The sequence below is a fragment of the Eublepharis macularius genome, chromosome 18 (assembly GCF_028583425.1).
Source record: "Eublepharis macularius isolate TG4126 chromosome 18, MPM_Emac_v1.0, whole genome shotgun sequence".
Classification (NCBI taxonomy): Eukaryota; Metazoa; Chordata; class Lepidosauria; order Squamata; family Eublepharidae; genus Eublepharis; species Eublepharis macularius.
The window spans coordinates 25444830-25516918 of NC_072807.1; the positions used below are offsets into that span (position 1 = coordinate 25444830).

The window sequence follows — 72089 nt, forward strand, 5'->3', positions numbered from 1 at the left end:
AAGACATTTCTTTTAAGAGCAGGAAGGAAAAGACATGCTATGCTAACTTAGCCCCTTAAGATTCCTCAAAATTTCCTATGCTTAAGTGCTCCGGTGCTTCCACCCTCTGTGCACATAAAAGGAACCCAAGCAATGCCAGATGTTCCCTGTTATATCTCCACAACAAAACGGGCTAGAGCCTTTTTTTAAAAAATCAGCTGGGAATTCAGAGGAACGAGTAGATCCCGGCAATAGATTGTTATAATGTTATTGCACTACAGCACAGTAGCAGTCGTTTTGAAAAAATCCTTACAGTGATGAAGCAGTGAAAAATGCAATGGAGGAAATAGAAGCTGCAATATCACCCCTCGCTAGTGGGGGCTCTCAACCTGCAGAGAGCCGGAACTCTTATCACAAGCCACTGGGGGATACAGAGAGATGTCTAGAGTCCTGTTTCCGTCTCCCACTGCCTTACACACATGAAATTTCATAAAGTAATAAAGCTTTGCTCAATGTTGCAGCATGTCTGTTTTGAATGCTTCAAAGTGCCTGTCTTTCATTCCAGTATCTACCATGCATTAAGAGAGAAGCTGTAGCACAGTGGTAGAGCATCTGCTTTGCATGCAGAAAGTCCCGGGTTCAATCCTTGGCACCTCCCGTTAAAAGGATCAGGTAGAAGTTGAGGTGAAAGGTTTTGAGATCCTGGAGAGACAAGACTGATATAGATAGACCAATGGTCTATATAAGGCAGCTCATCAATTACAGTAAAACAATTCAACCAGTTTTTTCTGATGCGAATACAGACAAGATGTTCCTATAGAGTTTGGCCGGACCTGTGCGAGGCACCAGAGGCTTGATCCAGTAGATAGCGCCTTTTTAATTTTATTTATTTCCTATTTAAAACATTGACATCTTGCTTTTCTCTCAAGGATGCTTAAACAAGTAACAACACGTTGCAATTAGAAATAAAATGGTGACAGCAAAACTACCACAATCATACACTTTAACACAGAATCACAGTGAATGCCTTCCTCCAGACGCTTTTCATTGTGTGCCACAAAACATTCTGGGAAGCAAGACGGTGAAGAAGCTCTTAGGACCTGGTTTTGGCAAACCATTCCAGAAATGTGGGATGCACCAGCTCTGGCATATATTGGGTGAACTGCTTGAAGGGAAGGCACAGCGAGTAGAAAGGAATCCATACACTGGGCACATTGAAGGATATCTAAATGATATGAGTTAAAGGAATACTGAATCTGGGGGGATTAGACTACACCAGAGATTGTTTACATGGAGGATAGGCCTCTTCTGCTACTTTTTAACACAACACAAATATTTTGGGACCTAAGTTTTCCAGACTTTTTTTGTCATTCTAAAATAATGCAAGATTTTCTTTCCTAGACGTTGGAGCATATCAGTTCATTAGCCTCAGCCACATCAAGGTCGATTCCAGGCTTGGATTTTTTCCGGCTTAGTTTTGCTCCAGATTTCAGATATTTCTCTTTGCTGTGAATGACCTGGATATACTGATCATTGCTGCTGGTTGGCTGATCGCTACTGGAACCAACGGAAATAGAATCGGACTCGGTTGGAGATGGCTCCGGCTTGTGCTTGGATTTAGAGGTCTTGGCATGGTGTTCTGGGTAGTGCTTCTCCAGTTCGATATTTTTCATGTGAATCTTTCTGTGCGGGTGGGGGGGCCTGTCAAATGCTAACCCAAATCCACCTTCCCAGGATTTGTAGTGTGTTTTGGCCAAGGCCTTACTAGTAAGAATTTGGCCATCTGCATATTCTCCAATGTAGAACCGGGGTGCTGCTCGGAGATCAGACAGTGACCGTGGCCGGTGAGACCTGTTTGCCATGCTTCTCCTTAACTCTTCCTCTTCCTCCTCTTCGCTGAAATGAGGGGAATACGCCCTGTGTGGGTTTCGAACCAGATACCTTCGGACATTTCTTGGATATAGTTCAATGACATCCCCTGACTCATCCATTCGATAATTTCTTGGCAGCCGTGTGGTGGAGCGGAGGAGTTTTTTGCGGGGATCATGCTCGTTCACAATAAAATACCTAGCTGTGTGAGCGCGACGGCCCACAAAAGCAGGAGCTCCAGCACCATGAGTTTCGGGATTGATTTGCCGAAGACTCTTCCGAAACAGAGGTTCTGAATGAACATCTTCCACACGCTTCTTGAACTTCACAGGGGTATAAGCCTTTGCTTTACAGAGTTCACTGGCGCTCCCATGGGCAGAACTGGAGTATCTAGGGAGAAAGGCAGAGAGGCGGAGGGGATTTTGTCTGCATTAGATTTCAAAATGTCTTCAATGAAATCATTGCTAATGATGGACAAGAATGGCTCCCCTAAAAAACTCACCAGTTGCTAACCATCTTCTCCTGCAAGCATGCAGCAATACTGTGCATGTTCTAAGATGCAATCTCTGTCCACACAGGGACATAATGAGGCCCAACCAGTCAAGCCAGGACTCCGAGTCAACCAAGCCTGCATCCTAGGTCTCTATCCTATCCTTCAGAATCTTTTAAATTTCATAGGGTTTCCTTGGAAGGCAAGTTGATGTAAAAAGTTCTCCTAAATGGAGAAGGTTTGAAAAACACTGTTGCTTGTTTCGTTTTTAACGTGAAACTGATTTGCGATAAGCATCCTTCTAACATGTCGCATGCAACCTGATTCCATGCATTTTTATCTGGAATTCAATCTTAGTTCAGTGGGACTTGCTGTGCAAATAATTTGCACACAGCACAGGCCACTTTTACTCATGAGGCTTAAATTCCCCCCTCTACCCCGACCCTGATTCCTTTGTGTACAATTTGAGCATCCATCTACATTGGCTAAAGTGTTAATTAAAATTTATAAGGTTTTGCTTTCTTTTTTGCATGAATAATATTCATGCATGTGCACAAGCAATCTCAAGGAGATGATTCAAAGGCACTTTTCATGCCGTATAGTAAATCATGGGCCATTTAACTAGCCAACAAGTAGGAAAGACCAGGTTGGCTATACCTCATGTTGATTAACAGAACTGCAGGATACATTTAGTCTAACAGGCTGCTTCATACATGCTCTGTTTGGCTTTGTCCTCCTCTTGAATGCTCAAAAACTGGTGGCTTCTAAATGTCAGGAGCGACTCAGTCGAAAAGCAGTAGTGATATAAAGCGATCATCTGTGCTGTTTCCTCATTCACACATGCATGAATACAACAGCTAAACCCTTTTGAGTAAATCCATTTCCTGTCCTGAAAGACCTTACCGGTTTGCAATGGGCTCAGTTCTGGGCTTCTGAATACTCGGAAGAGAAGGTGTCGGCGTGGCAGGTGCCGGAGCAGCAGGTGCCGGAGCAGCAGGTGCTGGAGCTAGCGGAGCTGCATTTGCTGCAGTCGGGTTGATTGGCTTGGTGATGTCAAGCGGGGGTACGGACTGGGAGACTGTCTGTATTTGGCTGCCTTTGGGGGATTCAAAAGTCAATACGCTGCCATTCTTCCTCGGCGTTGAGGACCGAGCGGAAGACTCCTGACTGATGATGTCGAGCTCCTGTTCTGGCCTTTTGCCATTGCCTTCTAAATGCTGGATTCTGACTAAAAACAAAACCATCACATCCCATTTCAGTCATCGACTAGAATAGCAGTTTTAAAGCTGTGCTCCAGCGAACCTGGGAGAGATTATCAGGGTTTTCAGAGGACCGTCCTCGAAGGACCACTTTCTCAACCCGCTACTGATCTCCCTCGGTAACCTTCAAGCACAGGGGACTGTAGTGTGCCCCGTCCTGTATCTGAGCTGGGCTCCAAGAGAGCAAAAGGCCTTGAAGAAGGAGGCACTACAGAGACAGAGTACCGTAAGTAGTATCTGTGCAGAGTCAACAAGCTGGCAGCAGGGTATAATCTCACGGAGTGCAGCCCCCAAAGCTGCCAGTTTTTCCAGGGGAACTGATCTCTGTAGGTCCGGAGATCAGTTGCAATTCCAGGTTGGCAACCCTCCTTGGGTACAAAGGTACTCCACAGCTGCCTTGCCTTATATTATTAACAGGGACTGCATAAGGGTCTAGAACAGACATTCCTTTGTCTTTGAGCCAAGCTGCAAGTGACGAATGACACGTAGTGATCAAGCGGAGTGCAAGTGGAGCACAAGTGAACAAGGAGGAATACAAATGAGTCTGTTCACTTGCCGTCACTTGTAGCTTGGCCCTGAGTCTGCTCCGATGCACTGAGCAGCAAACAGGCAAACTTTATTTTATTTTATTGAACAAAATTTATATTCCACCTTTCTGCTCTCAATGAGGGCCACCAAGGCACCTATATGGAACTAAAGTGAGGCCTAATAGGCCTGGACGTCCCCCTCTGTGCTTGAGACTGAACTTGAGAACACATCCCAGGATCCTGTTCCTCAGCAGATGTGTCAGTGAGGGCAGATCCAGCGCTTAACTTTGGTTGGATCATGCCAACTGCAGTAGGAAGAAATGAATGATTATTACGAATTGCGAAAAAGAACGCCACCAAAGAACGCATAATCGAATAAGCAGAATTCCTTTGGTGATATGCAGATCTCTTGGCCTTGTCTCTTACCTGCTGCCATTTGGACCACTTTTTTCTTGTCTTCTGTTCTTTCCTGGAATGCACACAAAGCTAATTAACTAAAAGCTTGTGGTTAATTAACAACAACTTCTTTAAAAAAAAGAAAAAGAAAGACGCAGGGAAAAATGTGGGCCTGGGATGTATCTTTCAACCCCTCCTGTTCCTTCTCTGGCAATTTAATTTTTTTAATTAACTGGAGCCCTTTATAAAAAGCTGCTTAGGAAATATGTGGCAGCAACAGCTTTTGATCTGTACTTACAGCCTGGATCTGCATCCTCAGTTGATTGTTAGTGAATTTCAGTGACCTTGCAATACTCTGAAGGTAATATATTAGCATACTGGAAGAGAGAAGAAGACAGGCCAGCTCTGAACAACATCACTTTTGAGAACACAGAGTTAGTGCCACCACAAAATGGCTGCCACAGGGCCAATCTCAAAATGGCTGCCATGGGGCATGGGCTCAATCATGAAAGGCCAGGAGGTTTCAAGCCAAACAACCTTCTCCAGCATAAGTGGTTGTTTCCAACCAACTGCACCCTGCAGACACAGAACTGAGGCCTCCTGGGTTCTTCTGAACCATGTGGCAGAGGAAAGCCAGGATTGGCTCTTTGCTTTGGTCATAAAGAAATCCATTGGAAATGCCAGACCGGGGATCACTGATCTGCATGGTAACTGCTTGGGTAGCTTTCTTAGGACAATACCAATTGTCTATGCGTGTAAATCACAATATTGATGGTAAAACATCTCTGCGCACAGGAAAATAACGTCATAGAGAAAGCATCTAACCTACTCTTTCCTCTGACATGACATATGTCTATGTGCAGGGAATTTCTGATGTGTGGCAGCATTCGAACATGCAGTCTTCCCCTCCTTGGGTCTTCCAGTTCCAAGGAGTTCTGCACTACAAGATTCTTCCCAGTACAACAAAGATGGTTTCTGATTATGGGCAACACTTGCAGTGAAATTGATGAGAGATTTACAACTTACAACAGAAGCAGCAAAGCAGGTAGGACGACCACGGGGCTACTTATGTATGTCATCACATTCTTGAACCAGACAGGAAAGTCATCTTGAATGGTTTTTGAGACGATGTCATAGATTTTTTCTTGCCCGCTAAGAGGGAAAGAGATTCTGTTGTTCTCCAAGAAAATTTTCCAGCATCTCAAAAATATATGAAAGATGTTTTCTGATAAACAGCCAAAACTATAGCTGCAAATTTTAGTGTAGTGGAAGAGTCCCGGGGAATTTGGGGTGGGTTGATGTCAGGATGCTGGCAGCATCTGCCGTACCCATATCTGAAGGCTGGGGCTGGATGTTATGATTATCTATTACCAGGGTTTTTTTCAGCGGGAATGTGGTGGAACGGAGTTCCGGCACCTCTTAAAAATGGTCACATGGTCAGTGGCCCTGCCCCCTGATCTCCAGACGAGGGGAGTTTAGATTTCCCTCTGCGCTGTCTGGAGATCGGGGGGGGGGGGGGGCCACTGGCCATGTGACTATTTTTGCCAAGAGCAATTTAAACTTTTAAAAATTCCCCCCTTGTTCCAGCTGACCCAAAGTGACATCATTGTGTGGTCTTAAGTTCCACCACCTCTTTTCCCAGAAAAAAAGCCCTGTCTATTACAGCTGTGTTTCTTCACTCTCATGGAATGTGAATCTGGTTGTTTCTGGAATTATCTCTCTTAGACTATGCTTGCTCCTAACTGCTGAGAAAGGAGCCACATAGCCTTGAAACCCCGTGTGTCCTCCCCTGCGTAGATATTTCCCAGCAGAATTAGCCAGCCTCTAGGAAAGGGGCGGGGGAAGGCTAGCCTGTGAATGATATATGTTCTTGATACTTGTTTGTGCTTCAGTCTTGACAATGAATCCAGTAAGATCATAATGCTAGCAACTTTTCAAGAAAGCTTTACTAACACAGTGGAGTCTTTGGGGTAGTCATTTGGCAGATCCTTACAGTTGGGGATAATAACCACACTTCAGTGCAATGCAATGAAACCCTAACACACAACTATTCTGACATAGTCAGATTTATTTTATTTAAAATATTCAATAAAACAAAACCACACTGGAACAGTCTCAAGCTCCAAGGGTTTGTCAATGATCCCAGTATCATTGTGTCCATTAGCAAGACCCCTGGAATTCCAGAGTGATTTTGCTTCTCCCCAAGTACTAAGCAGCACGTTGCTTGCAAATTTTTACCTCCTCCATGAAAGATATGGCCCTACCTTGAACATAAATCAGAGTCCCAATGAGGTCAAATGAGACTGAGAGAGGAACCACAAGTGACGCCTGACACAGGTTGGACACTAGTCAGCTTCTCTCAAGTTTTGATGGGAAATGTAGGCATCCTGGGTCGAATCCACATTCACCCATTACCCGCATGTTTATCGGATATCTTCCGTTTGCCTCCAATCCGTGATTTTTTCCTCTTCGTTCACATCCCTGCTTCCAATCCGCCTTTCTCGCGCGCCCCTCCGGTCACACGGCTGCTCGAAAACTGCTTTTTTGGGCGGGACCTTTTTTCCCCGCCCATTTTTTAAAAAATTTTTTGAGCTCACTTTTCCGTTATTTCGATCTTGTGTTATAAAGAAACATCATTGAAGATAATGATGCCTCTCTTTCCCCCACTGACAGCACTGATGGCTCTTCCGTTTCTTTTTTGGAAATTTTGAAGCATGCGGGAAGCTTTCGTGGGCATTTCCTATGCAGGACAGTTCAGTGCTCAAATTTTACTGAAGTTTCACAAAGCCAAGCTTTGGGCGGGTTCAGGCCGGTCAGTCACTTTGGATGAAGAGGCTGGTTTGAAAGGTGGTTTGAAAGGTGCAGTTTGAAAGGCTTGTTTGAAAGGTGCGGGTTGCATGTCTGTGCGAGTGGAGCGTGCCGAGACGCCACCCAGCCGTCCGCTCCCCCTTCCCCCCTCTCCAAGACTGGAGCGGCAGCGCCTGCGGGGTCAAGCCGGCTTGGTGGCCAGAGGGCCGTTTACCCCAAGGGGGGAAGGCTGCGCCCCCTCCCCTCCCGCGGACCGCCGCGCTGATGGGCGACCTCGCAGGGGCAGGCGCCCCGCGAGCTGGGCCTTTGCGTGGCGAGCGCCTGAGCCGGAGCGCCCACAGTGGAGAGGGCGCCTCGCAGCGCAGCGCATCCTCGCCCCCCGGCAGTGCAGCACTGGCTCACTGCAGAGAGAGGCTTGGAGGGACGCGGCTGTCTCCTCGGCCGGCATCCCCGGCCCGCCGCCGGGGCAGCAGTTTTTAAAATCCCTGTTCGTCTTCAGCCCCCCTCCGCGGATGTGCCAGCCCACGGGCCAAGCCACCTTTGCTGTCCCGGCAGCCCCCGCAAGCCCCGCCGTTCGGCTCAGCCGGGGATGCCTTGGCCAGTCCCTTCTCCACTCTGAGCCGGGAGCCTCCAGCTGTGCCTGGGCTTCGACTCGGTCTGCTGGGCACCTTCTTGACCCCGGCGGGAGAGGAGGCGAGTGATGAGCCCGCCGGCTTCCCAGCGCCTCCAGCCCCGCCGCTGGGGCGGCCCTCGGCAGCGACTGTTTTCTTTATTTTGAATGATTGATTCACTGTAATTTCGATATTACAGTAATATAAAATAAAAAAATAAAAAACAGTTAAAAAGGAAGTTTTGCGAGTCCGTTCTGAGGATGGATTCACCCCAAAATGATTTTTCAAACTACCAGATTTGATTCAGAAACAGCATAATCAATAAATCCAATGCTATGAAGTCAAAAACAGTCTTTTGCAGACTACGGAGCACTTGCAAGTTGAATCAGCCAATAGGAACTCTCGGAACAGCCGGAGAGACAGGAAGGGGGGTGGTTTTTAAAAAAACCGCGTAAATTGCGCATTGGACCGTTCACGGCCACCGTGAAACTCCCGTTGAAAAACTGTGACCACATATTCGGGAGAAATGCGAATGAAATGCGTCTGTTTAATGAGGTAATGTGACCAGCACTCAGGATTGCGGGGAGAATGCGGGGAAAACGCGGAAAAAAAGAAGTAATGTGGATTTGGCCCTGGTCTCGCAGCTTTGCTCTCTGACTGCTGTCCAATGGACTTTTCAACTGTCACTTGTCCAACATTCCGCCAAGCTGCCTACATTTCCCATCAAAACTTGAGGGAAGCTGGCAAGTATCCAACCTGTGTCAGGCGTCACTTGTGGTCCCGCTCTCACTCTCATAAAACACTACTCCAGCCTGCTTTTTTCTCCCTTTATAATATGAAATTCCAGCCCTCCTCCTCCTCACTTCGTTAGCTTATGCTATCTTTTGTTGTTGTTTTTTAAAATAAGTTAATAATAACATCATCATAATAACATTCGATTTATATACTGCCCTTCAGGATGACTTAACACCCACTCAGAGCAGTTTACAAACTATGTCATTATTATCCCCACAACAAAACACCCTGTGAGGTGGGTGGGGCTGAGAGAGCTAGAAGCTGTGACTGACCCAAGGTCACCCGGCTGGCTTCAAGTGGAGGAGTGAGGAATCAAACCCAGCTCTCCAGATTAGAGTCCCGCGCTCTTAACCACTACACCAAACTGGCTCTCAAACAGTTTCCATCTGTTTTATTTTTGAAGATATATGGGAAAAGGCATAAACAGTATTGCTATGCGATTGCTCCAGCCTTCCAGTAGTCTATTCAACAAAAGGGCTCAGGACAACAGAAAAGCGCTTGTATCTTAACAAATCTGAGTCCATCAGTACCTTAAAGACCAATACATTTTCCCAGGGTATAAGTTTTCACAAATCAAATCTCACTTCGTCAGTTACAAAACATTTCGTTCTACAGCTACACACTACCCGCCTGAAATTTATATTTTAAGATATTCTGCAATAATATATATTTTAAAAGAAAGAAACAACAGTGTGACTGTTGAAAATCATAAATATACACAATCTGCAAACTGCTAAACAGTTAGAAACAGGGATGTAACATCAGCATCAACTCACCTGAATGGACCACAGCTGAGAGAAGGCTTGTATCGGGCAATAGCAAATATGGTGGGTAACATACACAAAAACAGCATGAAAAGCAGCATGGCTAAGTAGAAGTTATTAGATCTACAAGGGAAAAGAGCATTATCACAAGACTGCTGTGCATAGCCAGACGCCTCATTCATCTCTGTGTTTCTTATTTGTGTTGCTAGGGAAATACTTCCAATGGAGTTTTATCTTTTTTCCTCCAGTGCCCTTCCCACCAAATGGTCTCCCAAATTTTGTTATATCCCATAATTTTGTTACACATACGTGATGAATGGATCACAGGTCCTGCAAACCTGGAGGAACACTCAGGTTTACAAACAAACACCTTATTTTTGATACCAGGGCCGTTTCCACATGGCTTACCTTTTGCTGGGATGCAGCGTGTTCTCGCACGAAATCACGGGATAACCGTCTTCCTGGTGCGATTTCGCGCGAGAACACACTGCATCCCGGCAAAAGGTAAGCCGTGTGGAAACGTCCAAAAACTAATTTGTACTTAGTAAACAATAACAGTGGCCCGGTGAGCCTGATCTCATCCAATCTCAGGAGCTAAGTAGGGTCGGGCTTGGTTAGTAATTGGATAGGAGACCTCCAACGAAAACCAGGGTTGCAGAGGCAGGAAATAGCAAACCACCTCTCTTACCATGAAAATCCCACTGAGGTTGCCATAGGTCAGCTATGACTTGAGGGCACTTTCCACCACCAAACAATAAAAGTGATGTTGCAAAATCAAAGTTCAGGCACAGAAATGCAGCAGTGCCCATAAATGGCAGGCAGGAAGACGAAGCTGAAGTGACCTTCAGGTTGCCGCCTCCACACCTGCCTCTTTTGTGCACTGGTGAGAGGGAAGGGAAGTTTGCAAAAGTGCAACCAGGAAGCAAGGATGCCAAATGGTGTGGGTGAGGGAGGGAGCCAGTGCAGCGAAGCCGGAGGGAATAAGCTGCAATGACAGGGGATAGGGAGGGAGCTGGAAATGGGGCAGGGGAAACCAGGGCCAGGGTGATGTCATGGTTAGAGTGTTGGACTAGGACTTGGCAGACCCAGGTTCAAATTCCCACTCTGCGGGGAAGCTTACTGGGTGACCTGAGGCCAGTCACTCTCAGCATAATCAACCGCACAGGGTTGTTATAAGGATAAAACGGGGAGGGGAAGAACCAGGTGCTTTGTTCTGAGCTTCTTAGAGAAAAGGCAAGGTAAAAAATGTGCTAGATTGTGGCAAAAAATGGGATTTTCCCTTCCCCAGTGTTCTTGTGTATATACAGGGCTTTTTTTCAGCTGGAACACAGTGGAATGGAGTTCCGGAACCTCTTGAAAATGGTCACATGGCTGGTGGCTCCACCCCCTGATCTCCAGACAGAGGGGAGTTAAGATCGCCCTCCGCACCGCTCCAGCGGCGTGGAGGGCAATCTAAACTCCCCTCTGTCTGGAGATCAGGGGGCAGGGCACCAGCCATGTGACCATTTTCTCCGAGGGCAACCCACTGAGTTCCACCACCTCTTTCCCCAGAAAAAAAGCCCTGTATATATCTATTACATGTGCAGGTAAATCTATCATCTATCTAACAGAATCTTTCTTTTATTTTACTAACCTTGAAGCTCTGAAGACTTGCTGGTGGGGCACGTTACAAGTTAACACTGCCCAACTCCGCAGGTACATAAGCCCAATTAGTTTGAGGACATTGAATGCTGGGAGGCATGGTGAAAAAAACGCCCCCATCCTAGACCAGAAAACACACACAGACAGTTGTTTCAATAGAATTTTATCTTGGCACTGTGAAACAGCAGAGTTAAGTGTGTTTTGCGACCACATGTATACACACACCAGCAAAACAACATAATCCTCCATGGTGTGCTTGATTTATGGAAAGGGTAAGATGGTTCCCACCTTTTAAATGTGTTTATTTTGAATTATGTTGAGAGGGAAGGTGTTCCCCTTGCAATCTGTAAAGGCTCTCCAAAGCATTTTCCAGTAAAAATGGAAATATGTATTTTTTAAAATCACAATAAAAAAGCACCAGCACAGTAAAACGAACAAAATAGCAAAGTAGCATCAATTAGCAATAAAATACTGTTTTATTTTTGTGTATTTTTTTAAAAATTTGAACTCTAATTTAGTGGTTTATTCTTGCTGCTTATAACGGATTTTTGATGTTTTGCACAGTGTTTTCTCCTAAACTACATTCTAATCCTTCTAAGCTGTTTTGATCATTCACTGTGTGTAAAAGCAACTTATCAAATCTTCTGTAATAACATAAAAAGAGCAGAAACCAAAATAAATTTAGTTAAACAGCAGAACAATAAAACTCTTTGGACCAGACACAACACCCAGTAGAGGAGGAGGCACATGAGTAAGTCTGGAGACATTTTTCTCCCCCTTCCCCAGCCTCTTTTTAAATCTCCAGTCTGATGAAGATTTCTGGAGAACCTGAAAACTGGCCCGCTGTTTTGTGATATTTTGTTTGTTTTTAATGAACACTCCCTATGTGGCCTTTGTTTTCAGATTTTGTTTTTTATTTTTGCTTTCGACCACTTGATTTTTTTTTTGTCTGCTTGTTTGACTGGCCATGGAGATGGAAAACAACAAGTTGCTGGACTAGATGGGCCTTTGACGAGATCCAGCAGGCCTCTTATACACAGCAGATGCCTGCAAACTAGGGTTGCCAGCTCCAAGTTGGGAAATTCCTGGAGATCTGGGGGGTGAAACCTGGAGAAAGTGGGGTTTGGGGAGGGAAAGGACCTTGGCATGGCATAATTCCATAGAGTTCACCCCCCGAAGTAGCCATTTTCTCCCAGTGAACTGATCTCTGTGGCCTGGAGACCAGTCGTAATTCCAGGAGATCTCCAGCCACTACCAGGAGGCTGGCAATCCTACTGCAAACAAACCCAGTCTGGCTCAACAAGACAGCCCAGATAAGAATGCATCAGCTGCAATGAAAACATGAAACTACAAAACCCATTCAGACATTCAGTTGCTATGCTTACCAAATCATCCCTTGATTGTAGACCAAATGCAGGACGTTTTCTGCTATTTTGAATTCTCCATATTCTGGCTACAAAGCAAATAAAAACAGATGGGCTTGGTCTCCTTTCAGGTGCTTTGGAGCAAGGACTCACTGCAAAGTTTTGCCCACGTTCTTAGCTGTAGAAACTTTGGCAGAAGGATTCTTAATGCTATAGTGAGCAGGCCACAATACTGCGTGTGCTGTAAAGTACTCACTCTCCTAACCCTATGTGATGGACTTCGTTTAAAATGCTGGGTTTGCTGGGTATTGAAACAGCAGAAAGAACTCATTGTAACACCTTTAAGTCTGATAACACAACATCTCTCATCCAAGTCAGCATCTTAAGAACCACACCAAGTATTTTGTGCCTAACACCAGTGAAGTATTCAGTACAAAAACCTCTGAGTTACTTCAGTTTTAAGCACCTGCCTACATGTCTACTTATTCTACCTCATAAATAAACCCCCTGTTTCATTTTGAATCTCCATAAGCTTTGTGTGCCAGTTCCTTTCTAAGGGAAGCGCAGACCCCTGATTTTTTTCTCTGCTTGGACTTGGCTGGGTAACCACGCCATTTGTATGTTCCTTAAGGGTGGGACAAGAAAGAAAGTTGAAGCTAAACCTCAACCACACTACTGAAGGCTTCCCAGGCCAGTATCCAGCTTCGTATGCTCAGTGAGAAGAAATTTTACCTCAGGGTAGAGGAAGGTCAGCCCAAGCCAGAGTTAGACGAGGGTCTGCAACACCCTACTTCGACATGGTTCCCGCAACACAGCTTGGCATCTGCCACCATTGCACATGTATGTACCTGTATCTGCAGAGTGATGTCGGGATTGTAATACTGTAGGGACTGTAATACTGTGCATATCATTCTGGGGAAGCTACACATCACAGTGGGCCCGGGGCAGTTGTTGAAGAAGCTCCCTGAACTGCATTCCCTCCTCCTTCCCCATAACATGCAGTTTCCCTAACCGGTGACGTAACGTTGCCTTGTTATTTCATGCATTGCTCTGCCCCTTGCCAGTGGCAGCCAATGACGTGAAGCAGGGCCAGGGAAATGCACAACGTGACAAGGTAACATTACGTTGCAGATAATCAGATCTACACATTTCAGGGAGAGTGAGAAGGCAACACAGTTGTCAGCCGATGCCCCACATCTGCGTAATGGTGACCCCAGAGTATTTATCCTCTTTCTACTCGTATTAAGCATATACTCACAAACTTGCTTTCCAAATCCCAGCACCAACAGTCACTTAAGTATCGGACAAAGAGTCCACGGAAGAAGTCAATTAACAGGATGCTTGCCACTGTGAATAGCATGTCGATAATTGACAGCTTCAGCATTTCCTAAAACATGAAAAGGTGCACAGAAGCATTGGATCTCAGACTAAAGCAAGAGACGTCACGCCCAGTCTGCAGAGCATTGGTATCTTCCAATGTTACAAACAAGAACCATTCAATTTCCATTATTTTATTGGGGGACCCTGGAAAAGATGGGCACCGCACTGTGCCTTGTCCTGTGTCAAAACTGAGATTCTACAAAGCAGACTTACATTGAACTAGGCCACAGGGGTTGGTTCCACATTAGCCATTTTGTCTGCCATGATGCATTCACTTGTTTTGTACGGCCAATCCAGAGGGTGCTATGGGCATGCTGCTCCATTCCAATATTTTCTGTGCTGTTTCCCTATGTTTTTATTCACCTAATTTGTGATTCACCCCCTGCTTAAAATGCGATTGTAGTTCTAAGCTGTCCGATGCAAACAGAATAGGAAATCATGAACCAATGATCTGACTCACTACCAACCAACTTCATATTTGTACAGTGTTTTCAATTAGCTTTGCTTGCGTTATTTGAATAATCCCAACAATAATTCTGTAAAGTGAGTTAGTTGAATTCTAGGGGCGATATAACGTGCTCTATTTGTCCCTCTCCCATGTCCAGTGGAATTTCCTAACATCGAGTATCAGACTATGATCTGGGATACCTCCGTCTGAATTTCCGCTCTCTGCTGTGGAAGCTCGTTGGTATCCATGGGCCAGCACTCTTGTTCAGTCTGACCTACCTCACAGGGTTGTAGTTGGAAGGATAAATGGAAAAGGGAGAACTAATGGTGTAAGCTGTTTGGGTCTTCACTGGGGAGGAAAGTGAGGTATCAATAGCTGAATAAATAAATAAATAAGCCCTGCTCTTTAGTTGGGCCAAGGAGAATTGGACTTGGAATCCAATCAGGAAACATGGAAATATAAATTTACAGATTCTCCAGACTGCAATATCTCTACTGTCCCTTTCTCACTGCCGTAATACCAAACTAAAAACTATTTCCAGACAGCTGCATACTTGACCAACGTATGTCTCCCAGCACTGATCTTGGTGACTTTGGGTGTTATATTCGTAGGAAGCCGTATTGTTGATCACGGGGTTAACAGGCAAGATGTAGTTCTGGGTTTGATTCTCAGCTAGAAGGAAGGTGCCGTTCCTTGCAATTTGCATGTTAGGAAAGGTGGTTAAAAGATTTCCTTCCAAGAGAGTTTTAGCAGCTAATGAGGAGGTAGTATCCACTGCATTGCTTCCATTGCTGTGAGTCTCAGAGTCCTGAAATGGATGTACACCAAAAACAATGCATGAGTTAGTTATGACTGGTAACTACTTGTTCCATTGGTTTCAGCAGAACTCAAGGGTACAACTACACATCATGTTCAAATGTGTAATAAAACTTTAAGTGCCGCTTCTACTTCAGGAAGGGGCAGTTTGCAAGAGAAAATTAGCAAAACAAGAATGCATCTCACACTCATTGCAACATGTGGACAGTTTCAGAGTCACATATTTGGAATCCAGTGGGGGGGGGGGAAGCAGTCTGAGAGGGAACTGCAGGCATGAAAAAAGAAGTGTGTAGTAAAAGGAGTAAACACTCCTCCGCCTGTGAATAATTGTCCTCCCCCAAGAAGCTTTGCATAGTAGAAGCAACTGTCAGGATTTCTTTTGTATGCAACATCAGTTGAGGTTCCACTCTGAGTCATGACTAACTTTAGCAAAATTGGGGCTATTAAAGAACATCTATTCCCAGCTGACCTCAAGCTACCTTGCCCAGGAAAAGTGGCTGTATCTCCACTGTGACAATAAAGGGACCATCACCAAGAAGGCCCTGACTCTGGCCTTGACTATACAATTTCCAATTAAGTTGTATTGCGAAAAGAAACCAGATCTTTCTTGTACCCCTCAAAACCCGCACCTACCGCAATGCTCATGCTGTCCACTTTATCCAGAAGTGCGATGATCAAGCTGTAGAGGTTTCCGAGATATAAGACAAGAACTCTGCCAAGAAGAAGTGCCCAAAGCTACAATTAGGGATGCGATCACATTTCAAAAGTTGTCTGACTCGAAAATCCCCTCTTTAGATTTCTTCTTCAAGCAAAACAAACTTCCTTTCTTCACGTTTACACATTTCCTTCAATATTATTTTATAGCATAGAAGGGTGTAAAAAAAAATAAAAGAAGGTTCAGATCACAGCAACAAAAATTAGGAGACTGTGACAAGGTGCAAAACCAAACCTAAACAAAAATGGCTCACATTGACTTATCCTTCACTACAATCCGCTGGCGTTGTTGTTTTGCTGCAAGATTCGGAATCTCTTCTGTCCTGGGTTGGCTAAAATTCTACATATGCTCTACGGCTTTTTTTTCAGCTGGAACGCGGGGGAACGGAGTTCCGGAACCTCTTGAAAATGGTCACATGACTGGTGACCTCGCCCCTGATCTCCAGACAGAGGGGAGTTGAGATTGCCTTCCGCACCGCACACTCGGCGGCGCAGAGGGCAATCTAAACTCCCCTCTGTCTGGAGATCAGGGGGCAGAGCCACCAGCCATGTGACCATTTTCTCCAAGGACAACCCACTGAGTTCCACCACCTCTTTTTCCCGAAAAAAAGCCCGGTCTACAACCCATTTCTCATACCTGGCAAGCTGAAAACGTAGAGTGGTTCGAGGATGGTACATCTCCAGTGCTGCAATCAGCTCAAAGGCAGAGGGGGCAAGCATCGTGATCAATGAGACAACGACGCTCACCTACAGAGAAGACCAATAAAATCTTACCAGGAATTGCATATTATATCATAATTGTACCTCATTAGCCTCATTTCTTTTCTGTAATTGGCATATTCCATCCCCCTTTTTTGTCTACGGGATATAAACCTACCACAAGAGAGCAAGAACGCACACACAATTAAGTTAAGCACAGAAATGGCCCAACAAATAGATGACTTAAGAAAAAAAAGATTTATTCAGAAGAGCCTTTAGAAGCAGAGCTGAGGAAGTGTCCTCTTACCTCATTCTTTTCCCAGAGGGTCAGTACTGCCTTAGTTCTTTCTAATTTCTGGGACCGATCCACGACAAAGTAAATGATGTAAATGCTTCCAGCAAGTGATAGAAGCACAAGGATATTCGCAATGATCCGTAAGCTTATTGTCACTGCCCTGAAAATAAACATAACATGCAGAGTAAGTAAAAGGATTTGAATTGCTTCACTAAATAGTTTTTAATAATTCTTTTAAAGGATCAGATGAAGGGGAACATGACTCAGTTTGGACATGATGCAAAACCAAGGTTTATTTTAACTAGTTTGTACAACCAGGGTTCCGTTTGCAGACAATCATGCAGACCTTGGTTTGCCTCAATGAATGCCTTCGCTCTGGCCAGCATCTCTGAGTGGGATAGCAGGCAAGGGCATCACCACGGAACAAGCCAGGATTCATACAACATGCAAATCAGTAGTTGTTTTGCTGCAAGATCCGGTTTCAGAACCTGAATTAATCACAGTCAGTGGAGTGGCCATCACTTTCTCAGTTTCATGTGATGTCCAAAGTGAGCCAGAGTCAGTTTTCGGCAAGCTCTCTCTGCAGAACTGATCAGAAAACAGCACCACATATATACTTACAGGTTTGTGCTTTTCTTCTTTTCCTGCTCCTCCAGTATAGCTTCCTTGAAAGAATGACAGATTAATAATAGGTTCCAAACTACTGCCTTCTCTCAATTTAGAATGTACTCACTATATTTCTGAGGTAATTTTTTCGCTTCGAGCCACCCTCACTAATAACAAACATTTACATATTGTATAATATATTTCAGCCCATATGCACAATGATATTTCTTATGGTTAAAAAGACTCTTAAGCAGACAAACAACCTCACAATGAAGTATATTTCTGAGGTAATTTTTTGCTTGCAACCTCCCCTCAAAATAATTGCTCTTCATAGACTATTATATGTTCAGCCCATACACACAACATCATCAGTAAATATTTCTTACAGCTAAATGCTCTTTTGGTTGACTTGCTTACCCTGATGCTGTTAACAATAGCAGCTGATTTGCTCTCTGCAGCTTCAGGGTTGCCGATTAGATAGTCCCAAGCGCAGAACACCCTCCAACAAAATGTATAATTTTCATCAGAGGCACTTGCTAGGCTCATTCTTGAATTTTTGGCCATTCTGGAAAAGAACCATAAATATGAAATGCTCAAAGACTTGTTCGTGCTAATACTTGATCTTCTCTTTGATGGATTCCTTGTCATTTGATTTATTTACAGGTGAATAACCAAACTATCTCAATGGACAAGTATTTAGAGATGACAGCGAGTGATTTTAAATAGTCCTGTCTGCTGTGGTTAATCTGTGGTAAAACATTCACATGTTCAGGTCATCAGCTTAATCACTGACCAATGATACCATGAATGTGTGGACCATTCCTGAGAATAAAAAAATAATCTTGCTAGAAGAGCACGATCTGAGTACCATAATACCTTCAATTCCAACAAGATTCCCAGGTATAAGTTTTCAAGAGACAAACCTCCTTTTGTCAGGTATGGCATAGGCTACCCACCTGAAAATATCTTGCTAGAATCTATCATAGAGCTAAGGTTGGGCAGGGTTAAAGAAACTATGAATCTCCCCGTAATGAATCTAATTTTTCTCATGAATTCAGTAGGCAGCCTCAGATAAACCATTTTCTCTCAGCCTTGGAACACGGGGATGACAACATTGTGTGTTACAATGTATACAATATGCTAGGTGCTGGACACTGCTTAGGATTGCACTATAAGAAACCAACCAAATGGCTATCTTTACTTATTGATTTCATATTAAATTAATGTGAGCTATCCTCGGGGGGAGGGGGGCACTGGAAGGGACAAACACTCGCATACAAATCAACCAGGTAAATTTCATGCACATTTCCTCTCCTCGCACCAAAGAAGTCCTACAAGTTAGCGGAAAACTCTCTTATTTAGGTGGGGCCCAGTTAAAATAGTAGCATTACTTCTTTAAGAGGATGATGAAGCTGTATGCGAACACTGCCATTCCAACAAGGAAATAAGCCAGGGGCAGTCGATAACCAGCACTCCCAATCTTCCTTTCCTGGCCGTAGTAGCCGTAGAATAAAACCGAATACTGGAGATAACCCTGCAGAAACAGGGATAAGACTGAAAACAGAACCACTAGCATCTCCTAGGTTTTAAAAAACGTGTTATGCTAAAGCACAATCAAACTACGGCATGAAATGTAATTAGGGTTTTCCTCCTTGCCCCCAAAGACCAGATGGTATCCAGGTCTTGAGCAGATGGAAGTTTCTCTGGAGGGATCTTCTTCCTGTCGGTTGTTCCAAACGGCCTCCCCGCTAGGATCTGTAACAAAGCGAAAGCTGTAAATACTATTCTGGGGGGAAGAAATCTTTCTTATAAAGACGGAATTAGACCTGATGACTGCTGCCAAAAATAGCATCCTCGCACCAAGCTCTTCTCCTACCTCTCCTTACATGTAGCCTACAGCATCTCATTATTTCAGGAAAGACTTTTATGAACCAAAGATGGACAGATATGACTATTTTGTTTCTTTTTTATTCCCTATATTGCCACTGTAATTGGTTTTGGTTCATCTCATTTTTGTTGCAGTTATTAGATTATACACACACACACACACACACACACACACCATTCACCATCATTTTTGTGTTATACACCATTTATAATCAATGAATGAAAAAAAACCCTCTCATTGGACATATTGATATTTGTAAGTTTGTAAAACTTATAAAAGTTTTAATGACTGTGGAAATTTTTGAGACAGTTTTTATATTGTGTATGGGTAATGGAGAATCAAAACTGAAGCTGGGATATTGAATCAAATTAGACAACTTTCTAAATTATGTCTCATCCCTATACTGCACACCACCTAGACCCTTCAGGAGTATATGCTTACCTCTGGCAAAACGACGAATGCTCCAGTCATGATGGTAAGCACAATATTGATCCCAAATAACCATCTCAAGAAAATAAAGTAAGAGGCAACTCCAGAACCAAAGTGACCTTAAAACCACACAAGAAAAGGGAGATTTAATATACTGTTGAAGTAGTTGTCAAAGGTCATTCCACTTTTGTACATTTAATACATCATTTGCAAAGCTGCAACATTCAATCAGCTTTATTTGGATAATTAACGAGGGCAAAGAGTATCAGTGAGTCTGAGAAAGATAAAGACAACCTTCATTACATTTTTGAAGTTACCACAAAAGATGGATTCTCCTTTCCAAAATAGTGGACCTTAGATGTACTTTATTATATCTTTATTAAGATTGTGGTAGTATTTAGTTTATTAAAATCCATTCAATTGGTTAAAAGGCTGATTGATGCTTTGTCAAATAATAGTTATTCCAACTTTTTAAAAGTTATTTTAATTATTATTGCACTTCTATACTGCTCTTCTAGACAGAATAGTGCCCTTTTCAGAGCAGTCAAGTCATTATTATAAACACAATACAACTGGGAACTTGGCTTATCCAAGGCCACCTGCTGAACTCCTGATTGCAGAGGGATTTGAACTAGCAGAGTGCTGATTTACAGCCCAACCACTTAACCAGTATTCTATAGCAGCTCTCATTTAAGCATTTAAATGGGACAACAGCCTAAATCAACTGATTTTAGGAAAATAAAGAGATATTTCGGGTAAAAGATAATTACCAAAGTCCTAGTATCATGAAATAATGTTACATTTGTATGTTGTGGATATATAGAAAGACATTTTCTATTGGCTAGATACTGAATGGTCTACTCATCTTAATCCTAAATATGTTTATTCAATGTTGTTCCATTGATGTTACTGGAATTTACTTTCAAGGGAATGTTTTTCAGATTGCAAGCTTAGAATGATTTCCTACCTCTGGCACAGCATGGGATAAGTTTGCAGTTGTTAAACTGCATTTCACTGAACGTAAAGCAAACCCCTACTTCCTTGCAGTCCACCATTACACAGTACATTTGTGTCTTTTAGATTTATTCTACTTACTTTCTATTTTCTTTATCCTCATTTCCCAAGGAATAAAGATGACCATAAAGTTATATGCAAGCCGAACAAACTTTCGCCATAGCTAGGGGAAAAAAATTAGAAACAACTTTGTTGTACATGAAACGAAGACCATCTGCCCATAGAGGGTTCATTTTCAATTCTATTGAGGCTCTTTGTTTTGTATTGTGAATATCATTTTAAAAATACATTCTCCACAAATTTAATGTTGTTTGTGGGGAATGGAGGGCAAGGGAATAGCATTGTTATCCATGGTAATGTTTATCATAGGTATCATCTGCTTTTATTACGTTGTCCTCTACCTTGTATCCACTTATTGTTTATAGTATACCTAGTCTTAGATGGCTGTTCTCATTGTTCTCTAATTTTATTATCCTATTTTTATTGTATTGTTAATTGTTTGTCTTATGCTGTTTGATTGCACTGCTTTCTATTTATCCTATAATCTGCTTTGAGTCTCAGCTAGAATGGTGGACTATAAATCAAGTAAGTAAATAAATAACCTGCTATTAATTTTTGATGTGAAGTGGTATTTTCTTGATGCAAGATAATATGTACATGAATAAACTGTCCAAACACCTTTAAAAAAATGTGGGATGTATACATGAAATCGGAAATCATGTGATTTTCATGGTGTGGACAAATGATGCAAAATGTGTTGGAGTTGGATCCACACTCCCACTGTGTAATTTATCTGTAAAAATTAGCTTCGAAAGGGGACTGCTTTGATCAGGGTCATAGCACTGGAAAAGATGGGGTTAGGGTTTTGTTCAGTGCTCCAGACCTCACCTTGGATGAAAATTATTCTTTGTCCTTGCACTTTGTCCCTGTAACTTTTTGTCCCTGTACCTCTCCCTTTGTACAGGGAAACCACACCAGGGGAATGAAGAATTTCAGCACAATCCTCAACAGGTTTACTCTTATTCCTACTCAATGTGGCTTACTTCCAGGAAAGTTGTTTTAGGATTGCATTAAACTCCTCTTCAGCTCATCCCATAGACCTGATCTATACTGAAATTCATCAGATATATCTCTGAAGAAGAAACCTCCACATTTGGAGAAATTTCAGTGGCAACTCTAATCTTACCTATTGAGACTCTGAGCCAAACTAAATGATACAAATTACACGAGTTTGAGCGAGTGCCCAATAATCGCGTCTGTTCCTACCTGTCCGTGTCCATTTTGGAGGGTAGGCATGTGTTCTACAGCGCACGTGCTGGCGAATCTTCAGCTGAATGTGTAATCATGTCGGCGCGTGCACACGATCATCATCATCAAGTCTCCATTGTAGAGGGACCATTTTGAGTTGTTTTTTGGTCGGCTTCCCCTTCCTGCTTCCACTTCAAACAGTCACACTGTCGAAGGTTGCAGGTGGATGGTGCTCATGTCCATGTGCTGCCACTGGTTTGGAGTGGGAGGACTCCCACTCTACCGCTTTCCTGCCTGTCTGTTCGCCACTCCATGCGGAAATGACCGCCTCCCACCCTCCTCATTTTCTGGCATGGAAATCACCAGTGTTGGTGCAGTTTGGGGTGATGCAGGGGAGCGCCCTGACATGTTTCCATTCATTTTCTTAAAATTGATCCTGCTGGTGGGTGATGGTTGGATCTGCACAGCGTGACTGGCCTCCTGGTGGTTCTCCTGAGGGGTATGTCGGGGCGGTGATCCATGGCCAGGGTGTGCTCGCAGTTCTGGAGGGGAGGGAAGTGGGTAAGATTGCCTTTCCTGAACCTTTCCCGAGGACCTCCCTTATGAGAGACTGAGAGCTGAGATATATCTTCCCTTTCCCCGTCCCTATCTTTTAGAGATTAGTGAAGAATTTCACCCGAGCGGTTCTGATAATTTCTGTTCTGGGATTTGCGGGCACTCCTTGTGCCGAGGCATTCTGTGCTGTGCCCCGACTGCTGGCAAGGTTTTCTCAGGGGTGAGGGGGGAAGGGGCAGGGATAAGAGCATGAACACGGGTGCAAGCACAGTGTGGCTGTGGTGAGCGAGTGTTCAGGCAATCCATGGATCGCCATGTGTAAGTCCTTTCACGTGACAAACTCGTGTAATTCATATCATTTAGTTTGGTTCTCTGGGTCAAGCTAAATGTGCAGTTTTTTAAAGAGTTGGGTCTGGGTTCACAATAGCACAAGGGGAGCCCCCCCCCTGTTTTTTTCTGCTCCATATTCACAGAATACTCCATGTGGAGAAAAAGAGCGGAGGGGACCTCTCTTTTGTGGTATCTTGACACAGGGAAACAGCTGGGGGTGAGGGGGGATCCGCTTCTCCTCCTGTGGTGGTGTTCTGAGGCTGTCTGGGTTTTCCTTTATTTTTTAATAGCCATTCCCCAAATCTACTGTGTGGCTACAAGGCACCTGAGTTGGGTCTGGGGAGTCTGACCCAACTCTTTAAAGACCAACACATTGAGTATGACCTTCAGGTTATGCTATAACAGGGGTGACAGTTACATTTACATGCATATTCAGTGAGGCTCTGAAGAAGCGGTCTTCTCTGAACGGCTACTCTTTCATGCTCAGACAGTTTCTTCCAAGCCAACTTTTCATTAATGCATGAATGATCAATCCAATGGGTCAGAGCAAATTTATTTTATGGTGCTACTGGGCTTTATAGCTGTAAGTGGAAGTATTTAATTAAACAAAGGACTAACAGATGGTATGAATTGCACCAGAGTTTCTACTGCAATCAGATCCCTTTGCTTATGGATTGTATGCACTATAGTACAAGGAAATACATTAGACATGGGTGCCAAAAGAGAACAGCCTGCCGCAGCAATGATTTTTTAGAATGAATTAATGGTATATTGTTCTCAACAAGCTAAATAAGATCAATAGTAATTATAATTTGATTTATTAGCAACATAAATCTCAAGCAGGTTCCCTTTTTCATTTCTTTTGGACTCGTTTGAAATCAAAATAATATTTGGAAGTCATTTAGACTTTGTGAGGAATAATGGGATTTAAAACACTGAAAGATTTTTAAAAATTATTTGTGTTATATAAAGTATCCGAGTCTTCAGCATAAGGAAGTGTATTGCTTAATTGTTTACTGGGGCTACACTAGGCTGTGTTAACACTTGGAAATAGTAAAAGACACCTACATATAACAAGCAGTTTATCTGAACTTTGGGATAATACACGAGTGTTAACCCATGTTTGTATCAAGGAAGTAAGGTAAAGAGACCAACAGTGTGATCTTAAATTGAGTTATACCCTTCTAAGCCCACTGACTTCAGTGACTTAAAGAGAATAAGTCTGGTTATGATTGCATTGTAAATCTATTTTTTCAAAAATCTGCAGTCACATCTCTATATTTGACAATTCTCCCCCCCCCTGCTCCCTGATAGGATCTCATATTGTCCTTAACTGTGCAACAGGCACTGCACTTGCCTGTGAGGAAAAAAGCTTCACCTCTTGAATTTCAGCCTGACACAATTATTAAAGGCATAAGAATGCTTCCAGGGACAAATCAAGTGGCTGTGGCAATCCAGAGGATGCTGCGCTGCCTTCTCTCTTCATGCAGCCTGCAATGTTGTGCAGAACATCTTTCCCTCTGCAAATGGGAGTTCTTAGTAATTTTCACCCAAGGTGAGCTCTGGAGCACTGAACAAAACAGAAACTGACCTCTGCTCCGGCTGCCTGGTATCCTCTTGTCCGAGTCAGCCGACCTTCGTACTTCAGCACAATCTCTTTTGCTTGTCTGCCAAGGGAGACGAGAGCTTCATTTTGTGTGACCAAAATCTCATTACATTTTGAACTCCAGCCTTTCCCCTCTCATAAATCACCTCTAACTAACTTGCCAAGCAGCGTGAATTACTGCGTTAGTATTCAGTCTGTCCAATGGACCTCTCTCTCCCCTTCCTCCCTCTTTGTTTCAATGGGAGCTTTGCTGCCATTCAAATCTCACCAGCCCCTCCCCATTAAAAAAATCATATTGGACATTAAAAATGCAAACAGCCAAGTGTGGCCAGTATGGAAGCTACATACATTGCTGGTGGAACTGTCCAGTTATTCATACATTCTGGGGGAAAATCTTTTCCTATGTCGAGAAAATAGTTGGATATACTATCCCCAGGCAGCCAGAACTAGTACTGCTGGGGTTATGGGGAGATGACAGCATCCCAAAACTCAGAAAAGATTTAATTATGTACCTCTTGGCAGCCGCCAAAATGATTATAGTCTCTGCATGGAAAAAAGCTTCCTTACCCCCGATATCTATATGGTTCAATAAATTATGGGAAATTTTTATAATGGAAAAGCTAACTGACCATCTTCACTCCTTAGATAACCCAAACTTTCAGTCCAACTTTGTAAATATGTGGCTTCCTTACCTCACATATATACTACAGTCAGACCAATCTCATATCCCAGACAATATGCTAGTTACGATTTTGTCCACACTATGAGCTGTATCTATGACTTGTACATGGTTAATAGATAATATTATTGTAATCTAAAAAATAACGGTTTTCAAGTTTTATATTCTACATCAACAGTGTTGTCTGTATTACACCATAGTTGTGATGGTAAGCTTGTTATTTTTGTTGTTATTAAAAATGAAAATTGAAAAATAAAGTTATTAAAAAAAATGCAAACAGCCAGGAATTTCTAAAGATTTACTACAGTCTTTGGAATGTCCACATACCAGCAAAGTTTCAACAGAGCACATCCTACCATTTGGCAAGGTGACATGCTAGGTAGGAGTGTGCAATCTGGGATTTGTGAACTGGCTAAATAGCTGCATTTATGCTGATCTGGCATAATCTGGCTAAATAGCTGTTTATACCAATCTGGCATAATCCGGCTATGCTGGATGACACTGGAGAATCCTGAATTGGATCCAGGAAGCCAGACTCTGATGGGCCAGATTATTTGGTTTAATCTGGCAAATAGCTTCTCCGGGTCTTTTTTCCCCCCAGGCATGGGGGAGGGAAGGTAAAACAGACTCCCTTGTCCCGTGCCCTCATGGCTCCCATGCTCCCAGCGGGCTCCTCTCCCAGCCTCTCTGCCTGCTGCCTCCTAGCCTCATGACCAGGGCTTTTTTTTCTGGGAAAAGAGGTGGTGGAACTCAGTGGGTTGCCCTCGGAGAAAATGGTCACATGGCTGGTGGCCCCGCCCCCTATCTCCACACAGAGCGGAGTTTAGATTGCCCTCCATGCCACTCAGCGGCGCAGAGGACAATCTCAACTCCCCTCTGTCTGGAGATCAGGGGGCGGGGCCACCAGCCATGTGATCATTTTCAAGAGGCTCCGGAACTCCGTTCCACTGCGTTCCAGCTGAAAAAAACCCCTGCTCATGACACTCTCTAGCTGCTTCATCAGCAAGTGAGTGGGCAGTGGCTTGAAGTGGAGGCAAGCTCCGCACCACAACAGGAGAGCAGCACGATGCTGGCAGGGGACAGGAGGCAGCCGGCAGAGTGGATTCCCATCCCACCCTTTCACCCAAACCCAAGCTCCAAAAGAGCCCTTCAAGCAGCTGCCAGCCGCCTTTTAAACTTCATAGCTAAGCCTCACCCCCTTGCTTCAGTTTGGGTTTGAAATTGGGATTCTCTAGTCTGACATTGGTTATGTTGCAGTAGTTAGGTTCTGTTGGGTTTTGTTGGCTCAGCTTGCATTGGGACACGCTTTTGGCCATCGGTTGCCTTTGTTGAAGGTTTTTCTTTGCCTGGAAAGCCTTGGAAATGTTTCCTCCATAGGAAACAATGGAGAGTGTCTGGGGGCACCTTGTTCAGAAGCTCATAGAACTGGAACCTTGGGTCCAATATTCCTGAAACTTCAGAAGGTCTTTTGAGGACAAGAAGGAGCAGGCTACCAGAAAATTTGCTGTAGTTTGCTTGAAAAATGCCCTCCCTACCCCCCCAGATAGTTTTCACTATTAGGAATAATGGCTGGATAAATGTGAGATTCTCTAATCCCAAATTCTAATTCTCTAATTAGAGAATCTGACCTAGATTTCAAGGATACTGAGTTTTTATGATATCCTTGAAAGCCAGATCTAGGCCGATTCCAGACGGCCCTCCCCGTCCCGAAACGTCGCGCGTTGTCGCGCGTAAAACGCGAAATATCGCGTTTTCTTGCGTGAGTTTTGCGCGACGTCACACAAAACTCACGCGAGAAAACATGATATTTCGCGTTTTCCGCGCGACGTTTCGGGACGGGGAGGGCCGTCTGGAATCAGCCCTAGATTGAAACTTTTGTTTTGTTTTGTTTGTGCATACCCCTATGGCCCACTTCTGGAGGCAACTTTTGTGGCACCCTGTTTATCATGAAGTATTAACCATCACAGAGGAAGACAGGTGGCTTTTTAAAAATCCCAGCAACAAAGTGTCTGGGGCCATCTTGGTGATTCCATTACTGAAGAGAGAGTGTGACTAGCCCAAGGTTATCCAGCAAGCTTTTCAGGAAGTGTGGGGATTTAAACCTGGGCCTCTGAGACCCTAGTCTGACATCTAACAACTACACCACAGCCGTTTTTCCATTACATGTACTTTTGTTTCTTAGCAAGTGGAAATAATTTGCAATTGCACTTCTGGAGAACTTGCAAGGCCTTCAAACGACACTTCACAACATCCATTACCTCAGCGCCCTCAGTTTCTGTCTCATGGGCCACGGTCTGCAACGGATGTTGGATATGATCTCTTTCTGAAATTGTATGTTCTGGAAGATCTGCTCCGGGTCATTGCTCTCCACTTTTTCATCCCCGTTATCTTCATCTGAGTTGCTAAATTCAGTCAGCATTCCCAAGGTGAATACAGAGGAGGCAGGTTATTTTGATTGAAATTTCAGCCCAAAACAATGCTTTGTGTGAATGCAGGATAATTCTGAAACTGCGCACTCAAGAGAACTGAGCCACTTCATTTCCTGTGACTCTGATTCCATTTATATGCAATGGCTCCCAGAATTATGTGGGGGAGGTGGGCAAGAGATGGCATGGCGGCCACCATGTTGTGGAGGGGCAGGGAATGACTGGGGCCAAGGGAGCACACCCAGGCACATCTGGTGCAGGCCCCCTGGTCTGGAAAGCTGGCTTCCGCTCCTCAGCACTTGGCCCATGGCGGCATCCCGCCCAACCCTCCCTTTTGTCACAACTTTTGGGATAGTAGGCTGTGGATTGGCATTGGACACCGATCCGTTTGGGGGAAACAGGGCCCTCAGGCTCAGTTTCCCTATTATGGGGATCCCCATAAGGGGTCTGGGGAGTGAGGAATGGCCGGTGCATGCCCAGTCGAGGGCTGTCAGTCTGCCTCACTCCCTTGTGGCAGAGGATGTTTCACACAGGGGTGTATACCCACGTGGCATCCCACTGACCGTCATTTCATGGTTTCCCCCTCAGCAGGGGTCTGAGGGGGCATGTGGGTCATCAGCTTGGCAGGCAGGTCAGCCGATGCTCGGATCCAGCGCTATGCGCATCTTTTCTCCCTGAGCTGTAATCTCAACGAAGTTGTGGCCTTCTTTCCTCCAGCACTGTCTGTGTGTTTTGTCACCGTGCTCCCTCCCCGCTCTCCTCCTTCACTTAGCACTCACCTGCAACTCACTTTTCCGCTTTTTCAAAAAGCAAGGAGCAAATTAAAAATTGGCCCATGCCTGTCAATTTCCAGCGGCTAGAAATATAACACAGTGCAACCCAAATATACCCAGAAGTAGGTCCCACTGAGCTTACTTGTTCCCAATTAAGTGTGTATAGGATTGCAGCCTTTAGAGGCAGTTATAATCACTAAAGGTAATTAATGTGTTGCCTAAAAGTTGTCATCATTGCAAACTTCAGCTATTTTCTGAAACAAATAACATCTAGAAGAATAACAGAGAAATTGTAAAAGTTACGCTTTTCCAAGCCTATCAAAGTTAATAGGTTTAGAAGGGTTGAAGTCTCCCGAGGACGGCAGTGTCAATGACATACAGGAGGAGATGGACAGTGGTCACTTTCGCAATTGCGTGTGTAGATGTAAAAATTAACTGGGAATAAAAAAACACCGTACCATCTATCCAAATAGTTTCCCCATCAGCTGAAATGACAGTATAAAAACTCTGAAATCTAGTGCAATGAACTGCCGGCAAAACATTAGAATTAGTGGGAGGGGGAATACCTTGCAAAGCTTATAAAAGGATTGTTTTCAACTAAGGGTCTTGCTCCCCCATCCATAACAACATGGGGGCTGTAACTGAAGTGACGTTGGGAGTTCCACAAACAGCTTCCAGCTTTTCTTTTTCTCTAAATGGGGTGGTGGTGGTGTTGTTTGGATCTGGACCAAGGTGCCAGAGGATGGGAATTCGATCCTCTCCTCTTGCCCTATTTGCCCCATTGGGGTAAGCATTCAGGTGTCGATACAGATGTAGCTCTGTCACAAATGTCTAGGGCTCTGTATTTTTAACAGTTATGTAGAAAAGGCAATTTCAGTAACTCGTCATGTAAGGGTTATAAAAATGGCACCTGCCAAAATCTCCTCTCTTTGTACCTCTAAAAGCAACAGGATCTACCACCCTCTTCCACATTAGGTCCCCCTCTCCAGAATTTCTGTCCCGTCTGTAAGACAAAGAAAACTGCTCACCTGTGGGGTGGTTCTGGGTAGGCATAGATACTGGCATGGCGCTTCACACTTTTATACCTCTTGCAGGTCTTGGCATTTTTCACTGTAGCCGATCCGTTTCCTGATGACATCTTCAGAGTGTCTGGAGCTGAGGCATTCAAACAGAGGGTTTAAAAGGCAGCTGTTGCCAGGAATGTAGGAAAGGCTGCTGAGGAGGCAGGACTGATGCTGAAGTAGTTTCCTATTCCTCTTCTTGCTTGCATCTGGTTCTCCTAATAGTGGAGAAGACCAGAAAGCTGGGGAATAGGTGCATACTCTTAAAGACACAGCACACCAGCTGCTGTAGTCACAGTTGTCCCTCGGATGGGTATTTCCTGCAACGTGGAGACACAAATCAGTTGCAGAGTGGATATCAGTCTTCGGGAGCAAAAAACTGCACATCTTCTACCACCTTAAAAGCTAGCTCCTTTACAACATCAGGAGCTTTGGTTGGAAAGAGAGCTCTTGCACCCAAAAATCTGAAATGATCCAGCTGCTATTTTCTTAGTTGCATGTATGTTTTAACGACTGCTTCATTTGTAAGTATTTTTATTTTAATGCTGATTTTTTTCCCCATGGCATTTGATTTGCTTTGAATGACTTTGTAAGCTCCCTGCAAGCTGAGACTGCAGCCTAGAAGGTATTGCTGGTGTTTCGTTGCATTGAAAACCAGAGATTTGGCTAGTGAAGCTGTGAGACGGCATTGGACATTGCCTAGGTCACAGTCTCAGCACAATAGTGAGGCCTGACAGACTCCGTCAAGTTTATGCATTAATTGAATGGACACCCTAAGATCCGAGCCAGAATCTTTTTATTTATGCCCAGCTTTTCTCTACAATGGGGACACAAAGCAGTTTACATCAGTCTCCCCTCCTCCATGATATCTTCACAAAAGGGTAGTATGAAGATAAAATGGAGAAGAGAACTATGCCGGCCACTTTTGGTCCCCATTGGGGAGAAAAGTGGGGTATAAATGGAATAAATAAATAGTACATTTTTATCTCTCCCTTCCTGAAAGGAACATTCCTTCTTTAGTACTCCCCTGTGAAATAGATTTGGCTGAGTGTGGGCGATGTCCCAAAGTCAACCAGCAAGCTTTATGTGGGGATTCAAACCTGGGTCACCCAGATCTTAGTCTGATATCACTTCACCATACTGGCTCTGAAATACAGTGGGATTCTGTAAAAGAGATCAATACTGAAAACCTTTATTTATTTAATTTATTTATTAAACTTCTATCCTGCCCTCCCGACAAGTGGGCTCAGGGTGGGTTACTACAGTAAAACATAATTTACATTAAAAACTTGAATAAAACCACAGAATTCCTGTTAACACTACCCCCAGACAGCGACCTTACACCCCATTCCTGCCAATAATACACAAAGGGGTGGGCAAAAAGGAGGGGGAACAGGTCTTTCAGTCAATATGTAACTCATATGGGGGGCCAGATGATCACACGCCCCCCTGAGACCAGTTGGGAGGCTTTCCGATGACTATTGGACCAGCCTCAACCATATGCCTGGCGGAACAGCTCAGTCTTGCAGGCCGGCCAGAATGATAGACGATCCTGATGGGTCCATGTATCCTCTGATAGAGAGATCCACCAGGCTGGAGCCAGGACCAAAAAGGCCCTGGCTCTGGTCGAGGCCAGTCTAGCCTCCCTGGGGCCTGGGACCACCAGTAGATGTTTGTTGGCAGATCTCAGCACTCTCTGGGGCACATATGGTAAGAGGTAGTCCTGTAGGTAAGGGCTTTAAAGGTCAAAACCAACACCTTGAATCTTATCTAGCACTCCATGGGGAGCCAGTACAGCTGCTGCAAGATGGGAGTAATATGCATTATCATGGGCTGGGCTAGCCCAAGCAGGGTGGTTCAAGTCCAAACCTTAAGGCCAAAGTCAAAGGGGAGTTCCAAGAGCGAAAGCCAAGTCAAACCAGTGGTCAGAGCATGAGATAAAGCCAGGAGTGAGTCCAGAGTCCAAGAGCAAGGTCAGGCACAGTCCAAGGTCAGTCACCAATAGCATCAGGTCCAAAAGCAGGCACAGACAAGGTTCACAGAACACAGAGTGGTTGCAGGCAATAGACACATTGCTTCCACGCCCAGCAGTTCCTCCAGACTGGCTCTTATAGCCAGGCGTGGTTTTCAGCCAGCTGCTGGGGCTCCATCCTGACGCTACTCATCTTCACTCTCCAGCAGCTGGCATTGGCTCAAGAGGCGAGCACTGCACCATCTCTCCTGCAGTTCCAGTCTCTGGCGCTGCCTGCGGTGTTCCTTGGACGTGGGTGAACCTGGGGGGGTGGAGGCTCTTGGCTGTGCTGCACCTGTAGAAGTCCCTGGCTGAGCTTCTCCTGTGGTATCGGAGCTAGAGGGTGCTGGTGTTTCAGCTGCTGGCTGCAAGCTCTGATCAGCCAGCAGCTGTTGCTCCTGATTGCTGGCTTCTGCTGAATCAGGGACAGGGCTGGCTACACAGGGCTCCTCTTCACCTGAGGAGTCCTGGCTGGCTACACGAGGCTCCTCTCCTCCAGAGGAGACCTCACTCTCAGACTGGGCCATGACATGCGTCCTAAATGGAACACTGGTGAGGATGCGGGCAGCAGCATTCTGGACACGTTGTAATTTCCGGGTCAAACCCAAGGGAAGCCTTGCATAGAATGAGTTACAGTAGTCCAATCTGAAGGTGACCATTGCACGGATCACTGTCAGTAGGTCCTGAGTCGAAAGGTAGGGGGCAAGCTGCCTGGCCTGCTGAAGATGAAAAACAAACAAACCAGGCCACTGCTATAACCTGGGCCTCCATTGACAAGGAGGCATCCAGTATCACTTCCAGAGGCCTGACCATCACAGCAGGCACCAATGGCACCCCAATGAAGGCTGAGAGCTGGATCCCCAAATCTAACAGCCCATGTACAGGACCTTTGTCTTCGCAGGGTTCAACTTCAGTCAACTCTGCTTCACGCAGCCAGACACAGCCTCCAAGGCTCTTGCCAGGATATCTGGGGCACAGCCAGGCCGGCTGCCCATCAACAGATACAACTGGGTGTCATCCGCATACTGGTGACAACCCAGTCCGAAACTTCATGCCAGCAGGGTGAGGGGGCGCATATAAAGGTTGAACAATAAAGGGGAGAGTATCGCCCCTTGCGGGACACCACACTCCAGTAGGCAGTGCGACAACAGCTCTTCCCCAAGCACCACCCTCTGTCCCCGACTGTGGAGAAAGAAGACAAGCCACTGTAAGTGTGTCCCTCGTATCCCCACATCGATGAGGCAGTGGGTCAACAGATCGTAGTCAACCATGTTGAACATTACTGACAGATCTAACAGCACCAACAGTGCTGACCTGCCCCAATCCAGCTGTCTATGAAGATCATCTGTGAGGGCAACCAGCACCATCTCCGTTCCATGACCTGCACAAAAACCAGACTGGAATGGGTCCTGGACAGAGAAATCCTTCAGGAACACCTGCAGCTGTTCTATCACCACCCATTCAATCACCTTGCCCAGAATTGGGAGGTTCGAGACTGGGCAATAATTGGACGGGTCGGTGGGGTCCAAAGATGATTTCTTTAGAAGTGGTTTCACCACGGCCTCCTTTAATGCCCTTGGAAAGATTCCAGGGCTCAGGGACAGATTAATAATAGCCTCCAACAGGGCCCTCAGTCCATCCACACTAGCTTTTACCAGCCACAAAGGACAGGGGTCTAGGGAGCATGTGGTGGGCTTCACCAGTCACAGAGTCCTGTCAACCTCTTCCTGAGAAAGTGGACTGAAGTGATCTAAAACAGGACCAGAACTGGAGGCCAAGGGGCCAAGGAGCCTCCAGTTCACTCACTATTTCAACTGTGGCCAGCAGGTCATGGTGGAGGGACAAGATTTTATCCACAAAGTAGCTTGCAAAAGCCTCACAGCTAATATTCGAATTACCAATTCAGTGGTCTCCCTAAGAAAGGGAGACCAAGGACCGAACTACTTGAAATAATTTTGCTGGGCGTGAGCTTGTGGATGTTATGGAGGCAGCATAGAAATCCTTCTTCGCCACCTTCGGAGCCACCTCATAGGCTTTCATAAATGCTCCGTAAGATGATCTTGCCTCTTCGTCCCGACACCACCGTCACACTTGCTCGAGCCATCTCAGCTCCCACTTCATCCATTTCAGCTCCTCTGTATACCAGGGGGGTAACCTGGAATGGGTGCAGAGAGGGCGACGGGGCGATTTTGTTGATGGCTTCAAAGAGATGGACCTGCCAATCCTCCACCAGCTCATCTAACGAACCGCCGGGGGGCATTGGATCCCTCAGAACATTCTGGAATCCTATTGGATCCATCAGTCTCTGTGGGTGGGGTTTGGCATACTCAGACAAGCCTACAGTACACAGTGATCTGACCACGGCACCACTTCTATTTCATCCAGATCAACATGAAGCCCCATTCCAAAGATCAAATCCAGTGTGTGGTCTGCTTGATATGTGGTTGTGATCCCACTTGGGAGAGTTCCAGTGCTGCTATGGAAAACACTAGGTCTGTCGCCTGTGAAGAAGCGAGATCATCAGCATGGATGTTGAAATCCCCCAGAACCAACAGTCTAGGAAATTCCCAGGCCCACCCTGCTACCACTTCCAGCAGGCTCGACAGGGTAGCTACTGGTGTGCTGGGTGGTCAGTACACCAAACAGATTGCCAAACTCTCCTCAGCATTCCACGCTAGGCTCACACAATCAATGCCAGCAGTCATTGGGGCGGGGAGTGGCCTGAAGGAAAAATCTAAACAAAGTTGCATCCTTCGAAGCCCAAGGTATAACTTTGCACTGAGGGCCTCTTACAAAAATTAAAGTAAAGCAGGTCCCAAGTAAAGGAGATCAGAATTGCAACATTACTTAAAAGGGCAGTTTGTATAAGAGTTGGCATGGAATGATTCTCTGATTGCAACTTTGATTTAAAACTAACCTCTCCCCTACAGTCCCTGACAGGATTTTTCCTGATAGGAAATGAGGAACCTCCCCCTCCCCTCCACTTAACAATTACTCTGTGAGCAATGGAGAAGCCAAGTGTTGGTTGCATAAATCAAGGGCCCATGGTTCCAATTTTATTTGTATCCTCGAGCAAAGGCACAACATTAAACTCTCTCTGCTAGATTGGCTGCTTGCTTTTGTTCAGGCTCCTGGCTAATTTACTGAGTCATTGTTTGCTGCCCCCTTCCAAATGGCACTGTTAATGCGATGCACATTAGGAAACCCAAATGCAAATGGGTGACACACTTCATGGTTTAACTAAGATCCATATGTTCCTTAGCTTCTTTTGCAGTTCTTTTCTGAAAAAAAAAATCAGATGCGATCTTTTAAATAACACTCTCTTTAGTGACGAAGAACCATCAGGCACTTTAAAAAGAGTTTGCACATCTACAAATGTGTTGCATGCACAAGAAGAAATGACTGAAATGACAGCACATCAGCAATATAATCCTCTTGAGAATATGCATACCAAAGCATGACTGTTTTGAAGGACCATGGAGATGTTGTTGAGGTAGGGTTGTCAACTCTGGCTTGGGAAATTCCAGGATATTTGGTGGCTTTTCCCCAGGAAAGTGCGGTCCCAGAAAAGGTGCTGAAGAAAGCCAAACACCCGGCAACCATTTTGAAAACAGAGAGATCTGGAGTCAAGGGGAAAAGTCACCAGCGTTCAGGGAGTGGGCCGTTCCTTTAAGGACATCTGGAAACAGCTAATGTCACAATATCTGCATTATGCTGTCAGGAGGAGCTTTCTTACCCTTTTTACAAACCAGAAATGTGGGAGCCAGTTGGGTAATGTTTCTGAATTTGACACCCGCTTTTAAAAAGTTCACTTCAGTTGGTAATATACTATTCACACTTCAGCATTTTAGATACTATTGAATTTTAAGGTAACTGTGCACCAGTTTGATACATTTCGTACTAGGCATCAAGGTGAACTGCTTTTGGTTTTGCCTGTCTATTGCCTGTCTATTTACCTTTCCACAAATATGTTTTAAATTGACAAAGTGTACTCAGGGTGTCTCAGCACGCAGTCCAAGCACAACTAACCTGTTTACTAATCCTGATGTTACACTCTGGTTTAAGGATGTAAATGGATCAAACCAGCATTCTTAATCAACCAGTTACTCCAACATTCATTGCAAGAGACAGCATGTTGTAGTGGTTTTAGAGTTAGTCTAGGATCTGGGGGACACCTGGGTTCCACTCTGCCATGGAAGCTCGCTGGGTGGCCTTGGGCCAGTCATGTCCTCTCGGCCTAACCTCCCTCACAGGCTTGTGAGGATAAAATGGAGGAGGGGAAAATTATGTTACAACTTACTGTTGGTCCCCCTTGAAGAGAAAAGAGGGGTATAAATCTGTAAATACAAAAATAATGGCAATCTGTTGGGAATTTACAAGTGTCATTCTCTTCTGTCATGAGAGGGTTAATCTGTTTGTGTTTAGCTAGGCATAATTAGTTAGCTTCAGGCCTGTTAGACTTCGAGTTACTCTTCCCGCCAGGGCAAAGGGGAGTTGCATGCTTAATGAACAAATCTAGGATTGATTATTGGCTGACCAGGTTTATTGGGGGGCAATTAACATTCTTTCCTTTACTCAGGACCCCATTGCTCTCCAGTGAGTTAGACCGTTATCTCCAGGGATGTAAGGATGTAGGAACTAAGTTAGCTCTTCTTTATTTTATCTCCAATGTAACCTTTATTATTTTACCCTTTATGTAGTAAACATTATTTTAGAAGCTGAACACACGTCTCTGTGATTCTTTATCTGCTGTGCAATACTCTACTCTGCTAAATATAATCCTAACCCAACACAATCACTAGATGGATCATCAGGAACAGGGCAATAGTCCACCAAGGGACCAAAATCTATCCATTCTTGCACCCTTCTACAATATCTGTAATTGGGAATCCTGGACTGAAATAGCAGAATGTAAGGCAATTCTGCTAGGCACAACTGCTTGAATATGCTCCCTCTGCGATCTCATTACAGCTCTATTGTATACAAATAGGGCAGCTGGGCACCCCCCACCCCAGCCACAACCATATAAAATTCACCCTCCCCCGGAGCTATCACTGACAAATTGCTTGAATCCTCTCCTTTCTGGCCATTACAAATCTTATCAGTAGTTGCCACCTGGAATGAACTAACCAAATATTTTGGAACGGTGCAGAAGACCATGAAATCCTTTCCCCTTGTGACCTGGAAGGCAAGCGGCTCTCATGGCACCGCTAGATAAACCTCTCATCAGATGATTTAATGACAATAAAAATTTAGATCCCCATTGTTGGCAATTAGATTGGCCAATAGAACCGTTGCATTTCACACCCATCTTCAGCATCTGTCAAGCTACCTGATCCTACTCCCTGGATGAAGCGTTTAGTAGATGCTGGCTGCTGTTGCTGCAACTATTGCTTTAAATGGGAAGAGAAGAAGGATCTTTGTCTACTTGTCCTTCCAGCTAAAATGGAATCTCCTTCAGCTCAGCTGCTGTGTGAAGCCTTTTGGAAAATTATCCCTCCCTCAACCAAAATGATCCCTCCCATGGCTGCTGTCCCTGAATTCAAAGTGGTTGCAAGGGGGCATTGCTAGCTGGCTTTTCATGGGCTGGATTCAACATGCAGGCCATACCACTTGCCAATCCCTTGGTTCTAATCAACTGGCAATGTTATGTTATTTTTTAATCACTTAACATAACCCAATCAACTCTCAGGACTCACATTCTTTATCACTCCGAATAGCCACATATGCATCAATCTGCACAAGCCGATGGGCTGGATCATACAGTTCTGCTCCACTATCAAGGGATGCTTTCCCCCAGGGCAAGGAGCCTTCCTCCTCTGTGGAGGTTTCTTGAACCACAAGAAAAGGTGGAGTTAAAATGTTTTAATTAATTAAGTAATTAATGAAATGAATCTGTGGGCTCCAACCCACCAGCTTCCGTGTTTATCAATGATAAAGGAAGGAGTAGCAGATTTCTATGTGCAAAGGAAATGATCAGCTGAGGAAGGGCGGTTCCACATCGCTGAGCTTGGACTCGCATGCTAGCAGACTTGGAAATTCTGCTCACACCTCGAAAAGCACTACATAATCTCCTTTCACAACCTACAATTCCCTTATTAATTGTTTACCCCACCATCCATGTACTCATACTGTCTCTGGTGATGGGTTTTAATTGTAAACTGGGTTTGGGAGCTATCTGCACTAATTAAAGGATGCTCCCTTTAAAATCTGTGCCGTCCCAAATGTAGAAAGTTTGTGATGCATTGGTCGGGGAAGCCTGCCCTAGGTCTTGGGCGTACACTGCATTTTAAAACACATTTGACGCTAAGAAAAATAGTTGTACCTGGTGCTGTCTGTACTCCATACTAAAACAATAAGCGTCCTGAACTTGCCTATATTTAAAATGGATTTTCTGCAAGCTGAATTCTGCAGCCAATGCCATATTTTGTTGTTTTCTGTACTGCCAGAGCATAAATGCAGCCCTGAATTTTATTCCTAGGTCTTCTGCCTCAATATCAAGAAACAGATCAGTTACATTCTTCTTATCTTTTCCCTGTAACCACAATATTCTGGAAGTAAGCAGATCGTCTAAGGACTGTCAATTTAATGCATGCAAAAGTCCTCAAACTTATTCTATAACTTTGCCTGCTGTGCATCTATGACTCCAGCCAGACTGCCTTTCAAGTCACTCTGATGCAGTATGCATGTCACAAATATATTAAATCTCACCAGGGACTTCCATGAAAGCATTTTAACCTGATTATTTTGCAGTCAGCCTGAATCATTGCGAAACCAGGCCACTGAAAAGCAGAAGGTATATTTAGACTTTTTGTAATGCGATTGGCAGCCGACTCGGGAAATGTTGTGATCAGTGCCTTGTGACCTCCCTGGCTGTCCTGGTCAAAGTATATTTCTTTGAAATATTTCTATTCTGCTTTATCAGTTAAACATTCCTGGAGTTGCCAACAATGGCCGTCATCACACGGGCTTTTATTTAGCGCTAAAATGGTGCTATTTCCCGGCAAACACCCACCTTATTCCAACACTGTAGCGATTTTCTCTCTTCTGCTTTGTGCTTGATAGTTGCGCTATTTTGTGCCTCAGTGTGAATGCCTCACATCGATGTATTTCACCTCGCAACATCCTATGCCCTCCCTTCAATCCCAGAATCCATTTCTTCCTGCGACTCCTTTTTTTTATTTTATTATGTCCTTATAACGCCATAACGACATAACACAATGCAAACTTTCTGCTGAAGTAAAAATGACTCAATCGCCATGGCAGAGTCGTCAGCGATGGGGATCACGTCAGACAGGGAGTTTTCTGCGGGCAAAAGGCTATTTATATAATTTCAAAGTTGGAAAAACAAAAGGGTCGTAATGTTTTGCTCTAACAGAATGTTTATATGCTGTTATTCCGTTATAGCGGAATTAAACGCCAGAATAATAAAAAAAAGGGGGGAGGAGCTGCTTCTGCGCGGTTAGAGAGAACAGAACAGAGTGCTTCGGTGTGGACAGCTGGTGGCGCGAAGAGCCGTTAGGTGACCCAAAGAAACGTTACTGTGCCGATAACAGGTAGGACGCTATATGCTGTAAATTTAACGGAAGAGATGCCCGTGTGACGACGGCCAATAATAATTTAAAATGGTACAGTTAAAAACTATATACATAGGTAATAATCTAAAAGCAACAGCAACAGAGATAGGAAGGGCCACCTGCTTAGCATGCAGAAGGTCCCAGGTTCATTTCCTGGAATCTCCAATTAAAAAGATCAGCTGGCAGATGATGGGAAAGACCACTGTTGGAGACCCCAGAGAGCTGGTGCCATCCAGAGTACTGGCTTTGATGGACCAATGGTCTAACTTGGTTTCAAGGCAGCTTCATATATTCTTCTGTGCCTCCGTCCCATGTACATTTTATACACCGAGAAGGCATCACATACCACACAAAAAGAATGGCAGCGCTTCCATTCCTTATGCTCATTGGCAGCAAGATACGTGGGCCAAAGCATAGTAAATGACACAATTCCAGTGCAATGCAACCAAAACAAAGTCTTAAGAGGTGACCAAAATCCTGAGATGTGTGTGAATGAAGATCAAGACTCGAGTCCAGCAGCACTTAAAGACCAACAAGATTTCCAGGGTATAAGCTTTTGAGAATTAAAGCTCCCTTTGTCAGAGCTTTGTAAATGATAAAGATGATCAAGGTTAATTCAATAGAGGCTCTTCTTTTTGCTTGGCAATAAAACTGAAATATTGTGCAAGGGAGGATAGGTTTATGATGCTTCACGATAAATATATGCAGAAGAAACTTGCAGTGCTGAGCTGTGAAGATTATGAGCATTGGATTTGATAAACACTCCCGATATGCAAGTATGTGTAGCTGTGTGATAACTGGGCCATTGCAGAGTCCTACTTGCAAGGCAAATAAGGGCAGATCCGTTCCATTAATTGCAATCTCTGAATAGAACGTTGCTATAAATATAACAGTGTGCCCACAAGAATCTTCTGCAGCTGAATGCCTGCCATAAATCCTTCTCAGAATCTTCCTCTGGGTATTCAGATGTTGAATATTCACACGAGAGGTTGTCATATGGGAGGTTCTTGGAGAACTCTCATGTTGGTGGTAGGCAACTTCCACAGAGTGGGCTTGTGTGGTGGTGTCAGGTGCTGTGAGGCTTGCACCCAGAACCTCCGGAGCCTCGCTGTACCACTGAATCATATCCCACTCTTTCAGGAATAGAAAAAGCTGCTTTGTCTTGAGCCAGACCATTGGCCTATCCCCCTTGGTGTTGTCTAGTTTGATTGGCAGTAGCTTTCAAGAGTCTTGGACAGCCAACAACCTTTCCCAGGTACAGATACCTGAATTATTTTAACTGGAGATGTGGAGGATTAAACCTGGGACCTTCTGCTTGCAAAACAGACACCTGGAGGCATCAACCACCAGGTCAAATTCTATGCAGTCCAATCCTATGCAGTTATTCCCATTTAAGCCCACTGACAACAATGCATGGAGTACCCTTGTTTGTTATTAGCATTTAAAGAAGAAAATATGTGTCCTTAAAACATATACATATATTTTTTCTCTTTAAAACATTCATAACAAAGCAGGAAGTCTGGTTTTGAATAACGTGGCTGAGTGGAGGCTGAAGGGTTAAACCAATCCTCACTTCCCTGCATGACCTAGAGGCATATTGAGGCTGCACAAGCTTAAAATTTGCATTTTATGGCTGGAATAAGATGGCTGACCTTTATCTGGGGAGTATGAGCCCTGAGTGTTACCAGTCACCTCTCTTCTCTGAACTATCCCGGTTGATGGACTACCAGTGTCTGATGACTAGATAAGAAACAAGCTATTGATTAAACCCTGGTAATAAGCACTGCAAAATAAATAATATTGATCTATTCTGCTCCGAAGATAAAACACCAAGACTCATGAGATGGGGCTTTGGGAGCAGTGAACCATTAATACCCACAGGAAATAAAACTATTTTCCAGCCTGGGCACTTTTCATGTTGGATGACCTTGAAATTCCCTGAGTCATGACCATTTCCTACATTCAATTTCTAACACCTGCCCTAAATCTTGCACACTGTCACGCTCTCCATGCCTGCACGCACTTTGTATTTTCCAGCCATGGAAGGATTTTCACATAAATTAAACAGGAAACAAAGCAAAGAAGTAATCAGATATCCAGCACTGCCAAGGCAGACTGATCACATTTGACAAAAGGAAGCAGGCAAAGACCTGGGTTTTAACAAATGTTGCCTTGTTTGGTACAATGGGTACAAATGTCAGAATATGTCAAGGCAAATGACAAATCATAGTGTGAGCCAATCATGGGAAAGCCCCTCCTTACAAGGTCATGGCTATTTTCAACCAGTTATAGTATTATATGAGGGAAAGCAACACGGTATAGTCCAATCTTGTCAGATCTCTGAAGCTAAGCAGGATTGGTACTTGGCTGGGAGGCCATTAGGGAAGGATCTGCAGAGGAAGGCCATGGCAAACCACCTCTGCTTCTCACTTGCCTTGATAGCCCCTCAATGGGGTTGCAGTCTGCCCTGCCAGATCAGACCAGTAGTCCAGCATCCTGGATCCACCTGGTGTCAGTCAGGATGCTACGGAGAGATCCGCAAGTGGTGCCCACTGGCAACTTGCCCAATTTACCCCGAGCTTCAAGTCTCAATATCTCTGATTCACATAATCAATTTTGTTACAAACATACTATCTGAAAACTGGGGAGGGATCGTGGCTTAGTAGCAGAACATCTCATGGCTCAGTGGTAGAACATCTGCTTTGCTTGAAGAATGTCCCAGGGTCAATCCCCAGTGTTGCTGGCTTAAAAGGTCTGGTAGCAGGTGATATGAAAGGTCTCTACCTAAGACCATGAAGAGCCACAGCCAGTCTGAGTAGACAATACCGATCTTGATGGATCTATGATCCGCTTCATGTGTTCACGTGTTTTCAAGCCATACTCTGAGACTCAGTGCCCCCCCCCCCGCACTGCCCACCATCTGCAATATGAGCATCTACAGAGTTGTTATAGGCGTTACAGGCAACGAATGCACAGCGCTCTAAACACTTGACTGTATTATGCAAACACAAAGTATTATCGTTACATATTGCTTTTCTGCTTGCTGGCTGGCTGGTGCAGCATTTAGTAACCTTATCCAGTTAACTCTAAACCCATAGGAAAGCATCCTTCTAATTCCATCTGCAAGGGCAGCCCAGCTCCAGAAGCAAGTTAAATAATGGCCCAGACTACCAAAATAGCAGGGGTGCCTATCTCGGTTGTGCTATTGTTTTGAATCAAAAGTTACCCCTGTACTTTTGAAGGTGTGCAGAAGCAGTTCACTGGCATTTCTGAGAAACCATCTCTCTCTCGGTCCCGTGGAGCACAGACAGAGGGGCAAACAGGAGGGAATAAAGAAGGAAATAAAGATGGGCTGGGACAGTAGAAGTGAAAAGGATAAAATAGTACTTTGGTCTACTCCTGAGTATTTAATGTGTAATTGCTGTGTTTCTCAGCACAGCAGAAAGGTTCAACTGCAAGAGGCACTTGGATTTCTACAAAAAGAGCCCTCCCCTGTGTTTGTTATTTCATTGAAAAGTCAAGTGCACGGGAGGCCAGTTGGACTGGGACTATGGAACGAGAGGTGGTGATCTAAGCACCCTCCTACACCACTATCCTAATCTAGGACACACACATCCCCGGAGCTGCTATTTACCCTGCCCTGTGGAGAGCTATTGACTCCATTGTAAAAATCACATTACTTACACGTAAGTTTCAAAACAGAGCCAATTGCAGATGTGAAAACAGCAGGGGGACAGGCAAAGGCCACTTTTCCCTGTGTGCTGTGGCCGCAAACAGAAAAAAGCTGGGGTGTGTGTCTGGGAGGCATAAAACTCTCATTGCACCTGTGATGCAAAGTCTTTGTGTTGTTTCCCTATAAGCGCGAGAACTCCATAATGGCTGATTCTGCACACGTTAGATAATGCACTTTCAATGCACTTTATCAATCGTTTGAGGTGGATTTTTTGTTCTGCACACAAAAAAATCCGTTCCAAATGATCTATAAAGAGGATTGGAAGTGCATTATCCAACGTGTGCGGAATCACTCAATATGTAGATGGTGCCTGAGCCCCATGATTTTAATGGGTGTAGACTGGAGTAACACAGCACAGGATTAGCCCTGTCAATGAACTAGACTAAAATGTAGATACTTACCAGTATCGACGTTTCTGCTCCCCAATTCTAACCCTTTGACTGGAGAGAGCAGCTTTGAAAAAGCTGGAAACTAATCTGATTTTGCAGTGTAATCAGATTTGGGATCTGCAATATGATCTCATGTGAAATCACCATATCAACAAGATTAACGGCATTCACCTCTCAGGAAAAGGCAGCAGGCATCACGGAGCATACATACAACAGCCGGTCTCTAGGAAACTATTAGTGGGACTGGGTTCTCTCACTGATATGCTGCAGCTGCTATGCCCCCCCTCCCATTATAATACTGAAATTGACATGATTTTATTATATAAAAGTAGATTTATAACCTGGCCTATCAGTACCTCCCCGGGGACTGGAAGCACTGGCAGAGGAAGCAGCAGCATCATCTGCTCGTCCCACACGTTCCCATGGTTTCTCATTATGGTGTGTAACCCAAAACATGCAGAAGCAACAAATGTATGATTGCAACAAACATATGACCAAGATCACACAAAATTGGACCCTTCTCTGCTGCAGCAAAGAAGACAGGATCCAGTGGCACGTCAAAGACTAATTTAGATGCCTGGTTGCTGCCGTGGAAAGAGAAACTGTTGTATCCAACAGCAAGATCGTAGGCCAACTTTGTCAGTACACGGGACATCTCTCATCATGACCTCCCATGGAGATTTCTAAGATTAAAAGCACCCAGGGAGAGGAGAAGGAATTTGATGGGGTGGGGTGGGTGGGAGGAGCACACCGTAGGGGAGGAGACTTTTAACCATCATGCACTGTTTCTAGAACTGCCAACCTCCAGGGTGGCCTGAAGAGTTCTTGGGACTACAACTGGTTTCCAGATTACAGAGATCGCTTTCTCTGGATAAAATCAAGAGGGGTAGCTGTGTTAGTCTATCTGTAGCAGTAGAAAAGAGCAAGTGTCCAGTAGGACCTATAAGACTAACAAAATTTGGGGTAGGGTAGGAGCTTTCATGAGTCACAGCTCACTTCTTCAGATAAGTAGCTGCGACTCATGAAAGCTCATGCCCTACCCCAAACTTTGTTAGTCTTATAGGTGCTACTGGACTCTTGGTCTGGAGAAAATGGCCACTTTGGAGGAAGGCTATAGCATTATATCCCTCAGAGGTCCCTCCCCTGACCATGTCAGAAGAGCACTGAGGAACCATAGCGGTAAAGAGATTGAGCTATGAATTGAGAAGTTCCCAGTTCAATCTTGACTTTGCCATGAACTCAAAAGGTGGTCTTAAGCAAGCCTTGGACCACTCTTAGCCTTGGTCCCCCAACAGTGTGGAGAAAATAGTAGGATAATATGTGTGAAACACTTTAAGCACTCTAAAAGCCCAAAACAAATATCATGACCACTGATGAGTGCAGAAAACAACAGATAATTTCTCATTTTGGAAGTCTTCCAAAAAACATTTAGTGTTTTAAAATAAGCAATAGCATGCACTGGCAATTTCCTTATGATGAGTCCATGGTAAACTGTTTTTTTTAAAAAATTACTGTTAATATCTACCAAATTGCTGTAATAGACTAACACGGCTTGCTATCCTTCTGGAATAAATACATTTAATTCATTTTCACTTTCTTCAGCCCTGCATCGAATGCTCACAAGATGGCAGCAGAGACTGTGAGAGCACAAAATGAATGCAAATCTTCCCCTCTCTTGACATGAGATCCTTTCATGCAAAAATGTTTTAAAATCATGGTACTCCAAAGACTTTCCCTGTTGTTCAAGTCTTATCCAGAGAATTTATATAGAATACTTTACCTTTTAAAAAAAAGTCTCCAAAGTACTGTAAAAATAAACGAAAAACATCTAGAATCCAATTAATATGGCAGCAAGATTATAATAAAACATTAAAAATGCTGACTTCAATGGACATGGAAGCGTGGAACTCTGCTTAGGAGTTCATTGTAAAACCCTTAGAGAATAAGAATGTCTACATCTGGTGCTAAAAAGATAACAAGGTAGGCAGGTAGTAGACCTGTCTGGGAAGGGTATAAACCGTATACCATCCACAAGAAGGCTTTCTCTTCAATTGCACCTCACAGATGTCAGCATTTCAGCAGTATCATATGGGAAGAGGCAGTGGTTCTGAGACTGCACTGACCGCAACCCATTTATGGCTTTAAAGGTCAAAACTAGCCCCTTGACTTACTCAGGAACAAAGTGGCAGCATGTGCAGATCATTAATATCAGCATGCTATACGAATTGGAGTATTTCAGCTGATCAGCTACTGACCCTCTTCTAATCCAAACTGCAGTTCCAAACTGTTTCTTGAAAATTAGGGGCAGTCACATGTATAACACAATGGCGTAGTCTAGATTGCATAACGGTGAACACTTCCAAGTCTTAGCAGGCTGCATTTCTACAGCATCTTTCACAGGCAGCCATTGCCTAGGGTACCAGAGGGTTCAATTGGGAGGTTGGAGCTAGCAGTTCCAAAATGGGGCAGTGCTGTGGCTCCTCTAGCCACAGCACTGCTGCCCAGGTCACCAGGATGGCTGAGGCATGTCTACCGGGCTGTCTGCCAGGTGGCCTACCCACTGGGCCAGCTGACCAACCAAGGGCTTGGGAGGTATGCCATGGCTGGTCAGCCTAGGGCATCCAATGTCCTCTGGGAGCCCTGGCAATCCTTATATCCTCAACCTAAGAATAGATTTCAACAATGCTTAAAGCCATACAAGACCTTTATACAAAGTTCTTACGTTTGCTTTAGAGTGATTATTGGGGACTCCACGTCTGTTTTAATGTTTCTCCCAATTAAATCTCCCACTCCAAAGCTACTGTTAGTCCTATGGGGGGAGAAATGATGGGCAAAGGATCTCCTAACTAACATGCCATTTGGTCCTTATTTCCAAGTAAGTATACTGAAGAAGGCCAGCTGTAAATAAGCAGTTGCTGTTGTAATGAAATCCTACAAGAAGTGAATGCTACTTAAATCATACAGGGTTCGATCTTGCATGGGGAGAGAAGGGATTGGGGTGGGGGGGAGTGCATGTGTGAGCTCAGCCATGCATCATGAATAAACTCTGGTTGGATAACTGAACTGAGCTCAAATTGTTTTCATGTTGGGTTAACTCAGATATTATAATACATCGTACCAGCCTGTGCCCTACCACTTCCACTGAGCAATGTTTGAAGTGTTGCTTCATCCTAAGGAGATTTCCTTCATCTTAAGAAGCTTTTCCATTGGGAGAAGACTCTTTGAGGACGGAGGAACTTCTCCCAGCCCAAGGCAGAATACATACCACTGTATTCTAGAAGCTGTTAAACTGGACTCTGGGGTTAGAACGTTTGCTAGTAAATTCAAAGCACCAGTGTTCTCCTCCAGGCTCCATGAAGTTCTGGTTAAAGACCAGATCATGCTGGTTCCATCTCCCAGTTACATTTGTAATATGCTGAGGATCCAGCTGGTTAGGTCAACTTTCCTTAGAACCAAGTGCATGAAAGGAAGAAGGAAGAATGAGTCTTGCCAAAATCCATCCCAACCAGCTGCCAGAACTCTAGCTTGCAGAGAGAGCTTGTAACTTAAAGCCTGGCTGGGATATGCTCCCGATTCTAGTACCCAGGAAAGATAACAAAACATGAATTTCTGAATATTCCACACCTCTCATTCTGGTCTTCATCACACATGCAGCTGTTCCATGCCTTTGTGCTGGTGTGAAAGGGCTCTTCAGTAATTTGTATTATCATTACCAGCATGTTCAAGTTCAGCTCAGATCTCTCTGACCACAGTCATTTGCTCTACGCAGGGCGTACAATGAATGGCTTGGATTTGTCGGAGGCACCCTATCCTCTCCTTATGCTTCCAAGCCCCATTCATCATGAGCAAAGCTACTGATTTGGAAAATCGGCCTTTGCAAACAAGCTAGCTGCAAAAGGCGCTCATGGCTTTATAGCTATGTATATATTCATGCCTCATTGAGAGGCTTGGCGTTTAGGAGTTCCGTTCCGTTGCTTTGTCTTGCATGCAGTTATAACATACAACTCACCCAAAGGGGAAGTGGATTTAGGATCATTTTGTTACACTCGACCAATTCTCAGAAAGAAGTGGGAAGGGAAAATCATGGATAAATATAGAGATGCCTTGTTCTTTTACAATGAATGTCCACTGTTTCAGTCCAGAACAGCTGTTCCTTCATTTATTTAAATCATTTATCACCCTGTTTGCTCCCCAATGGGGACCTAAAGCAGTTTAAAATATCAGACACCCTTTTCATTTTTATTCTCACAATGACCCTGTGAGATAGGTTAGGCTGAGTGAGGGTGACTGGCCTGAAGTCACCATCCTAACAAGTTTCCATGGCAGACTTGGAATTCTAATCTGGAACTCTCAGATCCTAGCCTGATAGTCTAACCGCTACACCGTTTCCCATGTTGTGCTTTGGAACTGCTAGCATGCCGACAACCTTGTCACAAAGTTGAGTCAAGGGCATCATGTCAAATTTTCAATTAGCGGAGGTGGATTCTCAGCAACGCCCACTCAAAGAATCTGCTTCTGCCACTTACACTGCGCTTTCAGCTCTGGAAAAGGAGCATGCGCCTGCCTTACATAAATAGGGACGTTACACTTTAAAGAACTACTGTACTATTTCATATTCAGCCTTTTTGAGTCTCCAAACAGACTAGCACATCAAAAATCCAAACATTTGCACAGGTTAGCTTTGGGCTCTTGCACGCATGCATACCTCGATTTGGCAAAATGCACCCCCCTTTTTTTAAAGGACAGTATACCTCACACACCACACTGGAAACCCCACTGATTGCAATGTGCCCAGATAACACAAGCTGAAAGCAAAGAGTGCTTTAGCACGTTGCTTACTGTAGACTCCCGGTGCAGATGGGCCTGAAGAACAAAGGGGACAGTGTGGGTCTTGCAGAATAATTTAGAATTCAGATGTCCATGGAGGGGGGGGAGGATTGGCTCTGAACCTCAGCTAACACAGAAGGAGCCAAGGGCAGCTGACTTGGTTCATTTCAGGCTATTTGAAGCATGCCCATCTGTGTTGGATTTCATCGGCCATGATCCTTTTATTTAGCAAATTACTAAATTTGGGCACAGTTACAGTAGCAGCCTGCTGGATTAAATAGATCCTTTGGGTGCACCAATTGATTCATTTCCATATTGGTTTTTTTTTATATCCCCAAATGACCACAGTCCAGCTCCTCTAACAGTGCAATCCTAGACAGAGTTATACTCTTCAATGGACTTCAGCAGACTTAGAAGGGTGCAACTCCGCTTAGGACTACAGTGTAAGCTTCCATCCTATTTTATTATCTTTCTATATTCTCTCATAAGGTGTACACTACTCCAAGATGCAATGAAGGCTTCTGGGGGCCAAATGAAGCTGCCTTATACCAATTCAGGACATCTGTCCATCTGTCCACTCTGACTGGCAGTGGCTCTGTAAGAGCTAAGCTACAAGTGATGCCTGACACAGGTTGGACACGTGTCAGCTTACCTCAAGTTTTGATGGGAAATGTAGGCATCCTGGTCTTGCAGCTGTAATGGAGAGCCAAGCTGTAAAACCAGGATGCCTACATTTCCCATCAAAACCTGAGGTAAGTTGACAAATGTCCAACCTGTGTAAGGCGTCACTTGTAGCTTGGCTCTCAGGCTTCAGGCAGAGCAAGTTCATTCTCCAACTCTTGCAACGTAAGATCCCTTAAAAGGAGTTGCTGAGGGCTGAACTACGGAAACTTCTGCATGCGTAACAGGCGTTCTACAATTGAGCTATGGATGGTCTATGATCAAGATCTTCCATAGGATTTTTTTTTTAAGACTAAGATGGCCATGGGGTAGGGATCAAGTTAGGAAACTGGTGCTGTAGGACAGGAGATAGGATGGTTTTTAGCTCTTTCCTAAGGTTAATTTTTTTCTCAGAAGCAGCAATTTGCCCAGCGAGGGGGAAACATACGGGTCCCATCTACCTACTGCAACTTTTATGCTTTTATGCTTCTGGGTTTTATGTGTTTCTTATGTTTTTTGGTTTTGTGTGTTTTATGCTTCTGAGTTTTATTGATTGGTTCTGAGTGGTTGTTAATTTTAATGATGCTTGTTAATTTGAATCTTTTATGAAGTTCTGAGAAACATCTGATTAGCTGTTGTTGGTGACAGAAAGCAAAGCTAGATGGATATTGGTCTCAGCTAGCATGTACAGTTCCATGTTTGCGGTCAGACTGAATTCCCCACTCCCATGGGGATGATCCCCATAACATACCAGTGCCACAAGCACTCCTCAGCATGTGTTCCTCAAGTGTAGGGAGACACAATGTTAGCTGGGAAGCGTAGTTTAAAAAGACAGAGCCAGAAGAAATAGCTCCTTGAGGGTTTGTTAATTTCATCTTTGCCTCCCTGAAGGCTCTGTCAATTTCACCTTTCCAGTCTAAAACCATGTGGGATGGCAGTGAGGAATGGAAATGGGCTGGAGCTGCCTTACAGAGCTGGGCTTGGACCTGGAGAGGTTATAATGTGCTGAAGTTTCCCTTCTGGCATTTCACAGCCCCTTCACACAGCTCCAGTGTATAGCAAAGGCTTTGTCCTGCCATCAGCTCTGTCTTTTTAAACTACCCTTCCCGGCTAACATTGCATCTCCTGACATGTGTTCTTCACATGTCAGATATCTCATGTAGAGACACTCTAAGATTTGGACTTTTCTAGACATCTTTGTAATAGCTCAGCTGCCCTGCTGAATCTCAAATTACCTCCTGCCTGCCAATTCTAGTCCAGGTCAGATCTGAGCAAAACCTGAATACCCACCTCTAACATTTTTCAGATATAAAAAGGACATTTTTTGTGTTTTAGTTTAGATTCTCCCACTGTCCTAGAGTGATCCACCCTCCGCACAGATACTTTATACATCACTGAAAGCTCTTCTCTGCTTGCCGAACACTGGATTCATTTACTCTGCAATAGCCTGTTCTGGAGCACTGATTGAAGACAATGACGGTTTTGTTCATTTGGTTTAAAATAGCATAGAAATTCACAGTTGTCCTATAATGGGTTATCCACATTGCAAAATGAACCTCACCAGCTGTGACTTGTAAAATGGGAGGCTATGTGGCACTTTAATGTCCATGTGTATGCATTTATGTCCATGTACACAAGAGATGAGATGTATCCACTATGCCATTAAATACCTGAATAGCTAAAGAAGAGGTTTGCAACTTTTATGGTTAAAGAGCCAAATTATGTCAAAATTCAGAGCAAGGGATCAACAAAGCATCAGCAGAAGAAAGCCTATTTGCATAACTGAAAAATGTGCAAGTTAATGTTACTAATAATTGATATGTTCGTTCATAATCCGTAAAGTTTTTACAGCCCAATCACTGGTTGTTGTAAATCCTTTATCAGCACACACAATGTCTCACAGTAAGTTTTAAATACACACAGGAACACCATGCATCATTATTTTAGTGCACTGACATAAATCTGCACATGGTTTGCACTTGGCTTTCTGGCAACAATTTACCTGTACCATTTTGCTTTCTGTAAAGTATTCCTAAGAAGCCCTTTAGTTCCATCAAAAACTTTGCCTGCCATTCCCTTCCCATTCTGGCTATTCTAGCATCCCACCCACTCTACTCCAATAGATCTGAGCTCAATTATTTGATTTTCTGTTTGAACAGAGCCATATTTGGTCCTGGCATGAGGCACATTCGGCACATTTGGCTCTAGAGTCATACATTGCAGAACACCAGGGTGAAAGAGTCTGGTAAAGAGGGCTGAAACCCAAAGACTGGCAACTTGAACAGCAAATGTCAAACTTTTTAAAAGCTCAGAATCTCTTCCAAAGACAAGATATGGATGATGATTTATCAGGAAGGAGGCAAGCAAGCAAGCCTGCCCCATCTTTGGTAATTAGAGATCTTTAGAATATATATATACATTATCACAGAAGGAGCCCTGTGGTGCACAGTGGTAAGCTGCAGTACTGCAGCCCAAGCTCTGCTCATGGCCTGAGTTCGATCCTGGTGGAAGCCGGGTTCAGGTAGCTGGCTCAAGATTGACTCAGCCTTCCATCCTTCTGAGGTCAGAAAAATGAGTACCCAGTTTCCTGGGGGTAAAGTGTAGATGACTGGGGAAGGCAATGGCAAACCACCCCTTAACAAAAAGTCTGCCAAGAAAATGTCATGATGCAACATCCCGCCATGAGTCAGTAATGACTCGGTGCTTGCGCAGGGACTACTTTTACCTTTACCTTTTACATCACCACAAAAGATTGTCAACAGGAATGGTGGGCAGAGTGCATCTAAACATTTTCTAAACTGATTTGCACAGCTTTTTAAGAGCAAAAATAAAAAAAATTTTGAGCAGCGACAACAGGGGAGAAAGAAAAAAGATTTTAAAGAACTACACACCCAACGAAGGCAACGTATGAAGTTGTTTTAAGGCTGATTCATGTGATAGAAGTCCTTTTAGTCACTGCCAAGGACTTTGGATCCTGCAAGTACTTCCCACGCATGCAGGGGCCATCTTCTGATCATGAACACAGTGTGTGCTGAGAAGGAGTTTTTCAGCCTTGTTCCCATGCCATTCTTGTGACCAAAAGCCACCCTGAGAAGCTGCAATTCACTCCATTAGGAAACTTGCACACAGCCCCCATTACACAGAAGTTTCCCAACTGAGCAACCAGCAGCTCCCGGCTGTTTCAGTGCTTGTAAACTGCACAAGGGGAGCAGAAGCCTTTTCTCTAGGCAGGTGCCATCACAATTGCAACACAGACCGCCCCCCCCCCAACACACACCTGGGAGGCATGGAGCTTCCAGTGCAAATGTGACACAAAGTTCTTGTGGCTGCCCTGAGGCCTTAGTAATATGTGAATTGCCTGTTAGACCATTGCTCGATCAAGTCCAGGGCTGTCAATGCTAAAACATGATGCCTCCTACACCAATGCAAAAATATACAACATCCTTTAAAAAAGGATAGCAAAACAATTATTAAAACATTATAGAGCAAGAAATAGTTTGGAAACTATGTAAAAACAAGCAAAACAATGTAGTACAGACAGGGCTTTTTTCAGCGGGAACGCAGTGGAACAGAGTTCCGGCACCTCTTGTGTCCGGTGGCCCCGCCCCCGATCTCCAGACAGAGATCAGTTCCCCGGAGGAAATGGCCATTTTGTAAGGGGGCCCATGTGTTTCTCCCTCATTTCCCTCTTGAGAGTTCCACCACCTCTTTTCCCAGAAAAAAAGCCCTGAGTACAGACAAGCCATTAAAAGCTTTGGAGAATATAGAGGTCACCTTTTGGAAAGTTAATGCAAGTTCCTCCTGGATCTGTCTAGGAAGGGTATTCTCTACATAGGGTGCCACCACTGAAAAAGCCTGCCATGGACCTAATATCTCAAAGCAGAGGCAGAGAGAGGTCTCCTCCTGCAGATGCATTTCTCCTTGGCGTTTCTTTCTCAGACTCCTGTTATGGCTCAGGAAGAATGCTTATTGCTCACTAAGCACAAAACCAAATTATAGGCTTTGAGGAGCCCGCTAATGGATTTAAATGACAAGTATTCAATCAACCAAACGATGCAGGTGATTATATTGATCACGCTAACAAATGAGATGGTTGCCGCATAAAGCGTGTGCAGAAGCAGGGCCTGCTGGTGCCGGCAAGCCATTTAACATCTGAACAGCACTCTTTTCTGGATGAATTTCCTTCTTCGAGAGACCCAAAGCCCAACCGATGTTTATGTCAACCTAGTGGGATTTTAAAACTCAGCCCCAATGGCTCTGACAATATTAAACCTATATGTGTTTGGTCAACTGTTATCCTACGGAAGGAGAGGGTGAAACAGTGAAGGCATTCCCACTGCTCTGGCTGTTGCCTGCCCTCTCCATCTTGGACTTCCTCAACAGCCAGCTTGGAGACAGAAAGGGCTGTTTATTGCACACACAACCCCTTCACCACACCTTGGTACCTGATCAGTTCTGTTTCAGTTTACTATTATTACAATCCAGGATCAGAATCTAAGTCAGTAGTAAGGTAAGTTAAAGGTGCAAGCACCGAGTCATTACTGACCCATGGGGGGACATCGCACCATGATGTTTTCTTGGCAGATTTTTGTTACGTGGTGGTTTGCCATTGCGTTCCCCAATCATCTACACTTTACCCCCAGGAAACTGGGTACTCATTTTACCGACCTCGGAAGGATGGAAGGCTGAGTCAACCTTGAGCAGGCTACCTGAACCCAGCTTCTGCCAGGATTGAACTCAGGTCGTGAGCAGAGCTTGGGCTGCAGTACTGCCGTTTACCACTCTGCGCCACAGGGCTCTTTCATAGTAGTCAGTAGTATACAATACTATATGAGAGATACATTAATTACATATCTAACATATCTAGGGATTGAATACAACAATATACAAATGGTACCTGATCAGCTGTAAAAACTACTTTGCTATGTGACACAGACAACCAAGCTACACAGGGTGAAAGTAGGGTTGTCAACTTACCAACAAACAATGATGCCATTAACAGCTGCTCAGAGTGCAGAAATGAGCTTTCCCACAGCATGGAGCCGAGCATCTTCACCTGCTAATGTTGTCTTGTCCAAGACATCGCTAAAGGCAAAGCTATTGCAGCCAATATAAAAGCTGGCAACTGTGGGTGAAGGAGCTTTAAAGAGCCAGAGGAGTTAGCTGTGTTAGTTTGTAGTTGCAAATAGTAAAGAGTCCAGTAGCACCTTTAAGACTGACTAACCAACTTTATTGTAGCATAAGCTTTTGAGAACCACAGTTCTCTTCATCAGATGCACCTGATGAAGAGAACTGTGGTTCTCGAAAGCTTTAAAGAGGGGATTGTTGTGTGGGCTTTGAGAGAGAGGTGCAGGACAGAAACACATGATGGTACCCAGGGCTTTTTTTCTGGGAAAAGAGGTGGTGGAACTCAGTGGGTTGCCCTTGGAGAAAATGGTCACATGGCTGGTGGCCCCACCCCCTGATCTCCAGACAGAGGGGAGGTTAGATTGACCTCCGTGCCACTTGGCAATCTAAATTCCCCTCTGTCTGGAGATCAGGGGGAGGGGCCACCAGCCATGTGACCTTTTTCAAGAGGTTCCGGAACTCCATTCCCCTGCATTCCCCCTGAAAAAAAGCCCTGGTGGTGCCTTATATGAACTTACCCAACCACTATGGTCATCTTCACAGGCCCTGCTTCAAGTCTTCTGAGATTAGGGTGGTAGCAGTCCAGGAGAGGGCCTTCTTGTGGCACCAAAGCTTTGGAAATCTTACCCCAGGGAGACTCATCTGTCCCCATCAGTTACCATCTTCTGCCAGTGGAGGAAGATTTTGTGTGTGTGTGTCTTTTGGCATTCCCACAGTGACCTCTCCTTCCTGTCCCATGTTTTAATTGTTATTTTTAGGGGCGGGGTTGTATTGAATTTAGTTCTAGTTTTAATGATATGTTGCTGTTCTTTTTGGTTGGTTTTATTAGTTTTTAAATGTTTTTTTTCATCATGTATGTTTTAATTTGTTAGCTGCCTTGGTGGCTTTTGTTAGGGCAGAAAGGAATATCAATTTTGTAAAATAAAATAAACAAAAAATAAATCATACCGAGTTTGGAGATCTAGCTTCATACTGTCTACTCTGACTGGCAGTGGATCTTGAAAGATTGTGGCAGAAGAGGGTATTCTGTAACACTTGTTATTTCAGCGTCTTTAAAATGGAGATGCCAGGAAATGGGGCCTTCTCTTTGGAAAGCAATTACTCTACCACTGAGCCAAAAAGAATGCCTTTCTTGGAATCCACCACTCCCCATACCAGTGGCCCAGCATGGAGAAGAACATTTATGTATCCTAAAGTTCTTTGCTCCCACCGTACACTGAGCAGCGCAAGATTTATACAAAGCCCTGATGGAAGATTTCTTTGTAGTCACCAACAGCATATGATTGATGATGGTCTCCATATGCATTTCTGCTAATAGTTATGAGAGGAATGTATACCAAGAAAAACAAATTGCCTCAGCCATAATTAATACCGTAGGACATGGCCAGCCCCCCCCCCCCCAGCACAAACTGCTGAGTACATTCTTGGAAAGGAACACGAAAGGACTCCAGGCATACAAATCTGAATAGGAAACAAGGCACAAGGGAAGAAACCAGCCTCTCTCAGCTCAGAGTGCTGATGAGCAAGTTGCACACTTAAGACTTCTGCAAGGGGCAGACTGGGCATAGGGTTGCCAACTCTGGACTGGGAAATTCCTGGAGACTTGACAGAGCCTTAAGAGGGTGGAGCCTTAAGAGGGTGAGGTTTGATGGAGAGAAGTGACATCAGGATGGTATAATCCCATAGAGTCTACCCCCCCAAAGCAGCCTTTTCTCCAGGGAAACTGATCTCTGTTGTCTGGAGATCAGTTGAAATGCCAGGAGCTCTCCAGGCCATTTGAAGGTTGGCAAGTCAATTAGGCATCTAACTTACTGGGGTTCTGGCTGGAAGAGTCACTCATGGCCAGGGGAAAGAAAAGCTGCTGGTTGGGTCTGAGCTGAGTGGCCTCTATCTTGCTGGTTCACACTGGCACAGCTTGGCTTGTTTCTGGGCCATTTGAACTTCCCAGTCTGCCACGGTTGAAACTCACATTACCACAGAGGTATAATAACTGCCACAGTGGCACAGCATCTGCTTTCCATGCAGAAGGTCCCCGGTTCAATCCCCGGCAACTTCAGTTAAAAGCAAATGATGTGAAAGACCTCAGCCTGAGAGCTTCTGCCAGTCAGAGTAGACAATACTGAATCTCTAGATGGTGGCTAGATTCCTGTGCATCAAGCCAGCATTTGCGCAACATTCACCTAGAAACTTTAATCAATCATTTTTAGCTTTGCAGTGATTCTAATCATGTCTTCTCTGAAGTACCATTGAGTTCCAGGGGTCTTACTCCCTTGTGAGTCAGTCAAGGAATACAACCTTAATTTATCCTTTTTTTTTTTTTAATAATTTTTTATTTTTCAATAAACCTTAATTTATCTTTATGAGCCAGATTTAGCGGAAGCAAACCATCAGAAAGAGAGGTTTATCAACTCAGGAACAGAAACTTCACTGGTGGAAACCCACAAAAGGGGCAAGAAATTTAATTCCATGTGACACACACAAAAAATAGTCTCCAGGTTTTGACTGAAAAGGACTCCTGTTCAGGAATGGGGCAAAAGACAAGAGGCAATTAAAAAAAATAAACATACATTGAAAAAAATTATTCTTGTGTATTTTCCCCTAAAAAATAAGATCCCCCCCACCCCCCGGATAAAAGGAGCTGTATCAGCTACAGACTACTGATTCTGTATATTGGGGTTGAGGTTAAACAACAACAAAAACAAAAATGACTTGGGATACTTTGCATGTCAGTCTAAAATTGTGATGTGTGCACAGCGGCACGTGTGCTTCTTTGACAAATTAAAGCTGTATTCATCCCTCGTTAACACGGATAACGGGAGTTTCCTTTCGCCATGTGCCACAGACATCTTGAATGAATTTCATTCCATCCCTCACATGTTGTTCAGCCTAAAGCCATTCTGGAGTCCTTCATTGTCTCTCACAGAATGTTGATTAACCTCAATAATTCTGTTGCTCTTAACCTCGCCACCACAATGGGCTCTCTGTCTCTTCCTATTGCCTCTTGCCATCGCTGAGTGTGACCCCTTGGGGTGGGGGGAGATCACTATCCATTTCTATGAAGCAGAACCAATCCCTCAAGATGGCAGCAGAGAGCTGGGAAAAAATGCACTCCATGAAAACCGCTATAAATAATTTCTTTGTGTCTCGGGGTGGTGAAATTTAACAGCGTTCTGGTGCCATCCAAAGCTTCTGTGCTTGTCTGCCTGCTCCTCTCCCCCTAGCAAATCCCAAGCTGAAAATTAACAAATAATTTTGCCAGTTGAAAATGTTTATTTGCAGTTATGCAATTCTTGGGTCTGTGAGACATCGGCTGTCGACAATGCAAGTGTTAGTTCTTTATTTGGAATGTTGCTGAACCAGCCTTCTGTTGGGCTTTAAGCTGAACGTAAGATAACTGCTGAACATAAGGAACAGTATACCCTTTAAAAAAAAAGAACATTCAGCACTCATGATCTGGCCACAGCGACTCATGCCTTGGCTGACTCTAGATTAGGCTACTGGAATGCACTTTATGAGAGGCTGCCCTTGAAGATTTCCTGGAAATATTAATGGGCTGAGCCATAACTCAGAGCGGAACTACAAGTGACAAAAGGCACAGGTTGAATACTTGTCAGCTTCCCTCAAGTTTTGATGGGAAATGTAGGCATCCTAGTCTTGCAGCTTGGCTCTCTGACTGCTGTCCAATAGACTTTTCAACTGTCACTTGTCCAACATTCCGCCAAGCTGCCTACATTTCCCGCCAAAACTTGAGGGAAGCTGACAAGTGTCCAACCTGTGTCAGGCGTCACTTTTAGTTACACTCTCAGTCAACTTCTGATGAGCATTCCCTGCTATGCCCACTTTACTCTTTTTTTAAAGGAAGTCTTCACTGGCTTCCAGTATGTTTCTTGGCATAATTAAAAGTGCTGGCTTTAAGATTTAAACAGTCTGAGACCAGGATATCTGGAGGCAGTTGACTACTCAAGACAGGTCCTTTGCTTTAGCTGCACCATGTTTATGGAATAGCCTACATCAAGAGTTGTACCTGGAAAAGACATGAGCTCACAGAGGCTGAGTTTTTTTTCTTCATTTATCTCCCAATGCTGCTCTGAGAGGTGGCAGGCAACAGACAGAATTTGATGGCAGATTGTCCACCAAGCTGAATCATTCCTGGCCTTCCTCCACATCACTGAAGTAGGAGGAGCTTAAGAAAACTCCAGTAGGCTTCACTTTTGTGTCTTCAAGGAGCACCCATTTAGAAACAGCTGCCGACATCATATGAAAACGCTTGGCTTGGGACTTTCTAACATTTTATGGAACCACCAGATGGTTTGAGCTTGGTCACAGCTCCCGTGGCAGCCATTTTGTGATTGGTCTCACTTTGGCAGCCATTTTGTTGAAGCAACCAATAACTTCCTCAAAATTCTAAAGTCCCCATGAGTGCAACAAAGACCCCTTGAACTGGACAGATGGGCTCAAACAAGCTTTTGCCCTAATCCCTCTTCCTCCTGCTTTGAACTTACAAGGACAAGCAACTCTCTCAGCCTGGGATCTCCATCTGTTTAATCACAATACGCACATCAGTTTGAAATGCAAAGAACATAACGCAGGGGCAAGGAAAGAAAGCCATCAATGAAAACACAAGAACCATCCCTAATAAGCACCAGTGGTTTTGCCAGCTAGAGTGAGTCAGTGGGCTTCACCCCAAAAACAGCGCTTGGAAAATACACTGACGAGGTGTGCAATGCCAATTATATATCCCTGGCAGGCTAGGCAAAACTTCCTAAAAATAACCCCCATTAATTCAAGAGGAGAGATTATCTTGTTAACATTTGCTAACACCTTGTTCTAACACATTTGCACCTGTGAGGTCCAAGTAAGTGATGTTGCCAAGAGAAACCGAGGATACCTTTCAGGGATCATAGAAAAAGCTTCTTTAATACTAATACCTAATAATTAAGAATATATTAACCTTTTCCTACTCTTTTCTCTCCAACTGCCAGCGTTCAGGTTCCGATAGGTATCTGCCCCAAGAAACTTACTGTCCTGAGAGTGGACCTGTATTGTTTGGTTTTTTAAAAGTATGACAGATGGCTGCTGCTGTTAATAGATATCGCAATCTCTCTTACCTCTAACATTAAAAACAGAGAATGTTTAAAAAATATATAGAATCTAGCCATTGAGTAGGGTTACCAGGTCCCCCTAGCCTCCTGGCAGGAGGCAGAAGACCCGATGATTACCTTTCCATCTTATTATTCTCCTTCCGGGAAGTGATGTCATTATGCAGGTGCAGGGGTGCTTGCGTGTTTCACTGCAGGCCGATTTTAGCCTCAAACGGGCCAAAATCGGACTGCAGCAAAGCATGGGAGTGCTCTCTGGGCAGTGCAATGATGTCACTCATGGGAGTGATGTTGGAATGTGCCTGGGGAGCCCGTTCTTGCACCTTTCCCCCCCACCGGCCAGGTGAGTGGTGGCAGGGGGCAGAGAGTAAAAGTGGAAGATTTTCCACTTTCCACTTTTCCACTTTGGAAGTGGAAGATTCCTCCGCTGGGGAATGGGACCCCTAACTGTTAGCACAGCTCTCCTCACAATATCAACTTCCAAGGACTTTTCAGTCTCAAAATAAAGAAGCAAAGAAAAATGGCATGTACATTCTGCCCCCCCTGAATCGTGGAAGTAATTACAACAGTTTCCCCTCTCCCCATGAAGAGTTGCAGGCTGGCCAGGAAGTCAATGGGTTACAGCAATTCTTTTAGTCTGTACCAAGGAAACAGGGCACACTGCCTCCCTCATCCCCAGGTTAGCAGACACAAGAAGAGCTCTTTCTGATCATGCCAGTCTTCCAGATAGTCCAGTACCCTGTTTCACTCTAGTTCCTGTAGGGCTAACAAGTAGGGCAGAGAGGCCAAGGCCTTCCCCAGTGTTACTTGCTAGAACTGGTGTTGCTGCACGGTTTGGTGGGGACACAGGCCTCTTCTGCATGTTTAAATAATATATAGAATCTAGCCATTGAATAGAGTTGCCAGGTCCCCCTAGCCTCCTGGTGGGAGGCAGAAGACCCAATGTGTGTGGCTGTTTATAATTGATGTGTTTCAATGTTTATATTGCTGCAAAATTTTATTCTGTTTATTGTATATTTTAAAATGTTATGATCCACTCTGAGCTCACTTGCGAGGAGAGCGGAATAGAAATCAGATCAAATATATAAATAATAAAATATGGCATGTTTTCAGCAGGTTTTCTGGGTATTCGGCCTGTAAGGATTGGATCAGCATTGAGCTTCAACAATTCTGCATGTGACGGAATTGAACCAAAGTGATGTCTTTTTTTAAAAAAAATTCTGCATTTATAAAAATGCCCTGTTTCTGCTGTGTCCACACGTGAGAGAATCACGGAGATTAACAGCAAAAAAGCAAGCAAAAAAATACACCGTGAAAACCTTACTAACAAAGTGAAATAAACTCTATTGGTATATGTACAGTGTATCAAGAAATAAATACAAAGAAACAGTCAATATTGCAAATTAATTCAAGTTTTGATGTATAGTAATTTCTGGCTGCGCAACAACACTCTAAGGCATCTTATTATAATGCATCTGCGAGGTCACAAGTCCTTTGGAAAACAAGCTTAACAGCAGACCATATGAATAAATGTAGACTTAAACTGACCTATGCTTACAAAGCTAAAATGCTAGTGCCTTGAGTATATAAATTTATGTAAGACCAAAGTCTTAATAAGACAGAGTCCAATTCATTTCCAGGAGGAGATGTTCCAGTGGTTGAGGTGTAGTAGAGGTATAACTGCAACGGGGGTACCTGTATTTCCTTCCCGTTTCTGTATTCCTTCCTCTGGCAGTTATCACGAAAGCCACTACTCCATGAAAAAGAAGAACATGTCCATAATGATTTCTAGGTCTTTCTTTGTATTTATTTCTTGATACACTGTACATATACCAATAGAGTTGATTTCACTTTGTTAGTAAGGTTTTCATGGTGCATTTTTTTTTGCTTGCTTTTTTGCAGTTTCTGCTGTGGGCTTTCTGGGGAAAGATGATGTCAGTGGTTTCATGGGTGTTGTAATGTGTACAAGCCGCCTCTAGGGGACGGCTTTCAGCTTTGCAAGTTCTTCAGTCTTGGGCCCCTTCAGGGCTTCTGTAGTAAATTGGTGGCTGCTGTGGCTGGACTGAGAGGCTGACTACAAATGCAGGCTGAGCCCGCATGAGAGCTGAATAAAAACCTGTTATTTGTATATAAAGCTGGTGTGGCATGGTGTTCAAGATACAACATATGGCAATGGGGATAAACTGAAGCCCCCTCTTGGCAAACGACCGGCCTCAGAAGGGAGCATTTCTCTGTTTCTTGGTTGACATTGTAATTCCTCACGAGAGGAGAAAATGGCTGCCACTGTGGGGACTGTGTCACAATTTGATCTGTGGCAACAAACTTGGGAGGAATACTGTGAAATCATCACACATTTTTTCCACTGCAAATGGTGTAACAAATGAAGATAAAAAGAAAGCGATCCTGGGGCCTTCCACTTACAGTTTAATGAGAAATCTGTCACTACCTGAAAAACCCAGTGGTAAAACTTTTGGAAAGTTAGTAAATTTGTTGAAGAACCACTTTAATCCTGCTCCTAGTGAGACAGTGGAGTGTTTTAAACTTAATTCACGACCCAGAAAGTCTGGGGAGTCCATAGGGGAGTTTGTGGCTGAATTGAGGAAGCTCTCTCAACACTGCAATTATGGTGCCACATTGACACAGATATTAAGGGATCGGTTAGTCTGTGGAGCAAATGATGATAAAATCCAGAGGCGACTACTGTCTGAATCCACCTTGACCTTTGATTCAGCTTGGATGTTGGCCTTGGCTATGGAATCTGTTACTAAAAATGTACAGGACTTGCAGGCACCACCCCTATACCAGGAGGAGAAGGATCCCATGCCGGGGATGCCTGAATATGTTTTGAAAGCTGTCAAAGAACCAAAAAAGAGAAAGAAAAGTCAGGACAGATGTTATCATTGAGCTGGATTCCATGCCTCCACAGCCTTTAGATTTAAAAATACAAAATGTTAACACGGATTTTAACCCGTGTTAAAACCAGATGGCTCAGCGCATATATGTGGAGATTACATATTGACTGTTAACAGGGTAGCACAGCTGGAACAATACCCTATTCGCAAAATAGAAGATCTTTTTACAACATTAAAGGAGGTCAGTTGTTTACAACTTTAGATATGAGTCATGCCTATCAACAACTTGTTCTAGATGAAGACTCGAAGGAATATGATACAATCAATACGTACAAAGGTCTCTTCGGGTATCATTGCTGACCTTTTGGAGTCTTCTATTCTGACGATCTTTCAAAGGACCATGGAAGGATTACTTCAAGGGATTCTTCATGTAGTCGTGTACTGCATATTAATCATGGGGATTATAACACGTGAACATTTACAAAATTTGGCGGAAGTTTTAAACAGACTGAAGGAGGCAGAATTGCGCCTTAAGAGAAGCAAGTGTTCCTTTTTGAAGCCAGAGGTGATCTATTTAGGATATAAAGTGGATGCTCAAGGGCTACACCCTGTAATGGACAAAATCCAAGCAATTCGGAAGGCTCCCAGACAAAAGAATATTTCTAAGCTATATGCTTACTTAGGATTGCTTAATTATTGTAGTAAGTTTTTACCTAACTTCTCAATGCTTCTCTGGCCTCTTTACACTCTTTCTCTTAAGAAAAGGGTCACATGGCACTGGGGAGCATCTCAAGAACAGGCGTCTGAGAAATCAAAACACCTCCTGCAAACTTCAGATGTACTGGTCCATTATCAACCGGATAAAGACTTAGTTTTAACATGTTATGCTTCATCTTATGGAATTGGGGCAGTTCTGGCTCATCAGATGGAGGATGGGTCTGAGAAACTCATAGGATTTGTGTGATGAACCTTGTCCCTGGCTGAGCACAATTATTCACAGCTGGATCGGGAAGGATTAGCTGTTATGTTTAAAGTTCAAAAATTCCACATATATATTTATAGGAAAAATTTTACAATTTGCACAGACCACAAACCTCTGATTTCCTTATTTAATGAGATGAAAGCAGTACCACAAATGGCTTCGCTAAGGATCCAGAGATGGGCTGTCACTTTGAGAGCCTATGAGTATAACATTGTGTTGGAAAAGAACTGGACCATGCAGATGCTTTGAGTCGCCTACCGTTACCTGAAGTACCTACAACTGTAAACAATGACGATTGTGTCTTACTCATAGATTGCCTTGCCTCTCCACCAGTGACAGCTAGATAGATAAAGGCGTGGACAGATCCTGTATTAGCCAAAGTCAGGAAATTTATTTTGAGGGGATAGCCACATATTTGAAAGACAAAGAACTTTTGTTATTCTGCTGATGTTGGTATGAAGTGAGTGTCTATGATGGATGTGTATTGTGGGGCGCCAGTGTAGTAATTCCAAAACATGGAGGAGAGACCATATTATGAGATCTGCACCAGGCTCACCCTGGAAACATGAAGATGGAACCTTCCATTTAGCTAGAAGTTATCCATGGTGGCCAGGAATGGACCAGGAAATCGAGCATATGGTACAAGCATGTGAATTGTAGCAAGAAAGCCATAAAATCCCTACTGTGGCTTCCCTCCATCCTTGGGAGTGGCCATATCAACCTTGGAGTTGATTACGTAGAGACTATGTTCCCATGCATGCTAAGATGTTCCTTATATTGGTGGATGCGCATTGTAAATGGGTGGAGATTTATTCTATGTCTACGTCAATTAGCAAAGCTACCATTGAGCAGTTAAGGATGTGTTTCAGTATGCATGGACTGCCTGAAATGCTTGAGATGGATAATGCAAGTTCCTTTATGGGACAAAATGGCATTCAGCATGTTACATCTGCCCCATATCACTCAGCATCAAATGGACCAGCATAACATGTAGCGCAGTCCTTTAAGGAAGGCATTTCCAGAATACTGGGTGAAAGTCTCAAAATGAAGCTTGCTCGTTATTTGCTCAATTATAGAATTACATCACAGTCTACTACAAACTTATCTCCAGCTTAAATGTTGGAGGGATAGAAACTGTGGTCCAGGGCTGAATCCACATTACCTCCACGCATCCCGGTGTTGCACTAAATGTTCGCTAAACACCCGGAAGTATAGCGTCTTTCTAGCGCGATTCAGAAATTGCGCTTGAAAGACGCTATACTTCTGGGTGTTTAGCGAACATTTAGAGCAACACCGGGACACGTGGAGGTAATGTGGATTCAGCCCAGGTTTAATTTGTTACACCTGTACCTAACAGGACATATGCATCACAAACAACAACAGAAACGACAACAGGACAGGCAAGCGAAGGGATGTTTTTTTCTGATAGGAGATGCAGTTTATGTTAAAAAATTTGGTTTGGGCCCATTGTTGCAATTTTGTTTTTAATATTTTTAAAAGAGAAAAAAACTGGACTAAAAATACAGGAAACACAACACACTCCTGCACAAGCTTGCGTTGGTGAGGCGGCTATTTTACTACTGAGCTTAGTATGAACATACAACAAATAACAAACAATGATAATATTTTTGATTAAACGATGAGGGCCAAAAATGATGGGAGAAAAAGGGGGAAGCGTGTGGTTACACATTCCTGTTCAATCAATCAGGATGCAGGGGGATGAAAGGGAGGGCAAAAGGCAGGGCCAGGGCTGACACCAAAGAAAATATTCTGCATTTTTAAAAAGTTGTCTTTTAACTTCACTGTTAAAAAAAAATGGGGGTATATACACAAGGAGAAAAAACATGGAGACCCTGGAGGAAAATTGATTCTTCGGCAGATGCAGCCTTCCACTGTGCAGAACACAAAAAAGTATGAGAAGCAATTTGGAGACTGAATCGGAGTATTTTGACCGTGCGTGTAGAACTCTAAGAATACACTGAAGCTGTATGGCAGGGTTCCCCAATGTGGTGCCTGCCGCCAACACCTTTCCTGGTGCCTGCCAAGTGTTTTTAGAAAGTGGGTGGGGCCTGGTGAAGCTTTTGCCAAGCATGGCTTCTGATTGGCTGTTGCAGATGTGATTGGCTGTGCAGATTTTTAAAAAAACATTTCTTAGGCAGAACAAGGATCTTCACTGTGTGACTGATAGTAAGCTGTGGCAGCCATTTTGTGGCCGGCTCCGCATCCTGCAGCAGCCATTTTGTGGCTGCACCCAGCACAGTGTATCAGAATTCCAAATGTGCCTGCAGGCTTAAAAAGTTTAAGGTCCCCTGCTGTACAGAGCTAGATCTGAAGGCCATCAGGCTGAATCCAGTGAAAAGGATAATCTCACGGTTGATATGAGAGCTGTCCCCTGTGAAAGTAGACAAGACTGGCCTTGATCGACCAAGGGTCTAATACAGGAGAAGGCAACTTCGAGTGTTCAGAGCGGAGTTCCCTTTAGTCCAACTGAAGGTCTTCTCCTCCAGGAATCTGTCCAATCCCATTTGATAGCCATGTATGCCAGTGGCTACCAAAGTGTCTGGAGTTTGTGTAAACAACTCCTGGGCCGTTTCCACACTACTCACCTTCTTTTGCGACATCGCGGAAAACTCATGTGAGAAGACGCTATCTTCCACGTTTTTTTCACGATGTTGCGCCCAGTTCTGGAAGAAGGTGAGTAGTGTGGAAACAGCCTTGGTCTCTGAAACCTAGCTGCTTCTTGTGTGAGGAGATTTTTTTGATGTATGAACTGAGGCAATGATTAGGAAGAGCTTCATGGTCTCTCTTGCATGCTTCCCTGTTTTCTACGAGCATGTTATTCACTTCAGCTGGATTTCAACAGGAGCATTCAGTTTTGCACAATTCTAATAACCTACTGTGTGTAGAAAGAAATCTTTTAAAAAGGATTTAGAAAGATGCCGATTATTATGATTATTTACATAATGTGTCAAATGGGCCTATTTATGTGATTAGAGCTGTGGATTAATTTCCTAGGCAGTAACTGAGAGTCTATTTTTTTAAGTATTCTCTTCCCCCAAGCCATCTTAAAAAAAACAGTGGCAAATTTTATTGCTTTTAGTTTTCTTTTTTACGAATATATGCAAGATAAACAAAACAACAAAGCCACACCCTGTCTTGCCCACCAACTCCCCCCACCCCAAGCTAAAGAGATGCTTCTAACAAAGAAATGGAAAGAGAATGTAAGAAAGAAGAATAAGAACTTAGCAACTGGATAGCCTAGGTAAGCCCGATTTCATCAGGTCTCAGAAGCTAAGCAAGGACAGCCTTGGTTAGTAATTGGATGACAATGGCAAACCACTTCTGTTAGTCCCTTGCCATGAAAACCCTGTCAGGAGTCACCATGACTTGAGGGCACTCGCCACCACCAATACAACCAGGGTTACATGCTTTCAATAGGCTTCAATAGGCTGAGAAGGGTATAACACTGCTTAGGAGGGTACTGTAAATGACAGAACTGCAACTTTTATTCTGGAATGAATGCCTTGAAAATCTTAAAGTACTATATGGACAGAGTAAGTGCAGTTTGGTAGCTGAGACCTTCCCTCAGGAAGACCCAGGTTCAAATGCCAACCTGGACACAAACCCACCAGGCAAGCTTTCTCAGAGTCTCTTTACATGCCTCACCGTATGATCATCAAGTTTAGGGAGATGCAATGTTAGCAGGGAAGCATAGTTTAAAAAGACAGAGCAGGTGGAGAAGGCTCCTCAGAGGGTTTGTTAATTTCATCTTCACCTCCCTGAGGGCTCTGTCAATTTCACCTTTCCAGTCTAAAACTTTGTGGGATCACAACCAGAGGGCAGCCAGGAATGGAAATGGGCTGGAGTTGTGTTCCAGAACTGGACCCTTCTGACATTTCACCGCCCCCTCACACAGCTCCAGTGTATAGCAAAGCCCTGCCACTGGCTCTGTCTTTTAAAATTGTCTTTCCTGACTAACATTGCATCTCCTGACAGATGTTATTCATGTGACAGATGTCTCGTGGAGACAGACTCTTATAGTGCCATCCTAAGCAGAGTTACACCAGTCTAAACCCATTTAAGCCAATGGGCTTAGACTGGAGTAACTCAGTTTAAGATTGCACTGTCTTCTCTTGGTAATATGTGGTTTTTGCAAGGATTCCAAGCTATATTGTGCATGGGATGAACAGACAGTCATTCTCTCTCTGTCTCTCAGCCTAAACCAACCTATGTGAGGATAAAATGGGTCAGAAAGAACCTTGTATGCTTTGCCCTGAGCTTCTCAGAAAGGGGAGAGATAAAAATATGCTCAGTTAGACAGATAAATGTGGGACACTTCAAAAGTGCTGTATAAATGCCAAGTGTGATGATCATTGATATACAGACTACTCTCATCAGAACTTTTTTTGTGCCGGTGCTCAGTGCAACCATATATATGCGTAGTGGTACCTTATAAAAACAAAAACAAAGCACTAACTCTGATTCTTATATGTAAGAATGTGAGCAAAGTTTAGCGATATTTCTTAAATCATGCCTAGATTCAGAGCTTTTTTTCAGCTGGAAGGCAGTGGAATGGAATTCTGGCACCTCTCCCTGCAACACAAGACTTCCCCGTGGGCCAGCTGAAGCTGGGGAAGCCCCAAATGGGCTTTAAACTTCAGCTGAGAGGAGGGGGATTCCCTCTTCCCAGCTGAAGCCTTCCTCCCTTCCTTTCTCTTTCCTTGTTTCCATGTCTTTCCATGTCCATCCTTCCTTCCTTCCTTCCTTCCTTCCTTCCTTCCTTCCTTCCTTCCTTCCTTCCTTCCTTCCTTCCTTCCTTCTTTCCCTCCCTTTCTCTTTCCTTCTTTCCATGTCTTTCCATATCTTTCCTTTTTTCTTTCTTCCCAGAAGTGACATCATCGCGTGGTCATGGGAGCGTGCACACGCTTTAGTAACAGGGGCACCACCTCCTGCTGGGAGTTGCCCCAGGTGAGAGTTCCTCTACCTCTTTCCCCAGACAAAAAGCCCTGCCTAGATTAAAGTTTGGGAGGGCTATCAGTTGGCCAGTTTTAGCTCAAACTCATACATGATAAGGGTTAAACACACAAGTGCCAAGTAGTCCAGTATATTGAGTCATCAGTACACACATGGCTTTGTGATCTTCAAGATGCATGTGGGGGAGGGGAATCCCAGCATTCTCCTGTTGTTTCCAGTGAGTAACGTATCCCTTTTGCAATGCACAAGAGCAGGCCACAGAGGTGAGATAAGGCAAGAAGATTCGCGGAATACTCCGTCTCTCAAATGCATAATCAACCTGCAGTCGATTAATTATTCTATCTTGCCAGTACTAAGGTCAGAGACTCACTGGAGGTTGAGCTAATGCAGAATTAAGCATGGGAATAAAAAATGCAGACTTAGGAAGCAGCCTTCTTTATATATTAAGCTAAAAAAAAATCACACGCAGAAAACATCTGTGTCTTATAAGTGGTCTAATCTAGCTATATTTCACGGGTCCCACTTGTGTTATATTTCCCTGGTCCCTGCCCATCTTTTTCTTCTCTCACCAACAGCAAAGTGAAGAAAAAGTATAGCAGCTGTTGTAGAAGAATATTGGGGGGAGGAGGGAAGGAGCAGTTTTATTGCCATAACAATTTTCTCTGCGACATTTTAAATGTCCATCGTGGAGAATCCATATGGTATTATCCCTATAAGGAGAAGCTATGTTTGCTTCTCTGCATTGCCAAGATAAATGCAAGGGATTTTATAGAGTGGCAGGGAAAAAGGGAAAGTTTGTCATTTGAATGTCTAATAAGCTGTTTCATTGCCCGGGGACTTTGATCACTTACATGGGGCCAGAACTTTTCTGAGTTTTGGATCGAGGGTCACATTCTTCCAGAAAAAATAGGTATGGTAAAAGCAACAGGTACAGGGCATGCAAGCAAAGTCTGAGCTGAGCTGCAAAAGCCATTAATTAAGGGTAGCCAGCTGATTGGCCCTGGAAAGTCATTAGGCATCAGTGCAGGAAGTTTACTGAAGTTTAGCCGATCTGATGACACATTTATGGCATTCAAGAAATCAAAGAGCAAATTAGGAAGATAGGGAGAAATTTTCAGGGAACAAAGAAAAAGAAATATTGGAAAAATAACATACCTTTTACTTGATTTATGCCATAATTTTTAAAAAAATTATCATGTTTGAGAGCATCGCCACGGAAATGAATGGAAAGTTGCAATATATTCCTGACCTGTGCAAATCCACTGGGCAATTTGCCAGGAGTGACATTTCAAAAGGGAAGGAAGATTCAGCAACCCTGTTTTGGATACATGCTGCAGATTAAATGGCAGAAAAGCAGTATGCTTTAAGAAACTACATTGTGATTATTTTTCCTTATGCCTCATAGTAACTATAGCAATATTATAAACACAGGACAATCAGCTACTTTTTTTAAAAAAAGAGGGATTTAATTCTTTGGCATGCATACCTAGTAATAATAGGTCCGTTCAATTGTTTATAATGACATCTACTATGTGAAACTGGTGTGCTGGTCCAGAGCTAGGGTAGATCCTATGGAATATTGCATGTGGGTACCTCTCAAATTGGTACCCTACTACAGAGTTTTGATGGGATCTTGCACACACCTTCTGTTGCTCCCATATAGACCCTTTGTCTATATGGGAGCTCCAGGTACAAATTCTGCTTCACAGCAGACATGAACGTTGCTGATTCAAAAGTTCCTCTGCATTCAGTACCAGTGAAGCGCCAGTGAAGGTCAAACCAGGCATGATTATATGACTACTGTCCGGGAGTTCTGTCAATGGTGCTTCCAGCAGGGGTTTTCTTCTAACATTAGGTGTGCACGTGTGGGAACCGATTCTAACTGGAAGGAGGATTAAGTTCCTCATGCATCACTTTCCTGATGGCAGAATGTAATTTACAAATTATTACTGATTCAAGAACAAAAGTAACTGACAAATTATTACTGATTCAAGGAAGTCGTTTACTATCCGCAGATCAAAACTTCTGAAAATAAGCAATAAGAATACATTAAGGAGGGGAAAACCCCTACCAAATAGGTTTCCGGTGCTAACAATTCATTAGGGCGCCAATAGGGCTAGCAAGCCTCCTGCTATGACAGGAGTCAGTGTTCCTGCTGCTGCTTCAAGTGACAAGGGAAATTTTTTTTTAAGAAGTAACATTGCCAACAACAACAACATTTGATTTATCTACTGCCCTTCAGGACAACTTATCGCCGACTCAGAGTGGTTTACAAAGTGTGTTATTATTATCCTCACCACCACAATTATCCTGTGAGGTGGGTGGAGTTGAGAGAGCTCTAGATGATCTGTGACTGACCCAAGGTCACTCAGCTGGCCTCAAGCAGAGGAGTGGGGAATCAAAATCAGTTCTCCAGATTAGAGTCCTGCCACTCTTAACCACTACACCAAAATGGCTCTTAACCACCACAACAAACATTGCTACTTCACTTCCAGGGGATACCCGGAGGTGATCTAGGGTAGCCCTAGGAATTGCCAGGAACTCTATGGTTTTACCAGAGTTATTGGTGATTCCTAGAACTACCCTAACTCTCTTCCAGGTTTTCCCTGGAAGTGATGTTGCAACATCAATGACACTACATGCTACCCCTCCCCCAGCCCTCCTGCCAGTTACCAACCTTCAAGTGGGGCCTGAAGGTCTCCTGGAATTTTGTTGATCTTCAGGCTATAGAGATTGGTTCTCTTTTTAAAAAGAGGCTGATTTGAATGATGCTTTCTATGGCATTATACCCCACTGAATTCCCTCCCTAAACTCTGCCCTGTTCAGGCAGTTGAAGGAAAAATGAATTCAGTTGGAGGAAGACTTCTTAGACTGGAGAATGGCTTGAAACTTTGTTCAGTGGAGCAGTAGCATAGGGGAACATCCACTCACATTCTTGCGCTCCGCAAAACGTTTATAGAAGTTTTGCTTTGTGTAGTAATTGGGGTGGGACTCAACACATGCCCTAGAAGTTTTAATGTTGACAATCAGGTGGTTTCTGATCAAGATTTGCTTGTGGCAGTTACTACCCAAAAGGAAGTTGGTACCCCCTGGAAGTACTACCCCCTGGAAAGGAGCAGCATTACTGGGTGGACACCAGAGAGACCCAAAGGGGCTTTTCCAGGCTCCTGAGACAAAAAGGGGCTAGCAAGTCCATTCCTGCACAGTTAAATATGAGGAAATCACTGGTTTTTTATTCATTTTTAAAGCCTCATTGAGAAATGTGGCAGCCACCTCTTTTGTTATCAGACATTGTTAACCATGTATCTTACAGAGTCTCTCAGTTTGTACTTGCAGCCAAGAAGATTAGATCTAAGGAATGGGGTGCCATGATTTCTGGGGTAGGTTGCTCTGTTGTACTGATTTGTTTAATTTATTTTTACTATGACACTAGGTTTTACTGTTTTTAGCAGACATGATGTATAGTTTTGTAAACTTCTGATGGCCTATGGCTATAGACAATAAATGTACTTACTTATTTACTTACTTACTTACTCTAATAGGGAAGGCTGGCTGCAGACCTGACTGTGTATTCTAGAACATGCCCAAGAACCTTCTTCACTGTGTGGGGTTTCCATGGCAGATGTCCAGAGATTTTGTGGCAAATAAAAACTGATGTGGAATGTGTTTCCTGAAGGCAGAAAGTTTTAAAATCACTAAAATAGGGACAAGGTCTTTGAGTGCAAGTGGTATGTGATTACCAAGGGCTACTTCCAATATTTGTTTCCTAAAAAAAAAGAGGGGACAGTGCTCATGATGATGTGCTCCCTTCTCAGCTAAATGCCTAAGAGATGCTGGTACTCCACAAAAAGGTGCTGGTACTCTGCCCCCACCCCCAAAAGTCCTGGCTACTTCTGTGGTGCTTCAGCATCATTTGCAGCTACAGGGTTAAATTTCTAGAATTTTGATTCCCCACCCCCTTTCATCATAGACCAACTGTCTTCCTGCTTCCCTATTTATGCAATCTGTAGGACATTACAGAAGAAAAATTTACTTTTCTAGACATAAAAAATGTTACGGTTCATTTTCACACACTATGAGCCATGGCTGTGTTTGTTTCTCACCTTGAGCAACACAAAAGTCAAAGCCAAGCAAGAACTGGTAAAGTTATTCTTCTGGAACCACAAGCCCTCAATGGATGCTTCCCATATGTCTGAGATATTGTTGGGTTACTTTGAAAGCAGTGCTACTTGGAACTTAATGTTAAAGGAATCCCTTTTTCTGCAGCCTTCCGTTAAAACTATCCACCATTTCTGCAGCTGAATGGCATATCTTTTTTTAAAAAAAAATTTAAGTTCCATTGCTTTGAAGTTGAAACTCAAGTATATGTCAATTTGCTGACCTAGCAC

At 43.9% G+C, this 72089-nt stretch overlaps 1 protein-coding gene across 1 annotated transcript; it reads right to left on the minus strand.

Annotated features, from left to right (window-relative positions):
• Positions 1–876: 876 nt before the first annotated feature.
• TMC3 (transmembrane channel like 3) lies at positions 877–29547 on the minus strand. The gene is made up of 22 exons (XM_055002296.1): positions 29438–29547; positions 27469–27612; positions 24517–24592; positions 20874–20955; positions 19791–19897; positions 19118–19216; positions 18853–18995; positions 17879–18026; positions 17477–17520; positions 16868–17015; positions 16499–16608; positions 15781–15859; positions 14885–15139; positions 13762–13890; positions 12525–12592; positions 11132–11260; positions 9511–9621; positions 5547–5672; positions 4819–4897; positions 4551–4593; positions 3242–3566; positions 877–2238 (listed from the first exon to the last, which is right to left on the minus strand). Exons 1-22 carry the CDS (start codon positions 29545–29547, stop codon positions 1377–1379), a joined length of 3417 nt encoding a protein of 1138 aa, XP_054858271.1. The 3' UTR covers positions 877–1376.
• Between the last annotated feature and the right edge of the window lie 42542 nt (positions 29548–72089).

Excerpts from the sequence above, each read along its gene's own strand:
- TMC3 (XM_055002296.1), bottom strand. The coding sequence starts at position 29,547 with ATGTCATCAGGAAACGGATCGGCTACAGTGAAAAATGCCAAGACCTGC. Across the intron at positions 15,140-15,780 it reads TGGACAGCATGAGCATTGCG|GACTCTGAGACTCACAGCAA; the intron begins GTAGGTGCGGGT and ends CATCCATTTCAG. Across the intron at positions 12,593-13,761 it reads GGGATTTGGAAAGCAAGTTT|CCAGAATATGGAGAATTCAA; the intron begins GTGAGTATATGC and ends TTTGCTTTGTAG.